Source organism: Chenopodium album, chromosome 26, assembly GCF_948465745.1.
Source record: "Chenopodium album chromosome 26, dcCheAlbu1.1, whole genome shotgun sequence".
Classification (NCBI taxonomy): domain Eukaryota; kingdom Viridiplantae; phylum Streptophyta; class Magnoliopsida; order Caryophyllales; family Amaranthaceae; genus Chenopodium; species Chenopodium album.
Genome location: NC_137859.1, coordinates 14094883 through 14155830, shown reverse-complemented (window position 1 = coordinate 14155830; position 60948 = coordinate 14094883). Strand labels below are relative to the sequence as shown.

Here is a 60948-nt window from a genome sequence, read left to right as displayed (position 1 = left end):
ATTTATTAATTCAAATGTCACGCAAGCAAAATTGGCGAATGATATTTTTAAGTTTAAATTAATTAAATATAAATTATTATCTTTTGATATTAAGAATTTTATTTAAATATGCAACAAATTTTAGCTCATAAATACAAAAAAAAATATACTTCGTATATATTTGTGACAGAGCTTTTTCAGTGCGGCAGACCACATGGTGCGGCAGGATTACTTGTATTCTAGGTTACTTGTATTTTGAAGTTACTTGTATGAGTTACTTGTATTCTAGGGTTACTTGTATGGATTACTTAAATGGGTTGAGTAACACCTACAAGTAACCCCAGACCAAAACCTCATACCAAACAATAACACCCTACAAGTAACCACTGACTAAAACCATTAACACTTATACAAGTAACCCCATAATACAAGTAACACCTACAAGTAACCCCTGACCAAAATCAGTAACACTCATACAAGTAACCCCCGAATACAGGTAACACCTACAAGTAACCACTGACAAAACCAGTAACACCCATACAAGTAACCCCAAAATACAGGTAACACCTACAATAACAACATACAAGTAATCCCTGCCGCACCATGTGGCCAGCCACATACAAATATGTTTATTTGTAAAAATTCAAACAAATCGTGCATTGCACCCGTTTCATATAGTCCTTTTTAATCCCTGGTTCAAAACCGGGGTACCAGTTTTGTATGCTCAAATTATCGTCCGAGGAGGCGCCAAAATATCCTCCAATGGGCCTCACTCCAAATACGTAAAAGAGGATAAGAAAACCAACATTCATTCTTTCTTCCTCTTCCATCTTCTCTCTCTCCTTCCTTCCTTCCTTGAGCTGCTGCTGCTGTCTTCTCCTCCAAACCACCTGCAAAAATGGCGATTGGAGCCGCAAGCTGCTGCTGGCTTAACGGAACTACTTCTGTCGATGTTGCTCGCGCTTCTCTCGTCTCTCACTCGTTTTTCCCTTCGCCGCATCCTACATTTCGCGCACTTGTTTCAATGGCTGCCAATTGCAAGAGTAATGGCGATTCTTGTTCAAGAAGAAGTGCTACAAATTCTTCTTACTGTAGGAATTCCGCTAAAGAGGTATAAACCTAACCTCCATTTTTAATTGTTAGTGAATTGTGTGTGTTTTGCTTGTTTTAAGCTTGAATTGCTGGGAAATTTAGACAATTGAGTTGAATTATTATTATTGTTGTAAATTACTGTGTTACTTTTGGTTCTCTATTTCAATAATTTGCTTATAAGCTTGTAGTGTTATTTGCATAAAATAAGGATTTTGAGGTTGATTATAGGCAGTAGTTGTCTCGGTGTAATCTTTTATACATGCCTGAATCTTTTGTGCTGGAACATTTTATAATTACTTGGGTATCATAATTAAGAGTTTGGTCTTATTATAAAATCGAGCTCGTTTGAGGTTGATTATAAGATGTGAAAAATTTTAACTGAACTAGTTGATTGATACTCCATGGTGAGTTTGCTAGCACGGTGGCCATAGCTCGAAATCGATCTTCTTTGAAAAGTGCTGCCTGGTTTTTTTCTTTGGTCTTTCATGATTAGAAATGAGAATTTTCGTGTAAGGGGACAACTTTTGGTGACTAGTCCTATATTGATAGGTGTACGATTAGTCGATTGCACGTCATTGCTAGCACTCGGTGTAATTCCTGAGTTTGGATTACCTTAGGGGTCGGTGCAATTCGTGAGTTTGGAATACCTTAAGATAGCAGGTTAGCAATGGAAATATATACTACGTAGCAGGCTAGCAGCATCATAGTATTCTTGCTGAAGTGGGTTTTGTGTGAGTTATTACTCAAATGATGAAACACCTGAGATTTAATTTTGGCTCACTTAGTAAACACCAATTCTACTGCTGTTACATATGAAAAATGAATAGTTCCATTTTTCTCACAAAAAACTCCTCATTCCGTGGAAACCACTCTCCTTTAATGCCCTGCTGGGACCCAAATCTTTCATACTAGACTAATGGTGTTTTTAACTTAACTATGGAATTATTCTCGGCAGAACCTAGATGATCCACATGAAATTTGATTTTTATTAAATTACTATATCATTCGTTGAATAAAAAGGGTAGTCAACCTACGGTTGAGCAAGAGAAAATGCTATGGAGTTGAAAACTGTTATATAAATCAATATCTATTAGGTTACATCACCCATTTATAAGTTTGCATAAGCAACTTACCTCATCCTGGTATTTATGCCTTTTCGTCAAAGACACATAAGGAAATGCATGTATGATATGGGTGCCAATGTTCCATTCATTGGTCACTAATACCTAGTTAATTCTTTTGATTAGTCTCTGTTTGTTCAATAATAATACATGTGGTGGGCTGATTGGTTGGTACTGTTGTAGATATTGAATTTCTGTTATCATCATTCAGGCAGATGTTATTTCGCATAAATTCTTTTTTGGGAAGCCGAAAGATGAAAAACATTCCTTCTATAGACAACATGATGACAGAAATAAAGACATGGGGCGGTCACAATCATCAGGCATTCAGTCATTCGTCATGCAAAGGAAAGACAGGAAAGGCTCTGCCTTCGAATTGAAGGAGCAGCAGGTATTTAGTCTTCTTTGATCGTCTTTTAGCAATTTCTAGTTATAATTATCATGGTAATATTGCTGCCTTTGTGTGTTTCTAGCTTGGCACTGGATTATTATTTGTCTTCACTTTCTGACAAAAAATTAGCTGCCTGATTTGTCGTAATTCATTTGTTTTTGTTCATTATTTGTCTTATATTCATGGTAAGATACTTCCACATTCATCTTAGTTACTGTCTATCATGCTTCAAATTTGTTCAATTTCAATTACCAAGCTCCAAAAGCCAATGATAATTCATTGAGGATCATGGTGTGGTAACTTAGTTTCATGATCTAAGTCTTGAGTTAGGTGTTATGCATTTTTGCCTTTTCTCTAAAATTCCTTTTTTTCTAGCTTCATTTGTCTTTGACAATTCTAATGTTGATGCTTTAATGGAATTTAACATCTAGAGTTTCATCTCAGCTTGTACAACTGTTAATAGATTAAACCACTATCAATTATCAATTATATATATAATGCATGCACATGCATGGAAAAAACACAATCACTCTAAATCAACCAATTAAAAAGTCTAAAACCTCACATTAGGTTTTCAACCTTGAGCCACCGGAACATTGTCTCACCCTTAACCTACCCCACAACCCATACACACTGGTATTTAATTAAAAAAGGTTATCCTAAATCCTAGTTATACTCTAACTTTATGTATCCTTCATCCTTATATATCTACAATAAACAATGGAAATCCTGAGGCTGCATAAGAAGCTAATGTAGGGCGATTGTTCAAATATGCCTTTGATGCATACATTGAGATGCTAAGGCTCATGATTTCAAAGGACAACACCAGGGATGAGCTGGGCGACTATTTCGCGGAATAGAAGCAAGCTGTGTATGAGGAGTCATGGGTCTCCGGTCTTCTCTTTACTGTTTTGGAACTGCTGCAGGTTCGTCTTGTGAGCTTTGGAAGGGTTTAAGAGAATCAAATGTTTAGTATACTTTATGGCGTTTTATGGTGTCTGTGGTCACTGGTCAGAAGACTCAGAGAAGGATAGCATAATTTATCAAGAACATAGTATATAATTTCTTCGTTATATTCTTTATAGGCTAAGGCAGCTGGGGCTCTTGCAGCTAATGAGTTGGGGAAATTCAATTAAATTGAGTTAACTTGTAATTTTGTTTCCTGGTGCTTCGAGGACTGCTTGTCCTTTATTTTAAGATCCATAGTATATGTTATTAGTTATCGATTTAAAATGTGGAGTGGAATTAAGTTTTGAGGAATCTTTCAGCAGGAAAGTTTCTCCATATACTCTTGCAACAATAAAAACAGCAGTGTAAGAATCTTGCTAAGTATATATTTATGTTGCCTATATGGGGCCTCTATATGTTGATTTTTCCATGAGAACCCTAGATATCAGAGACATCATATTTAGTCTTTATCCAGCAGGGACATTTTGAGGATCTTATAAATTGTAATCTTTTAACTTCAACAGCCTGTTGGAAACAAAAAACCTTATTGGGTTTGGTATTGTTGTTTATATCTGATAACTGTGGCTCATCCATTATTACATGCTTTGATGTGCTCTAAGGAATAACTGGAAGCTGTATGTGGGAGAACAGGGGCACAAATATATGTTTATTATTGGTTGGTAACTGGAAGGAAGTGGTAATTTTTTTGTTACACCATTACTTGATTTATCTGGTTTGATCGTAGTGCCGAAATTGGAGGTTTAAAAGTATTGTGATTTGGGGTGCATAAATCCAGCGAAAATGGGCTATTGCATTTTTTTTGTGTGCTATCTCTGTTAACCTCATTGTTCTTAAGTTCCAAGGAATACACTTAATTTTGATTTGAGATTGGCCCTTTGAAACCATTTTTAAGATGAAGACTCTGTAACTCTGTAATTCTCTGGAATATCAGGAAGTGCATTGAATCACTTAGGGAGGCAAAAGGGTAGAAAAACCTTGTGAGCTGGGACTGGTTGTTTGTATGGTTATCCCTTAGGCTATGTGGATGGAAAGGAATGGATGCATCATTCTGACCAGTTATTGATGTTGGGATTCTTTACTGAAATGAGTGGTGTTCTTTCCTTCTCTGTCCCTCTCTCTCTCTCTCTCTCTCTCTCTCTCAAGCTCAATTTATCTTATTTGAATTGAAAAACTAAAGATAATTTATATATTTTCAAACTACAAAAGGATATCGTGTTTTAACACGTCACTTTGAAGAGTGAGGAAGCCCGCTAACACATTTGGAACCCAACAGTAAGATTTGGACTTAGTCCCTAATCATCATTCTATGATAAGACTAGTACTAACAATTTAGATTTTGGAAGCCCTTTAAAGAATTATAATATTACCTCAATATGTAACTTGCTCTTTGAAGAAAACTAACATTAGTCCTTAAAAAGGAATTGATAGATTCTTCATTAGAAGTTAGGACATGATACATATGACATGATTCATATATGCTTGAAACAAAAGCAGGTATACCTGAGAATTTATCAGTGTACTAACAACCACTTATAAATGGTAATATTTGAAGAGTCTAATGAGGATCAAATTCCTATTAAACATTTGTGCAAGTAACTGAAGTTCTATTGTTGATTTGGGATTAATTTTATCACAGGCTGAGGCAGCAAATCTTCAGAATGCAGCTTTTCTGAATGCTGTTGTGAAGGTATGATAGATTTTTACTTTATTTTCGCAATTTTCATTTCATATTACCTATTACTATGCTCATGGAGAAACTGGCTTTTTTCTAAGGAATCCTGTTTGAATGTTTATTCTTTGAGTTACTGTTGCAATTTGACTAGCTTCTTATGCTCTTTCTGTAGGTATTCTGGAAATTAATAATAATTAAAGCAAATTTCTCTTTCCTTTTTTTTGAAGACTTTCATTTTACTAAATATTACAATGTGCTTTCATTGGTGAATATGGAATGGAAGTCGTATGCTTTAACTTGTTACTCTTTTGGTGTTTTATGTTTGTTATGTGTACTGTACTCATACTAAACCCAATTGTTAAGCTGTATGCTTTAACTTGTATTCCTTTTGATGCTTTATGTTTGTTAGGTGTACTGTACTCATACTGCACCTGATTATTCCCTTCCCTGGCAAAAGCAAAGACAATATACTAGTACTGGAAGGTATCTTTTCTGCTATTGGTACCCCTTTTCATCTTCCTCCCAACTAAAATTTTAATGATATGAACTTAGAAAGTTAGAAGACTGTATGCAGTGCTTTCATGATAGGGGATGGAAAGCTCTTGACAAATGCGCATTGTGTTGAACATTATACACAGGTGAGCTCAGTTTCTGTGGTTTTAAAAAAGTCCTTTATCTTTCAGCAACTCTTCTGGTTTTATCTTATAAAGATACAGCTTTTTATGTCTTCTTGCTATCTTAGTGATGATGTTTTTGAAGCGAAGACCATGTAAGCTTGATATTGACTTAATTGAATTTTTTACCAGAAATGTGTGGAGTTGCAATAAGAGAGCATATGTTGCAATTTGACTATTTATTATATCTGATCTGGTTATGTTCTTATTTTGCGGTTAATAAATCTCACAAAGAGCTAGAAAGCTTTGGAACTTGATGATATCTATTTGCATCAATCCGGTGGCAGCAATGAAATGCTTGCATGTCTTGTTAAGTATCTTGATCATAATCTGATTGACGTCCCCACTTTTGCCTTGTCTATAGCCAAGTTTACATTTGCCCAAATGATTCAGGTTGGATTATCCATGCGCTGTGAATATACTTAGGTCACTGTGTGTTTGGTACAGTACCTTAATCATCTTTTCTGGCACTTCAGATTTCCGAGAGCTCTAGTTTATTGCATGAATACATGATTAAGTGAGCAAATGTAGACACTTTGGGTTTAGCTTTGAAGAGGCAGAGAATTTCAAACTAATTGAGTTTTTAAGAAATCACCAGACTAAAACAATAGACATTCATTGTGCTTTAATCATGCATGGAACTAAAGATGATAAAAGAAAGAAATGTGATTGATCTGGATGAAATGTCAAGCAGTGTACATTTAAGCTACTACTCTTCCAATCATAATATCCCTATGTCTAGTCTTTATCTGAATTTTATCGCCTCCTAAACTCCATTCACATGCATCACATGTGTGCACATTTTTAAATCTAGCCTGCTTTATGAGACAGCCAACAACTTTTTGTGGTTTGTTTTAGCATTTTTAGAATATTGTTGACTGTTGATATTGATATCATTTGCACAAGTAATATTATAAAAGTAATCTACCAACCAATCTTTCTAATTTTGTAACTACGTGTGTGTGTGTGTGTGGGTGTGCGCGCGCACGGGTGTGCATTTGTGTGTGTGTGTGGCGGGGGGGGGGGTGTGTGCATGGTGTACGCGTGTGGTGGGTGTGTAAGTGTGCTTGTGTGGTGTGTGTGGCTGTGTGCATGCGCGTGCGTGTGTGTTTTTTTTCCTTTATTATTAATTTTTTTAAAAAAATTTTAAGCATCTATTCAAGAGAATTGTAATAGCTGTATTTGTGTAGGTGTGTGTCTTTGACTCTTTGTTAATCCTTGTTCACGACTCCTCTGTCTATTCTATATTTTTCCTTTATTTTTAAACAGTTTTGGTTGTTCATTCCCATTTCTCATTCACTCTTTTGGTTTCTTCTTCCTTCGTAAAATGCAGTAAATGAGTCTTGTTGCGTGTGCAATGATCCCATTTACTTGTTGCCAAAACAATTTTCATTTCTTATTTCACCTTTTTTTTTTTTTTTTTTTTTTTTTTTTTTTTTTTTATATATGTAGTTTTAAACTTGTTTGAAATCTTTTATGCTGTGGACATTTTTAAATTTTCTCGTTGAGACAGAGCTACATTTTTGTTGTCTTAGATTTCATGTATATAGAAAGAGCATTTATGTATTCCTGCATTGCTTGCTGGGTATTGTCTTGCACTCTGTGTAACTGATGAAATGCATCATTTTAGCATGTGTAACTTAATAACTTGACAAACAGACAAAGTACTTCTTTTGGCTTTCGCTTGAGGGAATATTTTTTGCAGGCTGCATCCATTTTGTGTTTGGTTGCCATCCTCCTTGATGACTACTTGACCAATAAAAAATAATACCTTGCAATTATGTGTCATTCCACGACAGTGTGCAACATATGTTAACTGAAACTGTCAAGAGGTGCTGCATAATCTGGGGATGTATAATCAAGGCATAAGATGCAATCACTATGTGGGGGTTGCATGTATAGTTTCTTAATATGCTTTCTGATAATTCCTCATTGTTATCTCTTAGCGCTAATTTAGAAGCTCATAGAATAAGCAAATTCATAAGAAATCTTTGACTGCAACTTCCTCATGTAGAATCCAATTTTCTGTCATATTGCTTATACAATTTTCACATCTGTACTGCTTTCTATGTAATGCAGGTGAAATTGAAGAGGAGAGGGGATGATACAAAATATGTTGCAAAGGTACAAATTTATCAGCTTGAGATTCTCTTTTATCCGTATTTTAATTTCAAATTTTAAGTTGCTTAGTGTGTTTCTTTGTGGCCCACTTTAAGCATCAGATAGCATTTCAGCCATTACAATGATATGGCATATAGAGCAACGGTAGTGACCCATCTAAAATTTGTAGTTTCCATCTATTCTTTTGAAATGCCTTATATACAACTCATTAAGGGCTCTGATTCCGTTGCTTGTAAATATGGGATAAACCTGTTACGGAATGAATCCAAATTAATTTTTTCCTCCACCATTGTGGTTGTTTCTTTGAAGCTATATTATGAAAATATGTTTTGGGAAATTAAACTTTTGATAAGGGTCAGGAAATTTTAGATGAGTTGTCCCTGTTATTATAACTTAAAGACACTTCAACAACTTACTTTCCTCTCAGTTCATTTGGTGTACAGGTTTTAGCCAGAGGTATTGACTGTGACATAGCTCTGCTTTCTGTGGAAAATGAGAATTTTTGGAAAGGAGCTGAGCCGCTTCGTTTAGGTCGGCTACCGCATCTACAGGTGCAAATTATTGTCTCCTTAGCAATGTAACATAATTCTTTTTTAAATACTTTCTGCAGGAAGTCTATGTATAATTTTCTCTTAGTGGTTGTAAAGTTAAAAAGTTATGCTGGACTCTTCATTCCAGTGCAAACAACGCTAAAAATACGTATTTTGGCCTATCAATTACTTATAAGAAAGCAAATAGACTCCTTTTGAAAGCCAGATCCGACTTTTTGACCAACCTTACAATCTGTCTGTCTATGTGACTCAGCATGATACTTTTTTTTAAGTCCCAAGGGTTGTTGACTTGTTGATGTGTTTGTGAGTTTTTGGTCTGATATATATTTATATAACAAATACCTATTGGATGAAATGATTAAAAATGGGTGTCTAATTTGTAGAAAGTATTTGGTTTGAAATAAATGTAATACGTAACTCTATTGTGTATAATTATGCTCTATCCTTTCTATAGAATGGGGGCAAGAGTTTTTGGTTGAAATTTATCTGGTTAGTTCAACTGATAATTAGGGTTCGAAATGCGCTGATATTAGTGAGATATTAGTGAAATATCTTACAAAGGAGCAACCTTCTGAGGTTTGTCTGAAAATATTCCGTAGGTACTGAAGTAAAAACAAGGACACACCATCTATATATGTTTTTTTTTTTATATAAAAAATTTTATAATGTGTTGACCGTATAGCACTTTTCCTCGTGCAATGGCCCTCAATCCAAAATTATTAACATTGGCAACACAAAGCCTTAAACCTGTGGCATCAAGTATATATTACAGAGATTTATCTCTCTACTAGTCTACTCATATATGAAAATGATATTATTGGGTCTTAATGTACTCTGTAGACTACATGTTCAATTTACACTGATAATAAGTATAAGATACCTTGTTTCATTCTTTACCAACATATTACCAAATTGACTCTAGTCATAAATGAACACAATAATTGTCCACCACTTACCAAATGTAGGGCATGCACGCAAGAGGTATTTCCCAAACAGCCATATTGTGTGTGTGTGTATTTCGAAGATAAAACAGTCACTAGTTAGTCTTGAATATATTGACTTATTTACACATTGTAATTTAAGACAACATTATATGTGCAACAAGACACTGACAAGTTTTATGGTTCGCTTGCATAGTTCATGTAAAGGATGCAAAGAAATTCATAGATGTGTAGGAGCTACTTTCTAAATGATAAATTGTGTTTAATGCTTACCTTTCATATTGATCACTTTTAAAAGTAACAATAACTGCAACTGTACATCACACTTGATTTCAAAGGCTTGAGAGAAGATAAATTAAAAGTCAATGTAATAATCACAGCTATCAAATTTATTCAACTGTACGTTCAAGTCTTGTGTTTGGTACTTTCCAACCTGTATGTTGGTCAATTGCTTCCATGGGGTTTCAAGAGCCCCTTGTGAACTGCTTCTGCTTGTTTGTGTGTTGGAAATGAATAAGTAACCCGGTATGCAAATATTTGAGCGCCTAACTCATACTTGTATCCCAATGCTGTTCTCATTTTTAAATAACCATTGAAAATCCTTCCCAAATCTATCAAGTGTATGTAATTATTTTGGGAGTATAAAAATCAAGTGTGTGTTAAGTTACAAAGAAATAACAAAAAAATAACCTAGTCCAGTTAGTGAGGTTATTGTACAAATAGCTATAATTGTGAGCAAGTTGTTGCATTGACTGTTGAGCCTTGTTGTAAATATTTGCACAACTCACATAGAAGGATTAAATACTTGAAGAGCAAGAATATGTGGAATAGTTTGAAATATAGTCTTAGGAATTTGAGATATAATGTCTGAATTTCCTTATTTATTTTGTTAACTTTTCTTTATAATAGTTATTCTGAATTTCCATTTCAATATGACTATAAATGTTGGTAAGCTCTAATAGCTCCACTTAATTTTGGTATTTCTTGCCATCAATAGAATTATGATAGTATCTAGAAATAGCATCTTAAACAGTATGGTAGAGAAATATAATCTATCAGTTTATTCTTCCTCTAAATTGTTGCAAACTAATTATGATGTCGCCATTTTCATGGGCAGGATTCAGTCACTGTTGTAGGATATCCACTTGGAGGAGATACAATTTCTGTGACAAAGGGGGTGGTTTCACGAATAGAGGTTTGCCTTTACTTCGAAGTATTAAACAAAATATTTATGAAACCTGTTATTATTTACTTGTTGATAATCAAAGCATTTCTGTAAAAATCAGTGATGTATATATGCATCCAAACATTCTTTTTTTATTATGTTTCTAGTTTTACATTCCTTAACTTCCCACTTTATTACTACCTCCGTTCCATTATTGTGTTCTGAGTATCTGTAACTACACAGACCAAATGCTAGAGGGTCCTTTTAGTGGGCCCATGTGGTTCGGTAATTGAAAGTAAAACAAAAAGATTTTACTTTGCCATTAAAAAAATAATGTGAAATTAGGCAAAGCTTTACGGAATTGGCTAAAAGCCTTAAACAGATAGAAGGAAGAAATTTAGCTTGCCCTTTTTGGTAATGAAATTGCTTACTTACCAAAAAAAAAAAAAAAATGAAGAAATTTGTGGAATAAAGTATGATTTAGATTCTAAATGGTTTGATGTGTATAATGGAGATAAGTTTTACCGTCGATGAGATATATCATGAACATCTTAAATTTACATCCCTTGTCCATCCTGGTTCAGTATTACAATTACCGTATTTCATTATTAATTTATCTCTTCCTTGAAATAGTATAGGTTTTAGTCATATCCTATTTACTTAATTGAGCAAGGGAGAAATGACGGGGATGTAAACTTATGTAAGAATGCACGTCCTTTATTTTGAGGGAGTAAGATGTAATTGTTGTTATTGGATGGTTGAGTTTATTCTTTGCTTTGCAACTTTAATACTGAAAAGTTGAAATGTTTGTTATATATCTGGTAATTATTGTTGTCTTTGTACAATGTGGATTGAACACCTCCAGCATAATGTTTCGGTTTATGGTAAAATGCTAAATCATTGAGCTTCGTCATATAATTGTTATTATATGTCTATACTCTTATTTCAGATTAGCTTGGTTTCTCGATATCTGTACGGAATTTTATTGTCAAATTTGTGAATGTGGGTGCCGAGGAATGAATTCTGATTGCAATGTGCTACATTCTGTCCTACTTGATGCATGTGAAGGCTTTGAATTTCTTATCTGTTTGTGTTCCAGGTTACATCATATGCACATGGGTCATCTGATTTGTTAGGTATCCAAATTGATGCTGCTATAAATCCTGGTCAGTAACCTTGTTTTATTTCCCCCAAAGCATTTAAACTATTTATAAGTTTACATCACTTATGCATTAAAATCCTTGTACTATTTTACTATTCTCTTACAGTATTCTGTTTCAGGTAATAGCGGAGGCCCTGCATTCAATGACCAAGGGGAGTGCATTGGTGTGGCATTTCAGGTATGGTCTATATAGTTCTTGTGCATTTTCTCATTTGATATTATTATTGAAATACTGAGAAGTACAATTACTTTCAATTTAGCAGTTAACATGTATTGATATATGTTTGGAATTTGGATAAAGGTGAACTGCAAAAATCTTAAGTATTGAATTCTGAAGCTGCATGTTTCGATTAAAATTTGTTGTAGACCCATCTTTCTTAGGCATGCAACAGTCATGCATTGTTGATTTGATATTTATTAGTCTCTTATATCAGGTACTCAGATCAGATGATACCGAAAACATAGGATATGTGATTCCAACTACTGTGGTGTCTCATTTCTTGGAAGACTATGAGAGGAACGGGAAGTACACAGGTAAGGAAGGCTTTTTTTTTGGTCTTCAAATAACAGTTTAAGTTTTAGATTTGTATCTGATATTATTAGAAATTATGTTTGGTCTTTTATTGGAACCCAAGTCCAAAAAATTGTGGCAGTGAACCATTTATTTAAATGTATATGTTTCCCAAAATTGACTGGTAATGTAGAGAGGAGTAAAGATGGAGAGAAAAGGTGAAAGAAAAGAAGGGAAAATTGTATTTCTGGTTGGTTACTATGCAGGAAATGAAATAAAATTATAACAGTACTAAAGCCCTTCCTGTTTGGATGATGCAAAAGATAAAAGACTAGGGTACTTTTAAATTTTTGTAGTTTTGAGGTTTTCCCTGTCCAAGTCTAAATCCGGCCAAGTAAATGATGGCAATATCAGAGTTATGTGAACTTTTCCGTCAGTTCTATTGCTTTCACTCTTTATTAACATAAACTATATTAAACTGGCCATTTCCATCAGTTTCATTGCTTTCATCATGCCAGAAGGATAGAAAATTTGTGTATCAACTGTCTGTCTTCCCCTCTTTTGCAGTATTACTTGGATGAGGAGTAACTTTCATGTAAATATTAATTGTTCAGGCTACAAAAATTATCTTAATCACCTTTGATTCGAGCTGGATCTATTTAATGAATTATTGCATACAATTTCAGGTTTCCCTTGCCTTGGTGTATTGCTGCAGAAGTTGGAGAATCCAGCTCTACGCTCCTGCTTGAAAGTGACGTCTAATGAGGTTGATCTTTCCACCAAGCTATAAGCAATCACATTTGCTAAAATTTTACACCAAGTGTAGTTTTGTATTATAATTTCATCCCTCATAGATTCTGCTTTCACCTTGTTGTACATTTGTCATGGAGAAGACATCGTGTTGTACATTTGTCATAGAGAAGAAAAGAAAACTGTACTGTGCTAGCAGTAGAGCAGATACAGTGTTTCTGGTTGCATGATCCAAGTATGACATTTGCACGACACTCAACAGATTATGTGTTTGACATTTACAATTAAATCCCAATTTTCAGGGAGTTCTAGTGCGGCGAGTTGAACCCACTTCTGATGCACATAATGTTTTAAAGGAGGTAAGCTAACTCTTATTTCGAAGGCTGCATTTTCCTGTGGAATTGATTTTTTGCATGAAGTGAAAATGGCTTTTAAAAAATATTATTTTAGCCTTAGACATGATCCTGAATGGGTTGTGAGTGAAAATTGGAGTATTGCTATGAGATGGATATGGACTACTTGTTTGTATTTATATTTATTACTGAGTACTTCTAAAGTTGGACATTGGTTTAGGACTGGGAAGCATTTGCAAGCTGTCATTTAAGGTCGTTTTACCACTAATTTTTTATTAGATTCACTTGTAGATTTTGCTTACTTTAGTGTCAGAGAAAGCAGGAGAATAGGAGATGCAAGAGTGAACAGGGAGAGAACCCTTTAGTTTGTCATCCAGACCATTAATTGTAGAACAATTTCAACATTTTTATATACGTAGTATTGAAGATGAGCCTCATGGTGTACTTTCACTTTATTAACCTTGTAGGGTTCTCTCAAGAGATAAAACTAAACCTAAACCAATTGGTACTGAATTCGACCTTCCTATCCACACACTGAATATATACAAACACAAAACATTTGAATTTGACCTTTATACCGTTGTGTATTCAACATATCTTTGTAGATTACAGTACATTTTTGCTATTAGCTGCTTGTGAATTTTGACGGAAATGATGTTAAAAGGAAATGCTATATTACAGGGCGACGTGATTGTGAATTTTGACGGAGTCCATGTTGGCTGTGAAGGAACTGTGCCTTTCCGATCTACTGAGCGTATTGCATTCCGCTATCTCATAAGTCAGAAGTAATTTCACTTTTCCTCTTCTCTATTTTGTTAAAGAAATGGATTGTTGGTTTAAGCTTTTTGCAAGTCCTATTTGGCAGAATCATATATCAGAGTCTAGCACCTTGTAATTTAGGAAGGTTTCATTTCGATTTGCATTACTCAGTTTCCAGTTCCATTTAGTCACCTTTTTGTATAATATAAATTCTTAATTCCATACATGTTCAAATTTTGTTATTTAAAATGTTACAGAAAAGTAATATACAGTGTTGTTCTGGTTCTCCACAAAAACCATCACGGGAGAATTATTGAATCGTTGAAAACCAGCGGCTTGAGTTAGCTGTTGCCTCGTATAGAGATTATTTGCAGTTAATCTTACAAGTATCTTTGTATAGATTTTCAGGTGATTCTGTAGAGCTTGGCATCATTAGGAATGGGGTTCATATGAAAGTTCAGACAATTTTGAATCCACGTGTCCATTTGGTATGTCTTTATTCGATTTTCTTGCCAATTTTTGAGCAACTTTAATTTATATACTTGTATATATATATATTTTGTTCCATTTGATTTTAATTCCTATACTTTTGATCTTGAAGGTACCATTCCACATTGAAGGAGGTCAACCTGCATATTTGATAGTTGCTGGATTGGTGTTCACCCCACTTTCTGAACCACTTATAGAGTACTATTTTGCTAACTTTACGGCGTTTACGCTCCATCACCTTATATTTTATGGCTCAACTTTAAATGCTTATGAACTGTCTTTTTGTTTTTTTTTTAATATTTATTTTTATTTTTATTTTTATTTATTTATTTTTTTTTTTTTTTTTGTTTCTGCGTAGAGAGGAATGTGAAGAAGCTATGGGGGTGAGTTAATCCAAGAGAAAAAATTGCTTTATAAGTATTGTTTAAATAGTGCTTGTTTTCTGTTACTCTTTTTTGATGTTGAAAATAGCTAACATCTCCTTTGGTCATTTTGTCAGCTGAAACTAGTGGCAAAGGCAAGATATTCTTTGGCACGATTCAAAGGAGAACAAATTGTGATCCTATCACAGGTAAAGTCTTGCAAAAAGATAATTAATTCAAGTATGTAAGATGACGCCAAGAAATTAACTACACTCACAATAATGGTATTGATCTAATTGTATTCTTTTGCCCAAGGGTTTCCTTTTGGTGCCCTCAGTTTCCAAGTAGAAGAAGATATTTAAGTTAATATGCTACATGTAATTAAACATAATAATACTTGATTTAAACAGAGTGCAAAGTATTTTTAAAAGTTTTTTTTTTTTTTTTTTTTTTAAGTTATCTTATTGGGAGATTGTTGTCTTAGGTCTTGGCAAATGAAGTGAATATTGGATACGAAGATATGGGAAATCAACAGGTAAGCTCTATCATACGTCCAACAGTCCCCTATTTGTTTGGGTTTGTTTACATAATCTAACAGTCTGGGATTTATCAACTTTAGGTTTTGAAGTTAAATGGCAAACACATCAGAAATATTCATCATTTAGCTCATCTTGTTGATTGTAAGGACTCAAATTTCTATCTTTATATCTTAATGCTAGCTATCCTTAAATCTTACATATCTCTATTGTCTCTTTCCCAGCTTGCAAGGATAAGTATCTTGTTTTCGAGTTTGAAGATAATTACCTTGTTGTATTGGAGCGAGAAGTAGCTGCAGCTGCCTCAACTTGCATCCTGAAAGATTATGGGATTCCTTCTGAAAGATCTTCTGATCTAATGGAGCCTTATTTGGATAATTTCACAGATACTAGCGCTGCTGATCAGGATATTGGGGATAGTCCTGTATCAAACGAGGAAATCGGATTTGATGGGCTTCTTTGGGCATAATTAGTTTATCCTAGGTTCAAGATTCACATGTTATCCAATCTCATATGCTCTGATTTTGCCATATCAATTAGATTTTCCAGTCTTCCAGAGCCCTTTTTCCTATTTTTTGAGAGCACAAGGGCAGAGAGGCAAAGGCGATGATCATTCTTGTAAATTATTGCTGTAACATTATAATCACCATAGTAATAGTAATAGAATGCATTCTTTTTTTAGTGGATTGATCTACAATACCAACAAGATGCAATGCATGAGACTGTCACAACGATGAAGATAGACGCGGATCAGAAGACGGAAGATGCTGTTTCAAGGGAGAAAAAACAGGCTCTTGAATATTGTTGTAAGTTGTGCTGTTGTTTTCCTGAAGTAGGCTGAGTTTGTATTCTACGGTATCAGATACTAAACTCTATGAGTAGTAAATGTTCTGATGTATACCTTAGAGCTCCTTGTATTGGTCTCATAGTACCTAATTTTTTGAGCAGGTTCCTTAAAAAGAACAAAGATTTAGTGTACTGATTTAAAAGTGAAAATTAGGCACCAATTTCATAAATACGTAGTATATAAGTTGGGAAACTTAGGACTTGTTTAGTTCACTTTATTTTTGCTTATCTAAACTGATCTGGTTTGGGCTGATTTGATTTGATCTGATATGGTATGATCTGATTGTCTGATTTGACCAAACTTTAATCTTACGTGTAGGAAAAAAATTATATTAAGTGGAGTCGTGTTAGATTTGTAATAATGTGTATTTTATTAATATGTAATTTTCATAATTTTTGTCATTACAAAATTAAAGATATCTAGCAGTACAAACTGCACATAAAACGATTTTTTGATCTAAACTTTTTTTTTTATCAGATCTAATCTAATATAAACTTATTTTTTCTAATCTGAATTTATTTTTTTCTGAAATAATTAAAAATAAGTTAAACTCCCTAGGGGTCTGTTCTCTTACGTTGAAATTCAGTTCAGTTCAGCTGGGTTCAATTAAGCTCAATTCAGTTCAGTTCAGTTTTGTTCAGTTCAACTCCTAATTTCCATCTCTTATAAAATATTCATTTCAATTCAATTCAGTTCAGTTCAGCTGAGTTCCGTTCAGTTCAGTTCAGTTCAGCTGAGTTCAGTCAATGAGAACATACCCTACGTCTTACTTAATGAATCTCTAAACACCCCAATGAAGAGTAAAATGGGAAGGTGGGATATGGATATTGGTATCTTTTGTGATGTGTGCCATTTCAAGGGGAAGATTTACAACACCTATTCAAATTTTGCACATCTGCTAGGGAAGCTGGGAGGGATGGAATCTTACAAATCCAAAGGGAAATAATTGCAATATTTAAGGAGCCAACTAGCAAACGTGTCAACGCAGCCAAATATTTTAGAATGATTAAGGCAGCAAAGCTTGTTACTAGTGGACTCAGTAACCTACAGTGTCTACATTGTCCAGAGCAAGGCTTGGATCATCTCCCGAGATATGCGGGCTATCTTACAAAATATTGGTGGTGCCTTTACAACACCAACATTGGTAGATGGTTCGTGTAATAACTAACATGCACATGGATTCAGGGGTGATTTCTGAAAACTATGGAATTTGATATTCAAAGTATGTTTGGTGGGAGTGACCCACGATTGGCTCAATCGGCCTTACCTGCAAAGATGAATGCATGTCTTGAAGGTTTTCGGCGGGGAGAAAAATGTTTATTGTAGGTTGCTACAATTTACATGGATTATATTTCTTTGGTTAGGATGCTTTGGGATGAAATGGTCACATATGTTACTTCCTTTGTTTAGATATCTTCATCTCCACATTTGATAACCGACTTACGCATCAAATGAGGTTTCCTCTGTTGAACCCCTAAGCTTATGTATTAGGAAAGATAAATATTGTGAATATTGGGAAATATATCTTAGAATATCTTGTGAATATCTTTAGGTTATTTGGTCTTGCCCTCCATGTATCCTAGCCTATATAATTGTATGTGGCCGTTTATCTTGAATGTGAATTACAGAGAATATTATTCAGTATATTTTAGCATTATGAGACATTTGCCATCTCTGACAGGGCATGAGCATCTAGAGTCTCCAGAGTGTCCAGATTTTAGACCTGAGATAACATGAATTCCTATAAGATAAAAAAAAATGTGGCATTATCGATGTAACTAGCCTAAGGCATAGAAGAGCTGAATTTGTGAGTAAACACATAATACGGTCCCCAAACTTTGCCAAAAGTCTGATTTTGGTCCCTATACTTTCAAAAGTCTGATTTTGGTCCCTCAACCACCAATGACTCATCAATTGTGGTGGCTATTGTAATGAGTCAGCAAAGTTTAGGGACTTGGCCATATTCAATTGCTAACTGGACCAAAGTTTAAGGACTTCTAATGCTGACTGGACCAAATTTAGGGACTTTGTCTTTTTTAATTCAATTGCTACTAAATATGTTAATTAACCACATTTTTAACTTTAATTAATCTAATTATTTTACTCATTCCAATCTTGAATTTATATTATTTCCCACATTAATTTTAATAACTTTTTGTTCTCTCTCCTCAACTTCTTACCTTCCCCATTTTTAAAGCTCCACCACCCTACATATACATACCACTTCCATTGGCAGTTTGGCACCACACCCTCTCCCACCGAAAATAACCTAAACCCCACCGAAACCACCAAATTCCCCACCGTACCACTCCCCCCCGAAATCACCCAAAATCCATCCACTCCCTACAAAAACCACAAAAAAAAAACCCCAACCAATCACCATCAACGAACCACAAACCACCAAAACCATCACCACCCCAATCGAAAACCACTCTATCACTCTCATCACCACATGCATTGAGGATGACCAATACCCCCACCACTCTCATCAAAAACCACCACCTTTAGATCTTCAAGCCTTAAAATCTACCAAATGCATCCAGATCTATAACCATAAAAATTAAAAGCATTATATATATTCTCCAAACTACAAGGTGGTGGTTGTGAACTTGACATGGGTTGTCCTTCAATTTTTTAATTCTTAATTCAATATATATTTGTTTTCAATTTGATTTTTTTTTTGTTTAATTTGACTGACATTTTAGATTTGTTGGTAATTTCGGTTTTATTTATTTATTTATTTATTAATTTTAAGACAGTTGTGGTGTTATGATGGTGGCGCCCAGTGGTTGTTTATGTATTGGCGGTGGGCTAGTGGTTGTGGTGGTGGTGGTGACTATTGTGGTTATATATGTTTAGGTAACTGGTAAGGATACATTATTGAGTGAGTTCGGCAATTAGAAAGATTAATTTTATGGGATTAATACTTGGAATGCATGGAAGTCCCTCAACTTTAGTCCAGTCAGCAAGGATAAAATAAAATAAAAAATGCAAAGTCCCTAAACTTTGGCCATGTCAGCAATTAAATAGGCATAGGTCCCTAAACTTTGCTGAGTCATTGTAATAGCCACCACAAATTATGACTCATTGGTGGTTGTGGGACCAAAATCAGACTTTTGAAAGTTGAGGGACCAAAATCAAACTTATACCAAAGTTTAGGGACCGTATTTGGTCTTTACTCCTGAATTTGTAGATACTCATATTGAACATTTATGTACGATCATAGAAATTTGTTTTCAAGAACAAATTATAAGAGGCCAAGGATTCACCATCAACTTTGTATGCAGCATTAATTTGAATTATAATTCTCAGGGCCATAATAGCAATTCTAGTTAAAACATCATTATCATTAAGACATCATTTTAATTAATTTTATAAATATCCATCATTTCGAAAGACTATTAAACAAATTTAAGTGATAACAAGTGTACGTGTGTGCATACACAACACACGTACATACACACACAAAATAAATATGCTAAATGACATGATTAGCATTCCTTAGCTTAGTAGAATGAAACAGAGATTTGATAACATAAATTATCTAATTTAAGTTTTTGATGTCATTAGCAATATGTTCAGCATCCATAGCAGCTCCGAAGAGTCCCCTTTGTGCTAGACCAGCACAATACAATCCATTTTTACCCTTCCAATTGTTGTTAGGGAAACTTTGCTTTGAAAATCCATCTTCATTTAGCAGATAGTCGTCTCCCTATTAATTCACCAACAAACTCATTATTAAATAATAAAATATATATAGAGAAGTGAACACGACTAAAGATATACAATTTCACAATTATCATGTTTTTTTTTTTTAAAAAACCATTTCACAATTTTCATTTTAAAGCAATAAATTCATCAAATATTCATTTTCCTTCCTTCATTTTTTTTATAGATGCATTATTTTTTATAAAAGGAAGTTTTCTTCACTTTCCTTTCCATTAATGAAATCTCTCTATCTCTTTCCTATCATATAACATATATGTCCTATTTATTTTTTCTCTATTCTCCAAAAATTGTCTAAGAGTCTATAATAACAAAAGTAATGCATGCATCTAAATTAACACGGAGGAAATAAGTTAAAAGAGAACGATTTTTCTATCATACTCCCTCCATTTCGCATTTGTTGCAACACTTTTTATTTTCAATTGTTTCATATTAGTTGCAACATTACTATATTTGTAAATGAGCCACCGTTTTTTTTATAGTTTCCCTCTCCCACTAACCCTACATTTACAAATATTTTATAACTTCTCTTTCCTACCAATCCCACCCACACTAATTTTTTTTTTTTTTTAGTTATTTCTATCTATTACTAACAATACTTTATATTATAAGCCTAGTTTATAATTTTCTTAAACTATGATTCATGCCTACTATTACAACTAATGCGAACAAAACGGAGGGAGTATGTATCAACACCAGGTCCACGATGTCATTCAAAAACTTTGTCCAAACTTAATTATGTAGACCAGACATACATACATACATACATATCTAATTAATTTTACCTTGAGCCATTGATTTGTGGCCCTTTTAAAACCAGTGGCGAAAATAATAGAGTCGAAAGCATACGATCTGCCATCCTTAAACAGCACATCATTGCCTCTTATGCTTGTGATTCCCGGCAAAATCTGTAACATTAACCGTTACATAATCATAAACGCAACGTTACAAATTGCAATTACAAAAATAAGACAAAAATATGAATTAAGCTTAAACTTTAATTGAGTTAATCTTAAACGCAACAACTACTTTTTCGGTGTAGTGTAATTAAGCTTGATTGATTGTTTATAAATTTATAGCCCTATGTTACTATTATTGCCTATTATCACAGCTACTGATTGAGATGTTGTATATCGTTGTGATTTAAATAAATCTGTCTTATTATAAAGACTACCTTTAATTTCTACAAATTAATCCTTAGACTTAACTATCAGCTTAAACTTTAATTGAGTTAATTCTTGTTTACATCAAGAGGTAATGTGACAATGAGAGGAATTAGATGAAGTTGAAGAAAATTAGGTCACTTAGGCTTAAAGTAGAGTAGGCATATGCTCGTAGTGAGCCAGTGACTTATAAAAGCGATCTTATAAAAATAAGACGGTCTTACACAAATATTTCTTGGATGTATGCTAATGGAGTAAGTTATATTGAATCATTCAAACTTTTCATTTGACGGCCATTTTATATATTTGTATTAGATTCTCTGCATTCACTCATGGGTAAGAGCCGCAAGACACTTCAACCTCAATCACTAGTATTTTAAATTATTAATAAGTATAAATTCTAGCAATTGAAAATTAATGATCTATATATTAAGATCATTCCAACAGGTACCAACAAGAATATATGTATATTATTATTATTTTATTTTATTTTTTTATGTATACATCACAAACATTAGTCAGGGTAGGACAAATGAATAGTACAAAAAGTAGACATAAATCAGTATTTAAAAACAGGGAGAGTACCTGAATTTCACCCGATTTGATCTTTCGAAAAGTCCCTTGATCAATAATTGGGTATTTGTTAAAGGCAACTTTTAAGTAGAAGGGACCTTCTTGGGGCCTAGTCAACCCGTATTTGGTTATATCGCCATACACAACTTTACTAAAGAGCACCACCAAGTTGTCCACCCATTTGAATGGCAAATACTTCACAAGAGCTACTCCCATGTTCACCATTTCTTTGGACAATATATGAACCTACACCCAAAAATTCGATTTGCAAGAGCTTTATCACTACTAATTGATAATATTAGTATTGATAAATTTTGTTAAAATCTTTGGACAATAAATGAACCTACAACCAAAAATTTTAAGTCCCATATTCGTGCAACTTAATTTTTCTATGTAAATTTTGTTTTTCCATGTACTTTTATTATTTTCTCTGTCTACCTTTTTGCATACCCAATGTTAATTTACCTTTTCAAAGTACTTATACTACTTATTTATGTTTATTAATTCCCTTAAAAATTGCCCATAACGGACTATAATTAAGGGCGGAGGGAGTATGAATTAATATATTTTTAGAATAGTGGAGTTATTTTTCTTCGGTTTGAATGGAGTTTTCAGATGTGATATGACCTTGTTTCATAAGGTAGCAAATCGATCATCATAAATTCATAAGTTAATTGAATACGCTAGGTAGTTAGGGGAAGGGGTATCAATAAAAAGATTGAAAATCACTCATTTGTTGTTAAGTAATGTACGTAATGTAATGTATTTCAAGGTCAATTATGCAATTAATCATAAGTGTACTACTTATAGTTAGATCTTTTCCTGAGGAATAAATTTTAGGACCATTATTTGCTCGTATGGAGGTCCTAAATAGTAAATACGATCATGTAGCTGTGCTTGTGAAATAATTTATTTAATTAAGTACAATGCATCTCAAAGTATAATACAACGTATAAACTCTCATTTTCTTGATATAATATGGAGCTTGATACCAAGCTAAGTTTGGACTAGTGATAAGGCTTGTCACCTCACAACCAAAAGGTTGTGGGATCAAATTGTCTAACCCGTTAACCCAGATTAGGTTGGACCTTAAGAGGTTCTGGCCCAATAGGGCCTTTCTCCCTTACATCCCTATCCCTACCTTATAAAAAGTTCAAAAGAACTCTTATGAATAGTGTGATGACTTTTTTACCCCTAAAAATATTTATTTACCCATATACCCATTTATATCATATTAACTCTTATGCTTCCTGTATTTATTTCTCTTAGCTTCTTTAGTCTTCCTTCCCTTCCAACACCCCAAGTTATTTTTCTTCTAACGTTAGAAGGCAAAATTATTTAACCTAATAATAGTGCTCTTCAAGGGGTGGGGGAATAGACGGGATATAATCCACTTTGTTACTATTTTCTTAAAAAAAAAAAAATAAAATAAAATAAAACACACACACACACACACAAATCCACTACTGAATTTTATTACCTCATCACCTAATTAGACATTTTTCTTTTGAAACTTTCTCCGTTAACTTTTAGTTGCAGCATATTAACTTTTACACTTGTCAATACATAATATCAATCTCTTGTATCTCACATTATAGACATGTAAAAAATCTATTGATAAAATATTTAAAACATATATATAAATCGAGAAAATCTATTGATAAAATATTTAAAACATGTATATAAATCGAGATGAATCTAATTAATAAGATCCAACATGACTATTTTGCCCAACAAAAAAGGTCAATAAAAATAAAGATTAAATATTATAAGAAAATAAAAAATGTACTTCCTCCGTTTTCTTTTACTTGCAACACACCTTTTAGGCACGCAGTTTTAGGAGATGATTAGTGAGGGTAAACGAGCGATTTAATCAATATAATTTTTACACGAAGATTAGAATAGGGTTAAGTATCATTTGTAAAAATTTTAACGAATAATTTATCCGTTTACATTACATAAACCCGACCTCAAAACACGTGCCACAAGGCTGTGTTGCAAGTAAAAAGAAACGGAGGAAGTATATATATAAGTATATATTTTCAAGTGTTGCAACTAAAAGTGACGGATGATTTATATTATAATTCACAACAAAAGTCATATTACACCATAAAAAGCTTACAACTAAAAAGTGAATAGTGTATATATATTTTCAAGTGTTACATTTTCGTACCTACTGCAAGGATATGATTGTCAACAATTTATTTCGTAGAAAAGCCTAACTACTTAATTTTAGGTGTCATGACCAGCTATTACAGCTTGACCATAAACGTCGAATATGTCGCGTGCAATGCGAGTGTAGACCTCCTAGTTTTAAAAAAAGGAGCTTGATAAGTCAAATAAAAATTAAATGCCAATTATTCCCTAAGTTTACGCAAAACAAACCTACCCACGATCCTATAGACTTTTATTTTCTGGGAATTGAAAAGTATGTAACAATTGACAATTGTACTTGTATCAGAGTATTTTTCCTTTTCTTTACCAAAATAATTGTAGTTTTCTTGTTAAAGGTTAATTATATATGAAAGTGAGAGATAGTTTAAGTGGTTAGAGCTTTCCTTCCGATTTAAGAAGATAATGAGATCGATTCTCATCACTCAAATGAGAAATCGACGAGTTAAATAATTAATCAAAGTCAACTAATTCAAAGTGATTATGATGAATCAAACCCTAAAATCGAAGAAATTACCCCGAATTCACAGATGAATGAAGACAAAGAATCACAAATTCCGAATACAATAATATCAATAATATTTCGTATAAAATAAAATTATTTTTAAAAATTTCCTTCCCTTTTTATTGTTCTAATTTTCATTTTCATTTTAGTCAAATGATTTGTGAGACTAAGTATTCATTCCGTGTTTAAATAATTGAAACGTGTTGACTTTTATGAAGTTTTAGGAAGGTTATTTGAATTTATTAAAATAACAGGTAGGTAGTGCAATATAAGTTGAGGAGAGAGAAGAGTGTAAGATGTTTAATAGGAACATTAGTTAGTGGAATACATAGTATTATTAAAAAAATAAAGAAAATATTATTAAAAATTTGAGAGAAGTTAGCAAAAAAGAAAACATTTCATTTATTTGAATACGGTTGTAAAAGAAAAACGATTTATTTATTTAAACACGGAGGGAATATAGAACATTAAAAAACCAAGGGAGTTAATAACAATATTGTTAAGATAAAAGTAAAAAACTTACAGGGCTTCTAGCAACAATGGAAGTTTTAGCACCATAATTAGCAAGATCAAGACCAATTTCAAAGCCAGAATTACCAGCTCCAATAACCAATACACTTTTGCCTTCATACTCTTTACCAGACTTATATTGCGTAGAGTGTACTACTTTCCCTTGAAAGCTACTCAACCCTTCAATTTCAGGACAATATGGATCACATGTTTCACCACTTGCCACCACCAAATATTTCCCAACATACTCCTCCTCCTCCTCCTCCTCTTCCTCGTTGTCGTTGTCGGACTCCGCCTTATCGGTCACTCTCTTTGCCACGACACGCCATTTCTTTGTACCTTCGTCAAACTTGGCACTAACCACGCGCCTCCTGTACAAAGGCTTGATCCCAAAATGATCGACGTAGTTGTCAAAATAGTCTACAAACTCTTTTCTTGGGACATATTTTGGGTAGTTGGATGGCATTTTCATGTGGGGAAGTTCACAAGATTCCTTTGGTAAATGTAGGTGAAGGCGATCGTACGCCTTCTTTCTCCAAAGAGAAGCACAACAATCTTCTCTTTCGAGTAAGATGTATGGTATCGAGTTATGGGTTAGGCAAGCCGCGGTGGCTAGCCCTGACGGCCCTGCCCCTACAACAATAACAGTTGATTCGGCCATCAGACTGTTGTTCGTGCTTAATGTAAAACGCTTATAATTTAAGAGGCGGCTTAGTTAGAGCTATAAATAATTTGGAGTTTGGTATATTATTTATGTTCACTCTTGCAAGATCATAAGTCTTTGGATAAAGATAGCCACTAATACACGTGTTGTCTAACTCACAAACAACGTAATTACTAAAGCATTGAAAATAAACGTGTTGGACTTTTATGTGTAACTAGGGGATCCTACGCGCGCGATGCGCGCAGTATAGGTAGTGTTTCAAGTTGAGTCATTGTAGTTAGTCTTAATACCTTATGCATGTTTGCATATATTTTATTATAACTATTTGTACATATGCGGGCGATTAATATGTTGAATGTCATGTATCTTAGCAATGCTCAAAACTTTAGCAAATTACTTTAGAATTAGTGAATGAGTTCTTAAAAGTATCGAGTTCTAGACATGCAAATGTTTGCTATATTTAAAGTACAGATTGAAATGGTTCAATTAGCAGGACATCACATGTCTATATTTTTCTTGTATTCATATAAGATACCAATACACCTCACTTTAAGTTTTAATCGGTTAAAGTTATGATCGTAATAATTACAATAAATGTCATTTAACAATGATTGCCTTGTAAAATTTATTTTACAGAGTAAATTGATATTATAAGTTAGTAATTTATTTTGTTAAAGTTACAAAAATAATGAAGTTATTTTCTTGAATCGGTAAAAAATGCAATGGACAAAATGGACCAAGTAACCTCAAAAACTAAGGGCCTGTTCTCATGCGATTATTTTCAGTCTAGTTTAGTTCAGCTCAGCTCTAATAAGTTCAATTCAGTTCAGCTCCTAATTTCCCTCTCTCATAAAATATTCGTTCCAGTTAAGTTCAGTTGAGCTCTAATAAGTTCAGTTCAATTCACATATCTTAATGCTTTCGAAATCAACGAACATAGTGTGTCCTAAGTCGATAGCAAGATCAGAAGGCTCCGAGAGCCCTAGATAAAGATTGAAATCTTGAACAAATCACAACTCTTGTTCAATTCAGTTCATCTCAGTTCAGTCAACGAGAACAGACCCTATGTTAAGCGGAGAAATAAGGTACAAGAATTAAAAACAATAGATGTTGAGTGATTGACTGTGTGAAATTGTCAATCAAGTTCATTCCCAATTCAAATTTCTACCTAGCTAGTCTTCGATTCAAATGAGTAAAAACTTGGGCAATTATAGCTTGAACCTTAAGAGTCACCAAACTAACTAAACTATCTCAATGTCATTAATAGCGCAATCTCTTGAATAACTTTCTGGTTATTGTATTGGACCAACCTTTGTCTTAGCTTCTAGTATTTTTATATTATTATTTTTTTTTTGTTAGAACTACTCATATGATCTTTCGGATTTCACTTTCATGAACTTTTTTAATGAATTAAACCAATACCCCTGTAAACTTATATCAAAATCATGGACCTTTGTTTTCTCTTACTGTCCGAAATATAACCGATTCACCAACCCACACTTGAGCCTGATTTCTCGTATATCAAATTTCAGTTTCAGCATAGTTGCTTTTGCACTATATTGGACAAATGCTTGCTTCCATAGTTCCTTGTGCTTCATATAGGAAAGAATGTAAAATCAAAGCCTCTCATAATCATACCTATGAATGTTAGAATAGTTAAAGCAATATTAAGGGCCTGTTCACATTTACTGAATTAAGCTGAACTGAACTAAACTGATTGGAGCTGAACTGAACTGAGCTGAACTGATTGGAGCTGAACTGAACTGAATTGAGCTGAAATGAATATTTTATGAGCGAGGGAAATTAAGAGCTGAATTGAACTGAACTGATTGAAGCTGAACTGAAGTGAACTGAACTGATTGGAGCTGAACTAAACTGAACTGAACTGAAATTAAGTAAATATGAACAGGCCCTAAGTTGATTATACTGACAAGTGAGAAATTAAATTAACGCTAAAACCCATATTGTAAAATTAATCAATAATAACAAATTAACAATAAAATAAATACATTGATTATTCATAAAACATTAATGGGGGTATAAAGGTAATTAAACATTTTCAGGGTTAGAACTATCCTTACACTATTCATAAGAGTATTTTCCCACTTTTTATAAGGTAAGGAATTGTGTACGCTTTGGTCTTGTTTGGCAAAAGTACTTTTTTAGCGGTCAAGTAGCGAGTAACTGTTAAGATAGTGAGTAGCTGTCAACTAGTAATGCGTAGATATTAGCTAAGTAACGATTGATAGTGGTGTTTTGACTGTTCAAAACTATAACCGTTGTCCCAAACGCTACCACCAAACAGGTGTTTTATATATGCTTTATATATAATATTCTCTCCATCCTTAAATGTTTGTCACATTTATTATTTTTGGTGGCTTCTAATCATTTCTTATTTGTATTAATTGTGGAACCCCATAAAATTTTTAGGTGTATAGAAATGAAGATATATACTTCATCTGTTCTTTTATAGTTGACACGTTTCTATTATCACATTTGTCAATGCATGTTTTTAACGATTAATATCTCTAAAACATTGAAAAATTATAAAAAGTATATATAAATAAAATATACATTGAAATGATTCAAACATAATCCTACATACATGACTATGTTTTATTGTATCTATAAACCACAAAATCAAGTCAAAGCATGTTGTGTAAACAGTGTAAAAGTCAAACGGTGTCAACTAAAAAAAACGAAGGAACAATTTGTTTGCATAGAAACGGAGATATTTACATTTGAATACACATCTTACAAAAACATGAAAAATCAAATGAGATAAAAAATAAAGGATAGAGTGAGTATGTAGTACTAAACATATTAATTACTTATCATCATCATCAATCTATTATACTATACGACAAGTGGATTGAAATGGAGCTGACAAGTGCTGCTCTAGGATTCGCTTGTCCAAATATCTATACTTATATATTAAAAAGCGTTCCTAAAACAGAATATGTTCCACGTGTCACCTTTTTTAAGTTCGACATGTTAGCAATATGCGCCACGTGTCTTTATAAACATGACATGTCACTTTCACTTGTATTAGGTTTGCATCTAAAAAATGCTTATATCAAGACTTGAACTCAAGACCAAAATGTCTTAAGTTAAGAGTCTTACCATCTTAGTGATGCAGTGTCGAAACGCACACAAATTAATAATAATTACCCTAAGACTACTAACTTGTAATTAGCAGAAGTAGGGGGTCGATCCCACGAAGAATGTGCTTGCAAATAACAAAGAATAAGATCCAAACACTTAACACAGACTCAAAGCAGTAAAAGAACGATTGGGTAGGTGTTTAAGGATAAGGATCAACTAACAACTAGGAACTTAAACTAATAAGAACAAGCACAAATAAGGAACTTGAGATACTCAGCAACTATATATAGAAATCCACCATGCAAATGTATAATCACGGACATAATACTTCACCCTTTAGAATAGCTTGACTTATGGAACAAGTTCCTCTGTTTTCCCTTATTAATGGTTAGATCCCATACGACTTTCACTAACCCTAACCAACAGATAACCCCTATACTACAAGCAAGGAATTTAACCTGATGACATCATTGAGAACTAGGAAAACATCAAGCCAAGAAAACCACAACACTCCGGAACTTACGTGATTTGGCCTCGATCAAGAATTACTTTTCAATTAATGTAGTGGAACGTCCTCCTCTACAATTGTTTGTTACTCGATTAATGTTCCCAAGCAATTACGGACTTAGTAGTATTAATTAGCAAAAGAAATCAGACCCAAACAAATAGTTGTACACCTACTTATAAGAAATCATCATTCTTATGGACAAAACAATAATTCAAGAATACTCTAAAGCATTAATCATTAAAACCAACAATACTCGTCTCAAATACTTAATACATGGCTTCAAACTAATAGTTACTAAGCATAACAAGTTAAGGACTCATAACACAAATATAAGAAAAGAAAACGAAACAAGAATCCATCAAGTTCCTCGAATTCAAATCTCAGTTCCTCTCAGTCAGCTCCGAGATCCTCAGCTACAATGTATCACGAACTCTGACCAACGACTCCAAACCCTAGAAGGGTTTTGGAGTGAATTACAAAGCCTTCCTTCTCAGTCGTCTCTTCTTCAGTGTCTGGCTCTCTCTCTGACCAGTCTCCTCTATAATTTTGTGGCTTTAGATAGGCTAAGAGATAATTTGGAATCTTTCAAAGATAAGGAAAGTAATAAGATAAGATTGTGAATATATAAATTTTTTCCATATCTTAACCAATTGATAAGATCTTCTCTTCATTCATATATATCTTTTCAACTGTCGTAGATCTTGTGAATTATTACCTAAGACTTCCCAAATTCGTAGATTCAATGAACCTAGACGAACAAAACGTGCCCAGCAAGCTGTTTTCATCTTCGTCAGTTTCTCAAGTTCCTCTGCAGGAACTTCCATTTGCGCTCCGCATTGGCTCCTTTATTTGGTTGATCTTTTTATCTTCTAAAACCACTCAATAACCTATAAAAACACACAAAAGAGAAATAAGCCACAAAATATCAAAAACCTAAATAAAACACTAAAATGCTAAAGGAACTAACCCAAAATCTAAGAAACATATATATAAAATAGTGTCGGAAATGACACTCATCACTTAGCCATTTATTAATAGTGTTTTTCTATCCAAAAAAATTATAGTTAACTTAGATAAGTAATGTTATGTCTTATTATACTATTTGTTTCCATTATTTAATGATTGAGTTTGACAACTAAAAAATTTTTATAGCAAGACTTAAACTCAAAACCAACAAGTCTTACTATCTAAACAGTCGAATTTAATCAGAAAATTAAACAAGTACAAACTAGCAACCCGGGACATCGCTCGGGCCACACACTAGTTTTATACAATACATACACCAAACGAAAAAAAAATTACTTGACACGTTTGTTTGCATAATATTTTGGTTAGATTTTATCATTAAATCATATTGATTCTAAAATAAATTTTGTTGATTATGGAAGACTCTAAATTATTTAGAAATTAATTTAATTGTGTCAGCTTATGTTAAACAAATTTTTTTCTAATATGTAAAAAATTTATAATTTGATTGATTTAAGGATATTTTTTTATAAACTACCTATAAAAATCAATTTTTGTTGAAAACGACCTAATAAAATAAAAATTTATAATTTGATTGATTTAAGGATATTTTTTCATAAACTACCTATAAAAATCAATTTTTGTTGAAAACAACCTAATAGAATAAAAAAGGTTTTAAGAAAACTACCACCGGATTTTCACATTTTTATTGATTTTGGTTATTCTAAATTATTTTTTAGAAATGAGTTTATTGATGTCAACTTATTAAGTGATATTTTAGTTTAGTCTCGGCCTTCGTTCCTTTTTTATTGTCACGTTGTTATTTTTATTTTTATTTTTTTTTTGTCAAACTTCAAAATTATGCCCATAAATTATCGTTAATCTACAAAAGATAATATAATCATGTTGATCTAGTCTACTAGTCATATTCATCTCATTGTATATTTTTGTACTATCAGGTTTCTATAATTTTTAAGTGTTCATATGAAAATGAATATATATACATATATATATATATACATGTATATATATATATATATATATATATATATATATATATATATATATATATATATATATATATATATATATATATATATATATATATATATATATATACATATATATATATACATGTATATACATATATATACATACATGTATATACATATATATATATATACATGTATATACATATATATACATACATGTATATACATATATATATATACATATATATATATATACATGTATATACATGTATATACATATATATATATACATGTATATACATATATACATATATATATATATATATATATATATATATATATATATATATATATATATATATATATATATATAGATATATATATACACACACACACACACACACATATATATATATATATGTTTTAAAATACGTCTTGGATATCGTGAAAAGTCACATAGAAACCTCGGAAGTAATATTCTAAAAAAAAAAAAATCCCTTCAAATTTCATATGACAATTAGCTTGCTATATATCCACATAATCTTTCAAGCTTATTGTCATTTTAAGTCCAGTGTCTAGCTAATAACTTATAATTTAAATGGACCACACCTCCTTAATTTACTTTGATAAGTTTCCTTTTATTTATTCTATTTTGTTTTTTTTTTTTTTTTTTTTTTTTTTTTTTTTTTTTTTTTAATGATTTACGAATATTGCAAATGTAGTTTGATAAATTTTATTTTATTTATTCAAATTGCATTTTCAAGCTCCAATGGTTAAGCTAGTAGCTAGGTATTATTTAATATTGCAAACAAGTCTCTAGCTACAGGAGGAACGATTGATTTGCACATGATATTGGTTGCATTCCTTTTTTTTAATGATTTACAAAGTGAGTTACCTCCAACTCTACTAAACATGCTTAGCTTGGTCTCATCATGAGAAATAATGTATACCAAAGATAATAGAGAAAGCATTTGATAAAAGATACGAGATTTTATTCCCTCCAGATTTCTCCTTAGGATGTTTTTTGTTTACCTCTAGGGTTTCTCCCTTGAGAGGGTTTTCCTAAGCTAGCCTTCATTGCTAGGTTTTTTTCCGATTTTTTAAAGGTTTTTCTTCTTTCTTCTTCCTTTTATCTCCATCTCTACCATCTCTTTCCTCTTAGTCTCAGTTGTGAATTTTTGTAGGGGCTTCTACTAGTGTTCATATCTGTGGTTATCTCCAAAACCTTTTAATTGCTTTCAATAATTTAAATAGATCTCATCCTTGACATGATGAATTTTCTCTTGCATTTATTTTCTTTTTATGTTTGTATGACAAGAATTAGAATCCGAAGGACCACACGAGTATTTTCACTCAAACGATACACATCATTGGATTTTAAGCCAAATCAGTGCGAACTCACAGATTTTATTGCTTCAGATGAAGCTTTTTATTAAAGTGATTGTTAATCAAATCTTAATCAAATCTACGATGTATTTAGTTTTAAGGTGTGTACTTGTGTTGAAATTCTTGATTTCTTAGGAGTTATATGTAACTATCGTTTGCCCATTTGACTATATTTTATCAATGAAATCCCTTTTTTCCTTGTAAAAAAAAAGAAAAAAAAAAGAGAGAGATACAAGTAATGAAATTTTTTTATTTTCAACTGTTGTGTAAATAAAAAATAGGGTAAGTTAGAGCTATACTTTCAATTTTTATGAATTTACATCTCAGGAATTCAATTAATTGATAATACTCAATTTTTTATCCGGTGAAGTTAAGCAAATCAGGGGTAATTTGGTCATTTTAACATTTTTTTTTACTAAATAAGGAAAGAAATAAATTGGTTGCACATAATGTTTAGCGGCCAAAAATAGACAAAGTTGCAGATAACCATTAACGGATGGACGTAGTATTACATAGTCCTTCCGTTTTTTAAGTGTCCTACACTTATCACACACACACACACACAAAAAAAAAAAAAAAAAAAAAAAAAAAAAAAAAAAAAAAACCAACCCTCTTTTTTTTTTAATCTCATTTTCAAATTTAGAATCCTCAATCACATTATACATTTATACGTAAATTATTTCTCTCTCTTCTTTTGTGTCTTTGAGAACCCACTATCAATAATTCCTCTGTTTTTTTCTAATTGCAACACTTCTCTTTTCAAGCTTGCCAATGTATTATTTCAATTGTTTATATCTTTAATTAGCAATGTGTAAAAATTGTAGATATTAAAATAGTATAAATCGAGACGAATCTAACAAGATTCCACATGACTATATTTTTTCTTAGCTGTAAATCATCAAAGCTAGTCAAAATGGAGTACATAAATAGTGTAAAAGTCAAACTGTTACAAGTATAAAAAACGGAGGAAGTATTTTTTTTCCTTCACATTATACGTAGTGATCTCAATTTACATTTATCTCTCTTACCTTTTTTCCAAGTATTTTATTCCAATCACTACTCAAAAAAAAAAAAAAAAAAAGTATTTTATTCCAACCATATGTCCTTTTTCAGGAAGCTACTCGAATAAGTGAAACATTTTCTTTCCTAGTTCTTCAATCACAAGGGACCTGATAGGACATGTGTCCTACCAGTTTTTTAATTTTGGATTTTTCTAAGCTATACCCCTAAGGTAGCCGAGTTTATAAGGTATATCCATGTTTTTTCAAGTTTCTAAGCCGTGCCCTTCAACTTCTTATCAATTCTAAAGTGTACCCTTATTAGTTATTTACAAGTTAATTGAGAGTATGATTTCGTGGCTTCAATTTTCATTAGTAGGGTTGTTGTGGTTAAGATTTATTCCTCGTATCATTTCCTTATCTTTTATCATCTTTATATTAAATATATAGTTAACTTTAGGTGACGTGGAAGTCCCAAGGAGGGTACCATTCATTAATGGTAGTGAGTTAAGGGGCACAACTTAGAAATTTGAAAAAGCATGGGTACACCTTAGAAACTCGATTACCTTAGGGGCATAGCTTAGAAAATTCCTTTTATTTTTGTTTTAAAAATTTATTTAAGTTTGATTTTTTTTCTTTTTATTTATTTTAAATTTTACTCTATAAGTTTGATTGTTTTTTTATTTGGTTGTTTTTTTATCGAACAAGATTTGTACGTAATTAACTAGGCTAATTGACTAGCGGGTCTAGTATTTTCGATCTTAGTTCATATAACTATAGTTTCTAATATTATATATATAAAGGGGAGTTTTTCCCGAGATTTAAGAGCGTCACGTAGGATTTTTATTTTTAAAAAATTATTTGAGTGCCACATAGGATTAATATTTTTAAAACGCTACAATAGGATTATGCCACCTAAGATTAATTAACGTGCTACATAGAATTATAAATTATAGTTATATCCAATAAATAATTCAAGTGCCACATAAGCATAATTGACCAATGATATTTTAATGGTTACATTCATTAAATACGAAATATTATCTTTTGAGATTAGGAATTTTATTTAATATTTTAAAACAAATACGGAGAAAATGATATATTAAGGGCCTGTTCTCATTTACTGAACTCTCAGCTGAACTGAATTGAATTGAATTGAACTGAACTGAACTGAACTGAGCTGAGCAGAACTGAACTGAACTGAACTAAACTTAGCTAAACTGAATATTTTATAAGAGAAGGAAATTAGGAGCTGAACTGAATTGAAGTGAGCTGAACTAACTGAACTAAATTTTAACGTAAGAGAACAGGCCCTAAGTACAACTAATAAAATAACAAATGTAATCGCTTAAATATGAAAAATATTTATAAAAAAAAAAAAAAAGAATTCGACCCGTGCATTACACGGGCTTCATCTAGTAATACTTTAAATGCATGTGTGGATAAATAATGTGATTAATTTTACGCCTTTTGTTTTACATTTGATTGTCTATTTTACGTTAATCCTATGTACTCCAAACGTTATACAGTAAAAAAATAAATAGACAATCTAATGTGTGAATTTTATATAGTGACTATATTAAAGTGTGGTACTCACAGACGACACATGGTAGGACTAAAAACAAATGTGTGAATTATAGTGACTATAAAATTGTGGTCACCAATAGTACACGACGAAAAGATAATGTGTGAATTATAGTGACTATAAATTTGTGTTCATCCATTGACGACGTATCAAGATTTACCAACGCATTAAGGAGGGTCAAGGACTAGAAGAGTCACAATTAGGCTATAATGAGTCGAGCCTATTGGTGAACCGTTCCAGCTTAGCTCGACCAAAGTTTGGCTTAATAGGGCTCTGTTTGTGTTTGAATTCGGCTTGAAACTAAACGATACAATACATGAGCCTGCTAAGCTTATATATCAAAACAAATTATCCTTTTAGTTTAATAGCCCACCATGCTTCGCAATAAAAATTATCTAACTAGAGAATTTTGACCGATATCTGAACTTAGTCGACACTGGAATCTCCGGCGTTCTGAGCTTCCGGCTTCACCAAGGTAGCTAACCCCAACCCTGTCTTCCTTAGATCAAGCACAGCACAGATCTAATTCGTTTCCTACCTTACACCGTAGTTTCTATTTAAACAATTCTTATTGTGTTTATGATAACACTCTTTAAACAGAAAGATAATTCATTTAATATATAAGGTTCAAGGGGATAATGTTCCCTTCTTGAACTAAACTTTTATTTAATTTGAAAGGATTACAACACTCATATATTACAACACACACACACAAACTGAAAGCTTAAACAGACATAAACTGAACTAGAGTTTTCTCTACTTTAAGAGAGATGGAGAACCAATCTGTCTCTTAAGGTGAGTATTTTTCTCTAGAGGACTCTCTAATACTATAGAGTAATTCTCTAGCTAACTCTTCCAACTCTGCCTTCACTTCTTGGTCTAAGTCCCTTTATATAGGGAAACAAAGTTACATAGGATTCCTATCAAGCAATTATGCACCATTGCTTTTTACAGAGATATTTTGAAACAGAAACCATTAGTAAAACGTGGCTACAGTGAAGATTCCTTGCATTATTGCTGGTGTGGGCTTAAGCCTTTATAATTTCATCCATCATTATTTCTTGTAGGCCTCCCTCACTATCTTTGTTGTCATCATACATAGGATTCTCTCTACAAAGGTCTGCAACACATTTGGCTGCATACTCCTCATCCCAACTCATGAATGCTTCAAGCAGATACTCATGGCCTTCAAATGACAGAAACTTTCCACTTTCAATATCTTCTAAATAATTGTAGATTGACTCGGTGTTGTTTATGCCATCTACTAAATATTCTTTCATCTCGTTCGGCGCCACAATTGTAGTGTTACCAACATGGAACATGACAAGCGGAATTCCTTTCCTTTTTATAAAATCGTTAAGATATTGCGAAATGTAGAAAAATCCCAGTGCTCTGGCTTCAGTTGGATTTCTAATAGTCTTCTGACGAATCAGTATGGGATCTTTGCAGCACCTTATTCTTTCAAACATTATCAAGTAATGCGGTGGACTAACTTTTCCTTCCTTAACTTCGATATTAGCACATTGCACCTTCACACTTGGCTGAAACTCATCTTTTTTTTCATCACAATATTTTCGAACCCTATTGAATGCATACTGTTGGAACTTCGTGAGTCTTGGAAAGAAAGAGTCATTAGGAGTAGGGAATTCATAGAAATCGTGTACCATCCCATAATCCCAAGCCTTGTAATGTATATCAATGAATGGAGCATTCTTATCAAGAGGATATGGATAGAGTCGCACTGATGCAACTTTAGAGTTTTTGGGAAACTCTATCCTATCTCCCCATAGATCTCGAACATCAAAGAATTTAGTGGATCTCGTGACCACCAACTCGTATCATGTCCTAAAATCGTTATCTCTTATTTTATTTAATATTACATTTCGTACATCAAGAATGAGCTGAAATAACATAACTGTTATTTCTAGCTAACATCAATAACCTTTGGACTGCCCGATGGCAACCCTTAATTAAACCATCTCGTGAACGTTGTTTTGCTGATATTATTAAGCCTTGCATTAAGGCCCAACTGGAGGGTGAAACCCGCTCCATTGCCTTTTCGGTTTCATCAATGAGAGTTTTCCTCTCTACATCCATCTTTTGAAGTTGGTATGTAGGAGGTTTTTGTGTAGTCTTGAGCTTCTTCGACGACATTAGCTAACTCTCTGTTCAAGCTGTCTGCTAAAGAATTCTTTATTCCCTGTATATGTTCAACAGTAAAAGAGAATTGGTTAAGCCATAATTGCCAACGCAGGAGTCTCCCTTGCGCTTGCATATTTGACAAATTCTTTTTAACAAAAATGAGTATGCCTTTGCAATCTGTTCTTATTAAGAACTGTTTAGGGGCTAAGAAGATTAGCTTAGAAGATTAAGAACTTCTCGATCCCGCTAATAACTGCAAGGATTTCCTTTTGCATTGTAGGATAATTTAACTCAGCTTTATTAAAACTTCCACCGCTATATCTGCAAAGTCTTTCTCCTTCTTTTATTTTTAATACAGCACTCCAGTGCTCATTACTAGCATCTGTTTCAAGGATTAAATCATCTTCACTAGTAGGTAGTGTTAGTACAGGAAGATCTTTACATATAGCTTTTAAATTTTAAACAATTTTAGAATCACACTCCTTCCAGTTCCAAGTTAATTCTTTCTTGAGTTTATGTTGTAATGGCTTCCTTAATAGAGCAAGATTTTCTATGAAATCAGAAGTATAAGTTAAACATCCAAGAAATCTTTCTAGTTGTTTTCTATCTTCAATTTAATCTGGAAATTTTTCAATATTTTCTAGGATATGCTTTTGCAATATTATTTGCCCTGCTTTAATTTCTAATCCTAGAAACTCAATTTCTTGTTTAGCATATACACATTTATCTTTTCCAAGGATTATACCATGTTCAGCACATTTTAGAGTTACATCTTTGAGATCATTCTTATGCTGCTCTAAATCTTTTGAGAAAATTAAAATATCATCTATGTAAACCAAACAACAATGATAAAGTTCTCTAAAAATATTATCCATTCTTCTCTGAAATATTTGTGGAGCATTTTTTAATCCAAAAGGCATGACTAACCATTCATAATGCCCTTGAGGTGCACTAAATGCAGTTAATGGAATACTTTCCTCTTCCATTTTAATTTTCCAATATGCTCTTACAATCCATTTTAGAAAACCATGTGGCTCCTTGTATCCTTACCCTTTTAAGTCCCAGAACATGTGTTACTGTTTCAAATCTATAGCGTAGTGACAGTTATGCCCTTGGTTTTTTTTATATTTTTATTTTTTATTTTCTCCTTATTTTCCTTGTTGATTGACTTCAGTCTTCAACCCTGAATCCCTCATTCTTGCTTTTTCCCCTTTTCATGCTCTACCATTCATTTGTTCCCTTTGCTTTCTCTCTCCTTTGAACCGATCTTTCCCACTCTCACTCCATCTCTTCTTTCTTACTTCCATGGTTCTTCCATTTTGAACTATGAGCTTCTCGATGAACAAGATGAAATCGACCATGGTTCATCATCAGAAGCTAGAGTATTGAGCAAAGCTTAGAGAATTGTGGTAGAATTGAATAGTGATAATACCCAGAAAATTATTGATCAAAATGAGTTTGTTCTTCTTTTGGGTTATACCCCTTGGTGCCCTAGAAGTGCTGAATTAATGCCCCAGTTTGCTGAATCTGCTAATTTTTTGAATTATTTGGGTTCCCCCTTTTGATGGCTAAGCTTGATGCTGAAAGGTACCCTAAAACGGCGTCGTCTTTGGGTATTAACGGTTACCCTACTCTGCTTCTTTTCATCAATGGCACTTCTCAGCTGTATATATAGTGGTGGATTTGCTGCGTAAGATTTTAATTTTATGTTTTGTTAAATTTGAATTTGAAGGGTATATTTAATTTGGATTTTTTTCTGAAATTTTTGAGATGTGGTTTTGGATTAGGGAGGAGATACTGATCTGGGCAAGGAAGAAGACGGGTGAGCCTGTCGTTAGATTGAATTCAGTTGCTGAAGCTGAGGCATTTGCTACGAAATACAGTATGTATGTTGTTGGGTTGTTTGAGAATTTTGAGGTATTTTCTGTTCTGTAAAATTTTCCAATTATGTAGTTTAGTCTTTGGTTCGGAAAATTTCGATGTATAATCATCGACATTGGCAAATCTGTGTTATCTGTAATTTTTTTTTCTGAGTTTGTATGCGTTGGTGTTGTTTATCTTGTGCTTACTGCAGTTGATTGACAAGGAAGTCGATAACTTTTGTTTCAATGGTGTAATGTGGTGCGAGACTGCAAGTTAGTAGTGTGATCTGCTGAATTATACTCCATAGTAGATATGATTGGATGTTTGATATGTTCTGATAAATAAGGAGTATAATAAAGTGAATAGGATTGATATAATTAGGCAAGTGTGCACAGGGCACATCACATCAATTGTCCTGCTTATGCATTTGCCTTGTGATGCCATAGAATCTCAATGATATATCGGTGCTATGAAATTACTCTCTTATAGCTCAAGTGCGTTGTGCTGTTTGATTATCTTGATATTTATGTTGATGTTTGATTATCTAGATACTTATGTTAGCATTACAGGGTACTCGTAACTAGTAAGAGCAACATCAATGTTTGCAATCTAGGTTCATCTTTTGAAGAGCATAATGACTCGTGAATTGGCAATCTGGCTTGCACCTTTCTAGCTGCAGTTTTTGTTACATTATTGTCTTCACCTCTTTTATACAAATGTGTAATTTTAATTTATGCGTTATTAAGGTTAAATTTATTCAGTATAAAAAGCTTATTCTTGCTTCTATTTTTTTAGCTTTGTGATTTCAAATTTGCACGTGCCATGTCAAAAAAGACTGTTGTTCTTCACTCTGTCTAAGGTTGGACTTACCTGCTGCTATTTGCCTCTTATACGCTACAGACACCATAGCAAAATAGTTTTACCAGAATGCTGTCTCCTGTTGTATTCATTTGCGGCGCTATGAAAAGTGGCAAACAACTTTCTGGTATGATAGGTATGAATGTTTTGGGTTTTGTCAATTTCTCATTACTATATTCGTGGTTTAATTCATCGTCTTCTCTTTAAATTAGTTGATTTTTGTGTTTTCTTTTTGCTTGAAATGCAGTTTTTTTTTCTTAAAATATGGTGGATAATGCATGAACTGAGCACCCATTATTTTGTGGGGCAATATCAATGACCTTTCCTGATAGATTCCAGATTTTACATGCCAAATTTCCCAATTTCTTGCTTTTTATTTAAGTTATATTTGTGGGAAATTAACAGTATTTTGGATTTTTGTTTTATGTGCAAATTTGAATTATATTTATAGGATTTGAGCATTGTACGAGAAGTCCCTGATCATCGGGTTGAATTTTGATTTTTTTTTAGAGGTTCTAAATTATTTGTAGTGATGGGTTTTGTGGGTAATTACTAATTAATGGAAGGGTCAATGTGGTTTTTGTTTTTGTGTGTATAGGAAGCGTTTGCTAACCCTAATCGAGATGAAAGTCTCATTATAGAATTGTTAGAGTTGAAGCAAGAGGTTGCTGATGAAGGTAGTGCTGTTTGGTTCCTACAAGAACTTGCTAGGGAACAGGATGCTGAAGGCGGTATTGTGAGTTTGTCAAGTTTCGTTTAATTTCTTTTATGTTGGGTAACTTTCAATTATGTTGTTGTTATTTGATTAATTGTGACAAGGTGTTAAATTTGATAATTGACCTACAATGGACTTTGTTGTTGATAAATGTGAATTAAGATTAAGGGGTGAGAGAAAACTCCTCTAATAAAATATATCTATTCATGACAAATTTAGTGACTTTCAAAGCTATAAATGTATGATAAAGACCTAATGATGCTAGATATGTTACTTGAACTTATGAAGTAGGCAAGGAATCCGATTATTTGAAGTTTTGAACGTGGCAACTTAGTTGTCCAGAATTCAAAGTTGTATATTGCAACGGATTTAAAATATAACCTGTCTTTAATATTGAAGCCACTTTTAGAATGACAAAGTTGATCATCAACATCTTTTGTTAGGGTAAAACAGAGGTATTTAAACTACATATTATCATATCACCATCAATTGTGGTTCATATTCTTTACTGTTTTTTTTTTAGCTACATCAAGTGACTTGATGTCTTTTTACAGGTTTTTGCTAATGGGTTGAGTTTTTGAAAGAGTTGATGATGATGGACTACATTGGTATCTTCTGCAATTTGTCCTGGCCCTTCATTTTGAGCACTCAGGTAGATCACGCCTATTTCATTTCCTTAATCAAACATTGACAAGAGATTCATCCTATGAAAAATTAAATAAAATGAATAATTGAAATCTGTGAGTAATTTATGTTTGTATGAATTTTTTTTTTAAGAAGATTGTTATAATTTTTTCTGTTTTTTTTCATCATCTTTTTCGAAGTCAATATTTTAGTGTACTCTCGAAATTGAAAGGCTTGTTTCCCAATTTTCTTTTCTTTCTAGCTTTAGGGTTTTCGAATATGGGTTTTTGATTTGAAATTCTGAGTTTTTACCCTCTTTGATTCTATCTCCGTCCCTATAATTTGTAATTAATTTGGGGGCTATGTCATTTATTTACTCCTTTTATTATTGGGTTAGAAAGTTAGTTTAGCTGTATTGCGCTGATAATCTATTTTCGCTATTGCTCTCTTGGAGTTTGAAACTAGCATGCTTCATGTCCAGTCTTTTCCGTTAATCCAAGTAAGTGTCAGGTTAATTTGCTTAATTTGCAATGTTCCTGCTAAATTATTTAACAAAGTGGCACTCTGATAAGCTCTATTCTCTAATTTTAGTTGACAATTGCTTCTGTTTGGTTTTGTTCAAATTAATGGTCTTTACTTGCTCCAAAATCTGACTATGGTCTATATACTGAAAGGGAGGTGTAAGAAGTTACATGCTTCTAATTAGTGATTGTTTTGGGCTGAAATTTTGCAGGATGGACTTTGTTCATCTGATCTAGCCTGTGACCAAGTAAGTACTTGATCCCCTTGCTATGGTGGCTCGACAAACACTCTTCGGAAGCTCTTCATAGGTGTGATATGCGATGTCAACATCGTGCTATCGAGTTTGTCAAAAGAGGTATGCTACCTTTTGTTTGTAAATATTTCTTAATCAATTGAACTTATGCAACTACTCTAATATGTGTTCCTTCTTTTGTTTCTTTCTATATTGATTGCTTAGTTGTTACAAGCAATAAGTTGCTTTTTAAAATTACACATGACATGAAAATCCCATAGTTAATTACAATAATAATATTGCTTGCTTCTATTTCTTAAGGCCTTGCTGAAATGTGTCTATGTTGCCTATTAAGTCTTTTTAATGTAAATGTATTAACTACTATAACAAAAGAAAGTGAATACCAGGTGTAATTTAAAGAACTAATACTTAATTACTACTACTATTTTTTTTTTAATGTGAATGCCTCCATTATAGTCGTCCAAACGACCAAACCTTGGAAGTGGTACTCATGAATCAAATTTTGTCCTTTGTTCATCTTGTGCTTTACGTTGAAGTTATGAGTCTTTTAGTTCATAATATTTTGACTAAAAAGAGATTATGGAGTGATTTACTTTATTCTTTAACCTTTACAATTAACATGCTTTAAGATGTCAGATGTGTGTATTTTAATTTGAGGCAATTGGGTGTATAAGATTGTATCATAGCAATTTGTGTGTATATGAAGGCTATTAGCTTAATTGGTAAAGCATTATGCTATCGTGCATAAGATGTGGGTTCAACACCTACATAGCCTAGATAAAGATTGTTTATGATGTGATTTGGTAATTGCTTATTATAATTGGACCTATTATGTCTTCACATATAATTAATAATTATATTTTATTTGTAAGAAAAAGTAGAATTAGGAAAGTAAATCTAAAGGAAATTGATGGTAAAAGTGAGGTAATTTCGAAAACCTAATGAAAAGGAAAATTCCTTAGGTAGTAAGAGTGTTGGTAAGCAATTTAAGGAGAAATAAGGGTGGGGGTAAAATATCGTAGTCGATTTGTAATAATACAAGAATAATAAGATAGACAATCATGATTGTAAATTCATATGAAGAGGGTATATCAAGTGGAAATTGGTTATAAACTTTGCAAATCTATAAAAGGAGAAGTAGATAGATAGATAGATAGATAGATAGAGATAAAGGTCACTTTTAAGAAGTCATTTGTAATTAAGGTAAAATGGGGATGAGAGCATTTATGAATTATGATTAGGATTACTAAACTATTCATACCATACAAAAAGTTGAGAGGAAGGGAAGAAGAAAGAACAAGGAGGGATAGGAAGGAAAAATGTGATAGAGAATGGGAGTCGGGGTGATATGGAGAGGTGATACATACGATAAGGAGAAAGGAAGAGATGAAGAGAACATAAATAGAACTGATTAAAAAAATAAATAAATAAATAAGGGAGGGGGAGGGGGAGATGATCAAGTAGGATTTCATTTAATAATGTTAATAAAATCCCCCCCCCCCCAAAAAAAAAAAAACAGACATGACGATAAAAAGAAAAATATTTTAAACACCATTTTTAAAATATATTTGAGAATTATTTCTTAAAAAAAATATTGTCATTAAAACAATAAGCAATTGAATGTTTTATGAGATATACAAAATCATGAAGAACGGGTAAGAGAAGGAGCGAGGAGAAGGAAGGGAATCAATAAATTTAAAAAGTCTTTTAAAAACCTTGAAAGATCGTAGAAGACAAATGAGAAGTTGAGCGAGAGTTGATGTACGGGGAGGGTAGGATTGTAGGAAAACACGAGAGCACTTTTAAGTTATCAAAGGGGAAGGGGTTAAGTGGGAAAAGAGTTTTTTGAAAGAGGGATAAGGGAAAGAAAGGAGATGATGGAAGTATAGAAGCCAAAAAATAAAAAAAAAATAAAAAAAAAATAAAAAAAATAAAAAGAAGTACAAAATTCCTATTTAATGTCATTTTGAAATTGATGGTAAGAGAGCTTTAAGAAAAGTGATGTAATAAAAGGAGAAGACGATAGGGTGATCAAGTAGTCAAGTTGGAATTGAGAAAAAAAAAGGGCATTTGAAACCAAATTTAAAGTATATTTGACTAAAAAGATATTTAGCATTATTTTAAAAACAAAAAAAAAGTTATTAGAGTATGGTTTGTTTCTGATTAAACAATGTCTCAAGCAAAAAGGCAATAGAATGTTTTATGAAATATGTAAAACTATAAAGGATGAGTAAAAAAGAGAGTGAGGGGAAGAAAAAGAATCAAACTTAAAAGACTCATTAAAATTTGCAAAACAGTTAAAAATGATCAATTAAGTAGTCGATAATGAAGGATAGATGAGAGATGATGCAGAGCATGAATTGCACAAAAACCATCATATACAAGTGAGAGAGGATGAGAGATGAGTGAATAAGTAGTATATACTTTTTTTTCTTAAGTCATGTATTATGTATCAATATTTACTCCAAAGTATTCGTTTTGTTGGAAAAATACTCCGTATTTGATTTTTAAGTGACATCTCTATTTAATTTTATAACATAGTTATTACAAACATATACAACATATTTGATAGTAACACTAATAAATTCCACGAAATCGTACATTATTGGGCTGTGTTTCGTAGAGTACAAACATTTTTAAAAAACCAAATTTGAAAGGTCACTTTGCCTATGTTTCCTATATTTGCATGATATCTAGACACGCGTGTGTTGGGACATCAATCGCTTTTTGGTTTATCCACCATTTTAAATCGGATTAGCTTTAAATCATTTTAAATGAATACAAGTTAATTATATTTCATATAATCATATCACGTTTTAATAAAAAATTAGGTAACGTGATAGTATCATTTAATTTATACAAAAAATAAGCGTTCATCGTATTTTATTATAGAGTTTTAAATAGGAAATTAAATAATACAACAATAATAATAATTAAATAAAACGATTGTACCAAATCAACTTGATTTTGCTATAATGTTTAGAGAGTTTACAGGTTATGTTGTTGTTGCCTTGTTGGGGGGTTTGAACAAGAAGTTGGCCTTGGCTAGGGTGATGTGTGTGTTTTGTTGAGGTGGTATTAGGTGTCTTTCTTTTCCCTTCTTTGTAATGATTCTTATAGTCATTATTCTTGAAAATTACTATCTTAACCAGGCGCCCAAACATTGTTTTGGGGCTTTACGAGGCTCGACGTTGTCAAAGCTTTCTTACCAACAAGGAAAGCTATTGAAGGAAAGGTCATAAGATCAAGTGACCTGTTTGAAGACGTAAGGAAATGCAAGCCATGGTCTAACAATTTCGAATCTCTCCGCTACTCTCTTTATGGTGTGTATTATGTTTCTATAAGGAAGTTCTCATCTGCATCATGTCTAGCCAATTCCAGTTTAATGTTGTTTTTAATATCAAAAGTTGTAAAAGCTTAAGTGTTAAAAGCCAAATTTTTATAAATTCTACGGCCTACCATTGAATGCCTAACTACATCTAAACCCGTTTTTAACACATAGCTTTATTAGATTTATACAGTACAAATATTTAAAGGTACCATTAACTTCACTCATTCCGTGTTTATTGGGCTATCGCGCGCATTGCGCGCGATGGCTCAACACTACAAGAAAACAGCAAAATAGTGACGGAAAAATTCCGTCGGAATCAAGTCAAATTCCGTCGGAAAACAAGGTTCCGACGGAATTCCGTCGGAAGTCGTCGTCGCAAAAACCTTCGTCGCAAATTAGCGAATTTCCGACGGAATTTCCGTCGCAACAGAGTGTTCCGACGGAAATTGCGACGGAAAAAAGTCTGTCGGGCTGAAAATTGGGGGGAAGGCCTGGTTCCGTCGCAATTTTCCGACGAAAAAGAATCCGTCGTTAATGGAGATTTGCGACGGATTTTTCTGTCACAATTGTGATATGGCGACGGAAATAATCCGTCGGAAAAATATTAGTTGCGACGGACTAATCCGTCGGAAAATTGCGACTGCGACGGATTATTCTGTCGCTAATATTCCGACGGAATGTATTTCCGTCGCTAGTTTACGACGAAAAAACCGTCGCAAATTTGGTTTTCTTCCGACAGATAATTTCCGTCGCAAATTTTGCGACCACTAGTTCCGTCGCAAATATCTGTTCCAGATTTTAATATATTTAGTTTTTTTTTTTATATAAAAAAAATATTTGATAAACCTGAACAACCTACACCTGTTTTCTTCTACAAAAAAAAATTAATAAACCACCCAAAAAATTTAAAATTTTCATATTTACATTAATATATATATATGATTAATGTCCTACAACAATAGATAATCCAAAGTAATATAATATCCAACTAAAACTACACAAAAGCTATGGTAGAGTAGAGTGAAGCTAAGCTAAACAATCGCCGGGGTACCCTGGCCTGCTCCACCACTACCTGGGTCATCCCTAGGGTCTCGAGGCTGAGGAGGAATGGTCGAACATGTGCTGTTGTTGGTGAAACGACTCATCATCTCATCCATACTCTCCTTGTATCTCCTCTCCATTTCAGCCATTTTGGCTTCAATTTGGCTTTGCATCTCAGCTTCCATTTGAGTTTGGAGAGCTTGCACCCTATGTTCCATCTGATCTTGCATCTGAGAAATGATGGATGGAGTGTATTGTTGTGAAGAACTGGAAACTCGACCCATTCGGTTGCCATAGTACAGCTCTGCACTTTGGCCAAGTCCCTTCACACGACCCTTCTTATTGCGCCCCCCCACCGTCTCCCAATACAACTCATTAGGACTCTTCTGAATCCCTTGACTCCTAGCTTCTTCGAGCTTCTTCTGGTAGGTCTCCTACAAAATATACATGATAAAAAAATTGTTCTAGTTAACATTCAAGAAAATGTAGCCAACAAATTTTTAGAACACGAGCAGTTAACATTCAAGCAAATGTAGCCACACACGGTAACGGTTGTTAATCTTTCTTTCTTTGCCAAATTCAACCAATTTTGGCCTATGTGTCTTCTACTTTGCCCATTTTCTACCATTTTAATGAAATGACTCCATTCTTTCTTCTAACATGCCAATAATACATAGTTTTAGGTGCCTATGGCTTGAAATCAAATGAAACTAGCACTTAACACAATTTAGGAACCCTATTCATCCAAATTCAACCAATTTTGGCCTATGTGGCTTCTACTTTGCCCATTTTCTACCATTTTAATGAAATGAATTCGTTCTTTCTTCTAACATGCCAATAATACATAGTTTTAGGTGCCTATGGATTGAAATCAAATGAAACTAGCACTTAACACAATTTAGGAACCCTATTCATCCAAATTCAACCAATTTTGGCCTATGTGGCTTCTACTTTGCCCATTTTCTACCATTTTAATGAAATGACTTCGTTCTTTCTTCTAACATGCCAATAATACATAGTATTAGGCGACTATGGCTTGAAATCAAATGAACCTAGCACTTAACACAGTTTAGGAACCCTATTCATCCAAATTCAACCAATTTTGGTCTATGTGGCTTCTACTTTGCCCATTTTCTACCATTTTAATGAAATGACTTCATTCTTTTTTCTAACATGCCAATAATACATAGTTTTAGGTGCCTATGGCTTGAAATCAAATGAAACTAGCACTTAACACAATTTAGGAACCCTATTCATCCAAATTCAACCAATTTTGGTCTATGTGGCTTCTACTTTGCCCATTTTCTACCATTTTAATGAAATGACTTAGTTCTTTCTTCTAACATGCTAATAATACATAGTTTTAGGTGCCTATGGCTTGGAATCAAATGAAACTAGCACTTAACACAATTTAGGAACCCTATTCATCCAAGTTCAACCAATTTTGGCCTATGTGGCTTCTACTTTGCCCATTTTCTACCATTTTAATGAAATGACTTCATTCTTTCTTCTAACATGCCAATAATACATAGTTTTAGGTTCCTATGGCTTGAAATCAAATGAAATTAGCACTTAACACAATTTAGGAACCCTATTCATCCAAATTCATCCAATTTTGGCCTATGTGGCTTCTACTTTGCCCATTTTCTACCATTTTAATGAAATGACTTCGTTCTTTCTTCTAACATGGCAATAATACATAGTTTTAGGTGCCTATGGCTTGAAATCAAATGAAACTAGCACTTAACACAATTTAGGAACCCTATTCATCCAAATTCAACCAATTTTGGCCTATGTGGCTTCTACTTTGCCCATTTTCTACCATTTTAATGAAATGACTTCGTTCTTTCTTCTAACATGCCAAAAATACATAGTTTTTGGTGCCTATGGCGTGAATTCAAATGAAACTAGCACATAACACATTTTAGGAACCCTATTCATTCAAATTCAACAAACTTTGGTATAAGAGTAATGAAAGATATAATGAAGTTTTTACCGCAATCCTCTTGGCCTTGGTGTTGGCAGCCACTTGCCCTTGCCCAGGAACATCCTTGAAGTGTGTCTTCTTGAAAAGGTCAGGGGCATTTGGAATCTGGCCTTGATTGTTTTCCGCCTTTATAATTACATGGAAAAAAAATTGTGGCAACATGTCATTAAACTGTTTTAATAATACACAATTAACTTCATTAATACTACACATTTTAGTAAGCTTACCATCCTTTTTGCATGTTGCACAGCTGACATGGAACCTTGAAAGTGGGTTGGTTCAACGACATTATCCATGGATCCGCCCCTTCTGTTCTTCTTGTTTTGTTCCGGCCGCTGCTTATATGTTGGATCATGGGCAAAAATATGCAGCATCTTCTTGTGCACATTCTCATTAAGCCATCGTGGTTTGGCTCCATTCATCTTCTTTGTGATGTTTTAGAACGTGTCACGTAGGCGATTTGCAAACTTGTCTTCGAAGGTTCGCTTCACATGATCGTTCAACTGAGGTGCCCATTTGAATTTTTTCTGCAATACATAAAAAAAAAGTTATATTAGAAACTAAACTCCACCAATATAGCCTATACAACGTATATTATGCTAGGTCAAGGTTATCATACGCTGAACAAATTCCAGAAGTGTTCTCTTGATCCTTCATCAACCTCTCCGTAATTTCTCCAAGGCTCTCGATAATAACCGGTGAGTGTGTCGGAGATTACGTTCTTCACCTTTTTTGCATCAAACCTGTAATAAAGTAGAGATACCAATGTTAGTAGATTATGAAAAACATGTGAGCAGAACATGTTAGAAATAAAAGTAGCAAATATTTCAATACAACCACAACCGTACCAAAGTGTGGTAGGGTCTAACTCCGGCAAATCATTAGGATCTTCTTCTTGTTCCCCCCTCAAGTTGTTGCCCCTCGAGTTGTTGCCCTTGATGCTGGTGATGTTGTGACTGAATATGTGGCTGAATATGTGTCCGAGTGATGATTTCTCGAGACGCCCCCAAATCGTGTGCTTCCTCTTCCTCCATTGAGTCTTCCTCATCGTCGTGCACAACAACCTGAGTAATGCCCTTCCCCTTTGTCTTCTTCGATGTTTCCCCTTTTTTTCCTCCCGCCATGACCACCTGAAACAGTTTCAAATACAAGGACAATTAAAACAATGTTTCTAATTAACTTAAATTTAGCCAAAAAAAGTAATGCAGTTTTAGAGCCATGTTACTAATTAAATTAAATTCAACAAAAATAGTAATGAAACATTGGAATCATGGTACAAAGAAAAATAAAATGTAATAAAAAAAGAAATGAAACATTACAAGACCCAGTCATCTTTAAACTACTAAAATTACATAGTAACTACATAGTCTCCCCTTCATTACTCTTATCACTACTATCACTATCACTACTATTATCACTGTCACTAGTGTCATCTAAAAATACATCGATGTCCTCGTCATCGTCACTGTCACTAGAGTCAATGCTAGATTCTTCATCTTCTTCACTGGAGATAATAAAGCCATCGTCATCATCGTCATCAATATCTAGATCATAGTCTGGAATGTCATTCAGAGGACAAAGTGTTGCATGAACTTGTGGTGAAGGTGCCTGCAAAAACTCTAAGTCCACTGGAGCATCAACCACCGACCTTGCTTGTGTTTTAAACACAGCCCACCATTGAACTCGATCTCGTTTAAGGCTAGGGTATGATGCGTAGTACACTTGAGAAACTTGGTAAGATAAGACAAATGGATCATACTTGGGATATTTCTTAGTATGATTTACGTCGATGAGCTTGTATTGTTCATGTATGCTCATTCCTCTACCACAATCCATCCAATTACACTTGAACAAAATAGTCTTGTACTCTCTTTCGGGACCGGTGTAGACAAGTTCAATAATATCGTCTAAAATGCCGAAATACTCTCCACCGTCCTCACTGGACACACACACACACACCATAATTCATGGTAGATTTGTGTTTCCCATAGGACTGTGTATGGAAATTAAATCCACCGACGAATATCTGGTTCCAAGTCCGAACACGCTTGAAAAGCCTCATCGACAGTGCTCGCAACACATCGGAACTTGGTTTTTGTTCAACCACCTAAAACCGGTTCGAATAGAATTGTCAAAATTAGAACTCATTGAAATTTAGTGTACAATCACAAGTTAATCGATAAGTGTTGTTAGAGTAGTATTATAACCTTTTGGTGAAACCAATTAGGGAATTCACCCTCGCATTTCTCCATGACATCTTCTCTACGCAAATCAGTTCGTGTATGAATAATGTAGTCCTCAAACTCCCTAGTAGATTAATGACAAGTGTCATATCATTGTTTCAATTATTTTAATTATAAGGATTTTTGAAAAATATCATTGAATTACTTACCTTTCATATTCACCGAGTATGCCAATATTTCTTAAAACGAACAAATGAGCACATTCGAGTTCCTTGTCATCTAAAAACCGAGTTTTACCCACATTTGACACTCGACCGGTATCCACGGTGAACAACTCTGGAATTTCATCATTGTCAACCATAGAATCCACATCGGCATTCACATTTCGACCTAGATCTCGTGTTTTTGTGTCAACTGAAGACTGAAAGTAATTGGAGCAAAAGTTTGCTATCTCTTCAGTGAGATAGGCGTTGCATATGGAACCTTCTACTCGAGCCTTGTTACCAATTTTTCGTTTCAAGTGATTCAGGAACCTGCAATTGAGAAGTATAAGTAGGTTATGACACTGAATGGGATGTAAGAAAGAATTGAGAAAGGGCCTTTGATTTACCTTTCGAAAGGATACATCCACCGATACTGGACAGGTCCACATAACTTTGCCTCATAAGGCAAATGAATTGGTAAATGCTCCATGGAGTTGAAGAATGCAGCAGGGAAAATCTTCTCAAGCTTGCAAAGGATCTCAACTATGTTTTTTTCCAATCGCTCCATGTCAGTAACTGTCATTTTTTAGTAACACAAATCGCGAAAGAATTGGCTTATCTCTGTAATTGCATTCCACACATGGTTAGGAAGCAATACTTTCAAAGCGGTGGGCAAAAACCTCTCCATGAACACATGACAATCATGGCTTTTCATTCCGTGGAGCTTACATGCTTGCAGATCAATGCATCTACTCAAATTGGAGGCGTATCCGTTAGGAAACCGCAGTTGTTTAACCCATTCACACAGAACCTTCCTCTGAGCCTTGTCAAGAGCGAAAGGAGCCTTTGGCATGAATTCTTTTCCTCTATCATCTTCTTGAAGATGAAGCTGAGGCCGTTTACAATATTTGGCAATGTCATTCCTTGCTGATGGCGTGTCACAAGATAGCTTTTTCACAAGATAGCTTTTTCACATCCATTATAGTGTGAATCAGCTGATCAAAGAAATTCTTTTCAACATGCATGACATCTAAGTTGTGACGAATGAGCAGATGCTTCCAATATGGAAGCTCCCAGAGAGTGCTTTGCTTGAACCATCCTTTTTTCGCTTTTTTAAGACGTTTGAGTGCCTCGGGGCCATCTGTTGCCTTTGGAAGGTCTTTCACACATTCCCAAAGTTCCTCTCCTGACATGATGTGAGGTGGTGAACCTTTTTCAACTTTGTTTTTACAGAATGCAGTTTTACTATTTCGAAAAGGGTGATCTGTCGGAAGGAATTGGCGATGGCAATCAAACCAAGAAACTTTTCCACCATGTTCGAGCCAAAATGCTTTGCTTTTTTCCATGCAATATGGACAAGCCTTCTTACCAGCTGTGGTCCAACCAGAGAACATACTATAAGCTGGAAAGTCACTAACGGTCCATAAGATGGCTGCTCGTAGATTAAAATTCTGTTTTCTTGAAATATCAAAAGTATTTGCGCCAACTTCCCACAATTGTTTCAACTCGTCTATGAGCGGTTGCATGTAAACATCTAAGTTTCCCTTAGGGTTTTTAGGACCAGGAACGAGCAATGAAAGAAACATGAATTGTCTTTTCATACACATTGATGGGGGCAAGTTATAAGGGGTCAAAATAACAGGCCAACAAGAATATTGTCCCCCAAACTGACCATGTGGAGCAAAGCCATCTGTACATAGGCCAAGACGAACATTACGAGGTTCGGAGGCAAAGTCAAGAAAGCAGCTATCAAGGTGTTTCCAAGCTTCACTATCGCTAGAATGAGCCATTGTGCCTTGAACTCGAGGATTTTTCGCATGCCATGTCATTTCCCCCGAAATGTTTTTAGTTGCAAATAGCCTTTGCAACCTAGGTGTGATAGGGAAATAAAATAGAACATTCAAAGGCACTAAGCTACCTTTAGAAGTCTCCTTGTATCGGTCACTACCACACACCCTACATGTAGATAACTCAGCATCATCCTTCCAAAACAACATACATCCTTTCGGGCATGCATGAATCTTTTCATGAGGCAACTCTAATCCCTTAACAATTTTCTTCACCTCATAGAATGTCTTGCCCATATTGTTGTTGTTAGGAATTGCTTCATTAACCAAACTAGCAAACCCGTCGACACATCGGTGCGGCAAATTATACTCGCACTTCAGGCTGGTAATTCTAGAAGCCATCTCTAACACAGACAATGAACTCCCATCGTATAATGGTTGTTCAGAAGCCTTCAACAAATCAAAAAATTGTTTAGCTTGTGCATTTGGCTCCTCCTCTGATGAACCACTAGCCTCTTCGGAATGCCCATGATCTTGAGACTGACCAAATGCATCCAAAACCATTTCACGATAATCATTTGATTGCCCTTTAGGAGTTCCTGGAAACCCTTCCCCATGACACATCCACTCATAGTAATTAGGTACAAAACCGTTGCGATACAAATGAAGTTCAACCGTTTCTGCATCCCATAGTCGTTTGTTCTTATATTTAGCACATGGACACCTAACTTCATTTGGGTTGCTACTCTCGGGATGATCTTTGACGTATTTAAGGAATTCGTCTACCCCCTTCTCAAATGCTGGATTAACAGAATTCCCAATCTTCCTTACATACATCCAGCTACGTTCTCTTCGTTTCATGGTTACAACTTCTACACAACTCACGCATATGTATACTTTATTAGCCACAAACCACACTATATAATCAATATCTAACAGAATATTATGAAAATGAAAATGAGAAATGAAATGATTTCCGAGGGTCCTTATCACTCCAACCTAACCCATCCTTGGACGTTTAATCTCACTAGTGAATGTATGCCAAGTTTTCGATTCTATGGAAAATCCGGCAGTATTTCCCTACCGTTCTCCAAGTACACGATGTAGGCGATTATATACACCTATATATGTACCCAGAGAACATTGTAGGGAAATGACGAGCAAGGATATTCCTTAGAATCAAAAAAATGGAACACATTCACCACCTAAGTGACAATAAACGTACAAGGACAGTCCCAACCGGGGACTATTCAAGACATACTCCTAATGTGTATGCCTTGAACGGGTATCTAGGCATATGATTATGTAAATGATTTATTTATAAATATATACCATAAACTAACATACATAATATTAGACATTATATCATAATTAAACCAAATCACACCATACCAAAAGTAAACTAACATATCATATTTAACTAAACCAAACCAAAACAAACTACCGTTTTATTATATAAAACTAAACTAACATACACACAAAAAAAAAATTAAACTAAACTACACTAAAACACGTTATATTAGAATAAACATAACTAAAGTAAGTTATGTTAAACAAAACCAAACTAAAACTAACATACATACATTATATTAGGGTTTGTAATGCGACTAACCGTTAGATCTGCACTTCTGTTTGAGGATTAAACCATCTAAGTGTATAAATCCTACAAAATATTTAATTAATTAATTAAATAAATAATGGTTTATTATTAAACAAAATTAAATTGAAAAAAAATGGGGGAAAGAACAACTAACCAGAATTTTCACCTCACTACAAGCCTGATGAGCTTCAGCCACGGCGAGGGAAGGTAGGAGGACGGAGGCTGCGGTTGTGGTGGTGAGGGGTAAGTCAGATTTGAATGGAAATTTAAAAAAAAAAAAAAAAGGAAAACAAAAAAAAAAAAACAAACAAAACTGACCTAGATGCGGCGCCGGCAACAACCAGCAGCGCCGTGAAGGGAGAATCGCCCAGCAACACCAGCAGCGCCGCCTTCTCTTTCTCTTCGCCTTCTCTCTCTTCCGCCTTCTCTTTCCCTTTCTCTTTCTCTTTCTCTTCCGCCTTCTCTTTCCCTTTCTCTTCCGCCTTCTCTTTCTCGTCCTCCTTCACGGCGGCGGTGTGAGTCTTCGTCGGAGCTGTGTGCGAAGTGCGGCGGAAACCCCCTCTTCCTCTTTCCCTCTCTCTTTCTCTCTCCTTCTATTTCCTCTAACTGACTAGGTCAAGTTGTTTCCCCGTTCTTTCCCCCTTCTTTTTTTTAGTCAAGTTATTTTGGGTTTCCGTTTTTTAAAAAACTGATTGTTTGCGACGGAAATAATCCGTCGTAATGTATATTTTCCGACGGAATTTTCCGTCGCAACTTTATTTTCGACGGAAAATTCCGTCGGAACATATAATTTACGACGGAATAAATTTCCGTCGGAAATATTGCGACGGAAAATTCGTCGGAACAACTTGTTTCCGTCGTTACCTAACGACGAACTCAATTCCGTCGTAAAGTTTTGCAGTTTGTAACGGAATACTTGGTCCGTCGGAAGCTTTCCGTCGCTATTTAGCCTATTTCTAGTAGTGCAACTAGTTCTATTAAATAACACAGTTTTATTAGGAATGTAATAGCCATCAAAAACAGTATTATCATTTAGTTGCTTATAATTGATGACCATTCTAGCCTTACCTCGTTTTTCCTCTGCATGGTTTCTAACCATGAATGCTGGACTATTATGAGGACTCTTGCTATTCCTAATTAACTTTTTATTCAACAATTCTTTTATTTGTTCATCGAATTTTAATATATCTTGGTAGGTATAAACCATTTGTCTTACTCTAATAATCTTATTAGGATTTGTTAGAGTTATTTTAGCAAATGCCTTATCCATTTCCCAATGTTCTAAAGGATTTGTTGAATATAATTTTTCACATAACCTTTCTTGTTGCTTATTAATTTGATCTATTAATGATGATTCACACTCGGAAATTCTAAGTGCAACCTCTCGTTGTGTAGGTGTAACCCTATCACCACGCTGGCTGCGCGTAAATTCCATAGTCTGGTGGGTATAAGCTTTTGTTATTTTCTGTATAGGAACAGAATGACCATTAATAGTAAAGATTATCTGATCAATAGTTTGAGTGCATGGGGAGTATAACCTTTGAAAGTTATAGCCAATTATCATATCATGACTTGGCTGATCAGTTGCCCATAAAATAGGAATAACACATCGAACTCCTCCAATTTCTATTTTTAAATCTTCAATTATCTCCGTATGCATCATGACACTATTATTAGCAATTCTAACTTGCATAGGATTTTTAGCCTTTTTCCATAAGAATTCTGGAAATAATGATCTTTTTCCAAAACATGTAGAACAACCACTATCAATATATGCACATAACTTATATTTATTATAATCCTCAATGCATATATCAATTGAAATATAAATGCTATTAGGATTAGTACTGGTTACTTCATTGCAAGCTTCCATTTGCATGTTAACTTCATCTTCATATACTGGTTCACTCACAATTTTAGTCTTATATCCAATTACTTTCCTTTTATGAATAGGATTATTTATATCTTCATTTAACTCAAAATTAGAACATGATCCCATATCGATGCTATGCCTTGCAGGTTGTTTTAAAGCCTTTTTATTCTCATATTTTTCATTTAGTTTCTTTAGTAGAACTAATATTTCTTCTTCATCTTCTTCTGGCTTCTCATCACCTTGTTTTTTCATTTTTATAATTGTTGAGTTTTGTAGACTTGGTGTTCTAAGACTCATATTTCTCTGTATATTAGGTTTCATAGCTACTCCAATATGAAGTAACCCTGATTTCATCAATTAACATTTTACTTGATCTATTACTAACTGCAGGATTCATAAAGAATTCTTCCCAGGTTTTTTCAATCTCTATTTCGTTAGGGTTTACTTTTATAGGTGTAATTTTCTTCTTAGGGCCTCCTCCTTGGTCATATTTCTGAGCATCAACTATTTGTTTCTTAAAAGATGAGTCTATAGTGTTTACCAACTTATAAACCACCTTCCATCTTAATTTTATGGGTCGTGTTCCTTTATGCATTTTTACTCCTTCTGTTAGTAGTTTGATAGCTAAAAACTTAGCCGTAGATGAATCTTCTAAGCTCACATAATATCTAGGTTCACATATGTAGCTTACCGTTCCTTGACTTAATTTACATGTGATACCACTAATTATTTTATCATAAAATTCTTTATGTCTGATATCACAAATAAAACTCAAGAATTTAACATCTTTGCCAAAATCTTGTAAAGGAGTTATGTATACTTGTACTGCACCAATACAAATATAACTATAATTTCCTTTTTCTTTATGTTTTTTAATGCTTTTCCAGTTTATAATGTTAATTTCTGCTGCTTTTTGTTCACAATCTTCGATTACTATACTTCCTTCCATTTCTTCACATACATATTTGGTTCTTGTTTTAAAGAAAGAGGTTTTAAATATTTTATCCTTAGTACTGAGGAAAATTCCAGCTTTCTTTGTTTATCTGATCTAGGTAATTATCCTCAAATGAATACTCAGCTCTTTTTAGTTGTCCTATGGTCATTTTGCTTTTATCCTCATCATTGTCATCTGATTCTGAGTTTTCTACTTCTTCTCCTTCCATCATATTATTTATTTCTTCGTAATTTTCATCTTCAAACTCACTATCTTCAGGTTCTTCATTATACTCATTTTCTTCTTCTATTATTTCTACTATTCCTTTGTTATTACTTAAAGCCAATTCTAAAGCCTCGTCTTCGGGTATTTCTATGTAATCCCAACTACCTAAGGCTTCCATTAATTTATGATTAGCTTTCTTACATTCATTAGCATAATGTCCTAATTCTCCACAAGATCGACCAGCACTTGCATATTTTCTTTTTCTCAGGACAATATGTTGCTTTTCTGAAAAACCTACTTGGTTTTCTATATTTATGTTTATAGTACTTCTTTTTATAGGTTTCTCCTCTTGTTCTGTCAAATTTATTTTTCTTATAATTTTTTCTCTTATTATAGTTTTTTCTTTCACATCCATAGTTATTTAGGAAATTCCAGCAAGTGAGAAATTGTCTCTTCATTTGTTGAGTTCTTGCAACCTCTCTGCATTTCTTTTCAATCCATTTTCTTAGAAAAGCAATTCTATTTCCTAGGGCATCTCTAGCTATGAATTTCTCTTTCCATTCTTGATATTTTTCCACTACTACAAAAATTGGCAAAGAGACCCGTTGAAATATGCTTGATAGACCGCCTCACAACGGGTCTCTATCTCAGGGGTTTGTTTGGTAAAGAGACCCGTCATTAGTGGGGGTCTGTTTTCGATGACAAAGAGACCCGTTGTAAGTGATGTCAGGTCTGTTACATGAGTTATAAATTTAATAAATTTGAAGAAAAAGAAACCCGTTATTAGCGATATGGGGTCTGTTAAGTGGTACCAAACAGACCTACCATGTCAAATAACGGGTCCCTTTGTCCATTTAATTTAAAAAAAAAAATATTTTTGTTTTTTTTTATTTGGTACAGTTTTGGACGATTTTCATTTGAATTTTGAATATTCTAGTTAAATGCTATGTAAAAATTGGCGAATTATTTATAAATTGTAAATTACACTCTAAGACCCCATGAAATAGCAACGGATTAAATTAAAATTGATACAAACAGATCATCCAACATAAATTTGCAAAAAAATATTAAAAAAAAAATCCTATGAATTTGGTGAAATTTTACAATTATAATAACACCATATGTTCTTGAATACTCCATTTCCAATCTCCTCTGTTCGAGAATTTACTACTCGTATGACGAAATCACACAAACCTGACAAAAAAATAGAAAAAAAACAAGACAAATTACTCTTAATGAAATTGATATAAAACAAAACAAAACAAATTCATTTACAAAACAATATACTACATGTATAACATAGTTAGTTACCCACTTGAGTATAATCTCGGTGGACTCCCAAAAAATACAACAACTAGCTCCGCAAAACCTTCATTAATCAGCCCATCAGAGAAATGACCCGAAGGTGAGACCCGAAATAGGACTACAACCAAAATTGAAGATAAGTTGTAATTAAGAGCCGTAGCAAATGTAATTCATAGAAATACAAAAAAATTGTAATACTTTCATAACATTCAAATCATAAAATTTGTTCAATTTGAGAAAAATTCAATTCAAAAGTTTAATAACAATTAAATCATAAATATAGAGACAATTTAAACTGAAAAATCAATGTATGGATCGATTACCGTAATTTTAATCGGAAGATCAGTCATAAATTAGACAACAATTCTTCATAATTTGCAGATCTATTATCGAACATCATCGGAACTTAGCAAATAGCGATATTCTCAAACTTCGCAAAAATAAGAGGATAAAAGGCAAGCATGTAAGAGGAGAGAAATAGCCCATTTTCACCATTCTTAGAATAAATGTAGTGTTTTGATTTAATGAAGAAGAAGGAGATAATATTGTTTTAATGGAGAAGGGAAGAAGTGACGGCGGCATATTCATAAGGAAATGATGAGGGTTTTAATTATGGGTTGGGCTTGCATTGGGCGGAGGATTTAAAGAGTGAGAATAGGTGAATGACTTTTGGGAAATAATGATAAAATAAAAATATAATGGTCAGGGCAATCTACTAGCATGAGTAAGAGCAAAGCTAAGAGACCCGTCATACTAGTCTACGGCTCTTTCAATTTCCTTCTCTAATCAGAGGTGTGGGACCTAATAAAATAAGAGACCTGTTAGGAATGATAACAGGTCTCTCATTTCTCTCTCTCTCTTTTTAATACACATAAGAGACCCGTTATAATTAATATTGGATCTTTTATGTCAAAGAGACCCGTTGGTTAAATAACGGGTCTTTAATTGGGGGTCTTTTTTCCAAGTTTTGTAGTAGTGTTCACTAATTTCTTCATTAAGTGGATTTGGTAATTTATCATAGAAAATTCCGAGATTCGTTCCATTTTCACCAATTTTATAATAATATGTCTCAAACTCCATAATGTAACTTTCAACATATTGCATATTACAGATGGACAAATTACTTAACTTTCTTTGGTACTCTATTCGTTTTTCATTAGGATCGGCTCTCGGACCAATGAACTCTAACTCAATGTATTGACATAACTGTCTAAACATTCTAGTAGGAGATTCACTAGCTCTTATTGTAGTTTTGACTTCTTCATCTATACCATCGTACCAGTCTTCTACACAGCCACAAAAACTATGTTCGATATAATTTAAGAAATTTTCAGAAGTCCAGTCAGTGTTTAGGTTGAGTACACTACTCATGCTCTTTTTCCATTGATCTAAAACATTTTGTCTCTCTCTTACTCCGTCTAACTTAAGCTTATATCCAGTTTGACTTATGGCTTCAAGTGTTACTTCTTCTTGTTTAGGAATTTGGTTAGGCATAACCTTGACACTAAACCGGGTAGTCTTCCCTGGTATGTATTTTGGTCGTGTGCAAGTTCCTTCTCCCTGATATCTAGGTCTTTGAATGACATTGTTTACATTAATGTTTTCATTAATAATTTCTTCTCCAACATCATTATTATCCATTATCCTTTTACCTAGTTTATTTTCAATCTTTTGTTGTACCACCTCTATGGGTAGAAAGTCTAGATCACTTAACTTCATTAATCCCATTTGTTGATATAAATCTTCTTCCAAAGTAACATAATTATTTTCCTTTATTTCACTATTAGAAGCAATCCCTTTTTCAGAAATTAGTTTCATGATTTCTTTAAGCTTATTAGGGTCTTCTTCTTTGTCAAATAAGACTTGTAACTCTTTAAGCGTTTTCTCCTGAATATGATGGCTCATCTTTAGTTTCTTGGTTCTTTTCTTGATTACTAATAGGTCTTTTAGGAAGTGATATAGTAAACTTCTTATTTTTATCTAAATTTTGAAAAGGGTATTTATATTTATAAGGAACAATCTTCTCCTTACTAGGTGATACTTCTTTGTTAGACTGATGTCTAACCTCATTTGTTAATGCAAGTTGTACTTGTTCTTTTAGCTCATTTAAATTTTTATTAGTCTCTGATATTGCTGTTAATAGCTTATTTTCACTGCTTATGCAACGACAATGTATGCTACCAACTTCTACTTTAAGCTCACCA

General features: G+C 33.5%; 5 protein-coding genes and 1 long non-coding RNA gene across 9 annotated transcripts; 2 read left to right on the top strand and 4 right to left on the bottom strand.

Annotated features, from left to right (window-relative positions):
- Window positions 1-721: 721 nt before the first annotated feature.
- On the top strand, window positions 722-16641 carry DEG2 (DEGP protease 2). The gene is made up of 21 exons (XM_081671022.1): window positions 722-1090; window positions 2404-2583; window positions 5189-5239; window positions 5634-5707; window positions 5799-5862; window positions 7978-8022; window positions 8463-8570; window positions 10629-10706; window positions 11776-11842; window positions 11958-12016; window positions 12273-12372; window positions 13036-13115; window positions 13402-13458; window positions 14134-14237; window positions 14612-14699; window positions 14813-14898; window positions 15059-15083; window positions 15200-15271; window positions 15547-15597; window positions 15682-15742; window positions 15823-16641. The coding sequence occupies exons 1-21, from the start codon at window positions 878-880 to the stop codon at window positions 16065-16067; spliced, it is 1908 nt and encodes a 635-aa protein (XP_081527148.1). The 5' UTR covers window positions 722-877; the 3' UTR covers window positions 16068-16641.
- Window positions 16642-19773: 3132 nt separating this feature from the next.
- Window positions 19774-25831, bottom strand: LOC145618287 (putative indole-3-pyruvate monooxygenase YUCCA10). The gene is made up of 4 exons (XM_081673061.1): window positions 25108-25831; window positions 21920-22153; window positions 20957-21079; window positions 19774-20157 (listed from the first exon to the last, which is right to left on the bottom strand). The coding sequence occupies exons 1-4, from the start codon at window positions 25753-25755 to the stop codon at window positions 19990-19992; spliced, it is 1173 nt and encodes a 390-aa protein (XP_081529187.1). The 5' UTR covers window positions 25756-25831; the 3' UTR covers window positions 19774-19989.
- A 14468-nt stretch (window positions 25832-40299) lies between these two features.
- Window positions 40300-42372, top strand: LOC145616248 (uncharacterized). The gene is made up of 4 exons (XR_014107611.1): window positions 40300-40648; window positions 40760-40897; window positions 41431-41528; window positions 42234-42372. It is a non-coding gene; the product is annotated as an uncharacterized LOC145616248 (long non-coding RNA).
- Window positions 42373-46508: 4136 nt separating this feature from the next.
- On the bottom strand, window positions 46509-55032 carry LOC145617555 (uncharacterized). Of its 4 annotated transcripts, none has more exons than XM_081672269.1 (8): window positions 54726-55032; window positions 54562-54629; window positions 54420-54470; window positions 49483-49764; window positions 49254-49377; window positions 48862-49161; window positions 48644-48760; window positions 46509-47081 (listed from the first exon to the last, which is right to left on the bottom strand). In XM_081672269.1, the coding sequence occupies exons 6-8, from the start codon at window positions 49054-49056 to the stop codon at window positions 46638-46640; spliced, it is 756 nt and encodes a 251-aa protein (XP_081528395.1). In that variant the 5' UTR covers window positions 49057-49161; window positions 49254-49377; window positions 49483-49764; window positions 54420-54470; window positions 54562-54629; window positions 54726-55032; the 3' UTR covers window positions 46509-46637. The 4 variants fall into 4 exon arrangements, with proteins under 4 accessions (XP_081528395.1, XP_081528396.1, XP_081528393.1 ...); XM_081672270.1 differs by having other exon boundaries at window positions 54574-54629; XM_081672267.1 differs by lacking the exons at window positions 46509-47081; window positions 48644-48760; window positions 48862-49161; window positions 49254-49377; window positions 49483-49764 and adding an exon at window positions 51946-53679.
- Window positions 49906-51621, bottom strand: LOC145617556 (uncharacterized). Its single transcript, XM_081672271.1, has 4 exons — window positions 51428-51621; window positions 51027-51350; window positions 50842-50941; window positions 49906-50741 (listed from the first exon to the last, which is right to left on the bottom strand). The coding sequence occupies exons 1-4, from the start codon at window positions 51601-51603 to the stop codon at window positions 50571-50573; spliced, it is 771 nt and encodes a 256-aa protein (XP_081528397.1). The 5' UTR covers window positions 51604-51621; the 3' UTR covers window positions 49906-50570.
- A 4621-nt stretch (window positions 55033-59653) lies between the features above and the next one.
- On the bottom strand, window positions 59654-60238 carry LOC145616862 (uncharacterized). The gene has a single exon (XM_081671581.1). It carries the CDS (start codon window positions 60236-60238, stop codon window positions 59654-59656), a length of 585 nt encoding a protein of 194 aa, XP_081527707.1.
- Between the last annotated feature and the right edge of the window lie 710 nt (window positions 60239-60948).

Excerpts from the sequence above, each read along its gene's own strand:
- DEG2 (XM_081671022.1), top strand. The coding sequence starts at position 878 with ATGGCGATTGGAGCCGCAAGCTGCTGCTGGCTTAACGGAACTACTTCT. Across the intron at positions 12,373-13,035 it reads GAGGAACGGGAAGTACACAG|GTTTCCCTTGCCTTGGTGTA; the intron begins GTAAGGAAGGCT and ends ATACAATTTCAG. Across the intron at positions 15,598-15,681 it reads AAGATATGGGAAATCAACAG|GTTTTGAAGTTAAATGGCAA; the intron begins GTAAGCTCTATC and ends TATCAACTTTAG.
- LOC145618287 (XM_081673061.1), bottom strand. The coding sequence starts at position 25,755 with ATGGCCGAATCAACTGTTATTGTTGTAGGGGCAGGGCCGTCAGGGCTA. Across the intron at positions 21,080-21,919 it reads TCAAATCGGGTGAAATTCAG|ATTTTGCCGGGAATCACAAG; the intron begins GTACTCTCCCTG and ends TTAATGTTACAG. Across the intron at positions 20,158-20,956 it reads CCACAAATCAATGGCTCAAG|GGAGACGACTATCTGCTAAA; the intron begins GTAAAATTAATT and ends GTGAATTAATAG.
- LOC145617556 (XM_081672271.1), bottom strand. The coding sequence starts at position 51,603 with ATGACAGTTACTGACATGGAGCGATTGGAAAAAAACATAGTTGAGATC. Across the intron at positions 51,351-51,427 it reads TGGATGTATCCTTTCGAAAG|GTTCCTGAATCACTTGAAAC; the intron begins GTAAATCAAAGG and ends TCTCAATTGCAG. Across the intron at positions 50,742-50,841 it reads CTAATTGGTTTCACCAAAAG|GTGGTTGAACAAAAACCAAG; the intron begins GTTATAATACTA and ends AACCGGTTTTAG.
- LOC145617555 (XM_081672267.1), bottom strand. The coding sequence starts at position 53,668 with ATGAAACGAAGAGAACGTAGCTGGATGTATGTAAGGAAGATTGGGAAT.
- LOC145616862 (XM_081671581.1), bottom strand. The coding sequence starts at position 60,238 with ATGCCTAACCAAATTCCTAAACAAGAAGAAGTAACACTTGAAGCCATA.